Here is a 72,089-nt window from a genome sequence, read left to right as displayed (position 1 = left end):
AAGATCTCCTGCGTGATATCCATAGGTTCACTTATTTTAGAAGAGAGAAAGACGGGACATAACTACTTGTATTTTTTGGAAAATTTGTTTGTTGATCACCTTGAGGATGTTCCTTTGGCCACGCGGACTGCAGTGTATTCAAGCATTGGAGAGCCCCTCCATTTTCTACCAGACGTATGGGGGAACATCTCAACCGCAGTTATACTAATCGCTGCATTACTCATAGTAGTATAACTGATCCGTCAGTAAGATCCAAATTCCCATTCACGCTGCAGCCCACTTGGTATTCTCTCCCAATTCGAACAGCACTGCAAGGCTCTCCAACTGTATTGGAATAGCATCTCAGCATCGAGCGAAATGGGGGATCCTGCCTAAACCTGCGGCATAGGTGCATTTTAATCAAATGAAACTATATGGTTCCAGAGCCCTTTTCAAGTCTCAGACGTCTATGATCCATGTATCCAGACTGAAGTGGCGAATGAAAATTGCATGATCGGGAGTTTTGGTTGAGGAGGGAGGCATCATAGGGCAGCCCATGCAGTGGCGTAAAGTCACAATTCGAGGGTGGCGTAGTGTTTGGCTTATGTATCTGGGTTCAAATCCCAGCCGTGCTACAAATTTTCATACATCCCTTCAGTCTAAACATGTACATCGTAGATGTTTAGACATGAAAAGGTCTCTGGAACCATATAGTTTCATTTGAATACCCTGTAGAGACTTGAAATCGATTTTAAATAAATTATGCAAAAAAAAAAAAAAAATAAATAAATAAATAAACTGGGAGATACCGCTGCATAGAGAAATTGACACCGTTTCTGGAATGTAATAAATTAATTTATAAAACAGGTATACATAGGATCTTCGCTAAATTTATCTAGTACGCCTTTATGGCTCTGAATTCGTTTGTGCGGTGTTTCCTTCTTGGCGTCCCGTTGGTGAAGGGGCGCAAGAAACGTGCGGTAGTTTGTGAATGCCATAAATGTCTCGAACAAGATTTAGGGCGAATTGCATATAAGGCACCTCCTCAGATGGGGGGAGGGGGGTGGCGGCGGATGAGGAGGGGTGAGGAGTAGGGGGCTGAGCACGCCTCATCGGCTTCCAGTTTCCGGTCCATAAATTGCGGAAGCGAAGGCGCGCGTGCGAGAGCGGCAGAGGCCTCTGACGGCCGTCCTGTAAATATTTGATGGAGCAGCAAAGTGGATGCAATTAGGATGCGCCGAGGCCGCGCCTGCACTCTGCCGCTGCAGGTCTTAAGTTCGGCAGACCCTGGCGACACGAGCCCCAAAACAACTGCAGCTCGGCAACACTAAAACAACAACTAAGTAAAGGCCAAGTCTCTGCAGTTCCACCATTACAATTGCTTCGGACGTCTGTCTTACTGGTTGCATGGGGCAGACTACGCATCGTGTCAGTAGATATACAGTTTCAGTGTCATCGGATACAGAAAACAGGAGAGAATCGGGGAAGACTAGAGAAATGAATCGGTCATGCCCTACATAAGCAATCATCCGGACATTAGCCTGAGGTGAATTATGGGAAAATAATGGAAAAACCTATATCTTCTTCGCAGAAGGTAATTTGCACTGCTATCCTCGCGAATACAAGCCCAGTACCTTACCGCTGGCTCGTTCTGTCACTTGTTAATGAATAACATCGCGAATTAAGAGGCCTCGGATAGCAGTCAAGAGCGCTGAAAAAATAATTACAAGAACTTCACTAGCACTGACTGGATGGTAGTCATACAGTGGTGAATCACTCTACTGAATGTTCACAGGCCGCGCTTGATTAACCGAGCGGTCTAGGGCGCTGCAGTCATGGACTGTGCGGCTGGTCCCGGCGGATGTTCGAGTCCTCCCTCGGGAGTGGGTGTGTGTGTGCGTCCTTATGATACTTTAGGCTAAGTAGTGTGTAAGCTTAGGGACTGATGACCTCAGCAGTTAAGTCCCATGAGATTTCACACACATTTGAACATTTTTTTGAATGTTCATTGTCGCATTCAGTTGCACGATCCGATTTGTGTGCATAAATGTTCCCCATAAAACTGAGTGCAGACTTCCCTTAACTGAAAAACTTTCGGTTGCCCTTCTTTTTCCTCTTAGGACGCTGATAACCAAACTGTTGCGCTCCTGAAAACCGTAAATACACGCACGCTCTCTCTCTCTCTCTCTCTCTCTCTCTCCCTCGTAGCAACCGGCTTATCACTGTGCCAGTTAACAAGATTCCGCAAATCGATTGGGGCTTTGCTATCGATTAGTGTCTGATTAGTGTCTAGCATCTTTTTCCTAAGGCACGAAGCAGCGAAGCACTTAGGAGAGGAGCCCCCAAGTGGCAACAGGAGGAAGCATGTTTGTCACGCTGTGGCGAGTAACGGTGGACTGAGGAAAGGTGCTGAGTTCCATAGCTGAATTTTTGACGTTGTGCTGCCGCTAACTGACGAGCGTTATCGTCCATTACATTGTTATTTGTTCCATAGATCATGAATATGACGTTTCATAATGATGTGCCAGTTTAACATAAGTTTTCTATACACAATATAATAATTTTTATAATTTTTTTTTCTTTAAAGTTTTATATCTATAAATTCATCTACTGAGTAGAGACAGTTGTCACTCATAAATTCTTTTAATTCGTTTTTAATGTTGGTTGGCTATCTGTCAGACTTTTAATGGTATTTGGCAAATGACCAAAGACTTTTGTGGCAGCATAATTCACCTCTTTATGTGCCAAGTCAGATTTAACCCAGAATAGTGAAGATAATCCTTTCTTCTAGTGTTATAGCTAAGCACTTTGTTATTATTTTTGAATTCGGATGGGTTATTAATAACAAACTTCATAAGTGAATATATGTATTGCGAAGGTGCTGAGAATATCCCGAGTTCCTTAAATAAATGTCTAAAAGATGATCTTGGGTGGGTTGCAGCTATTTTTCTGGTCACACGCTTTTGTGCAATAAATACTTCTTCGCTTAGTGATGAATTACCCCAAAATATGACGACATTTGAAACCTGTGAACAAAAATAGACATAGGAGGCTATTTTACTGATGATGTACGCAGCTCGTGGTCTCGCGGTCGATTTCTCGCTTCCCGAGCACGGGGTCACGTGTTTGGTTCTCGGCGGAGTGAGGGATTTTCACCTGCCCCGAGATGACTCGGTGTTTGTGTTGTTCCCATGATTTCATCATCATTCATGACAGTGGTGGGATTGGGCTGATCAAAGGTTGGGAATTTGTACGGGCGCTGATAACCGCGCAGTTGAGCGCACCACAAACCAAACACCATCATTATAATATTTTACTGATATGTTCATCACCAAAATTTTCGATAACTCTAATAGCATAAGTAGCGGGAACTAAAAGTTTCAGCAGATCATCAATATGTTTCTTCCAATTCAATTTCTCATCACTCCACACATCCAGAAATTTTGAATATTCTGCCTTAGCGACAGACTTCTGTTGAGAATCTATATATACTGTACAGACTTGTATATACCGTGTTTTCTCAAAATTTAGTGAGAGTCCATTTGCAGAGAACCACTTAGTAATATTCTGGAAGGCTTAATTTACGAGTTCCTCAGCTGATTCTTGTTTGTTGGGTGTGATTACTATAGTTGTATCATCAACAAAAGGAACTAGCTTTGCTTCTTCATGAATACAGAGTGGCAAGTCATTAATATATCTTAAGAACAATAAGTGACCCAAGAATAAACCCTGATATTGTGATGTTACAGAATTGTAACTGCATGAAATCATGTGATATGTGGATTTTAGAAAAGTTATGCTGCTGAACATCCCGTTGTCACTTGATTGTTAGAATACTGTCCGGTGGAGTGGTGCCAGGCAGTTTCACGTTTTCTGAAGCTCTGCTACTGACACTGCAGATGAGGCGACTTTGTAGAGTGCTGCGGTGAGCATGCGACGTTATGAGTGCCCGTGTACGAACTTTCGATTTGCCCCGTCGGAATAGGGAGCTGTGTGGACGGAAGCCTCTGTATTACAAGTGAAGGACTACTGGTTCTTGATCAGTCGTACGCATTACATTTTAGGAATCGTTCTCACTCACAGATATGGTTATGAAATTCTATCGGACGTACCCTCTCTTCGACTGAAGATATGCTGAGTAAATCATACGCTGGTATATTGGTGTCTTATATATGTAGTTGTGAGCATTCATTTTTAGATGAATTAGTAATATGAACTAAGCTTACTCTTGATTATTTTACAGTAGAGTCACCTCTAGCTATTTAATAACCTTAATTCGGGGGGCGACGTTGCGGGCACGGAATTTATAGTATTATCCTAAGAGTCAGCCTTTGATAACATTTGCATGTAATGGTTTCAATTTGTAGTTCCGGTGAAGTAAATGAATGTGATGAGGATGATGGGGTTTGTGGGGTTCTCAAGTCTCAATTATTACACAGCCCAGTTTTCTACACAGTCATATCCAGCCATTGCCATGAATGATGATAACGACGATGATAAAATGACGAGGACAGCACAAACACCCAGTCCCTGGGTGCAGAAAATTCCCAAGCCGGCCGGGAATCGAACTAGGGACCCTGTGATCCAGAGGCAGCTACGCTAGCCTTCTTTTTTTAAAATCTCATTTCCATCTATATTGTTCGTTGAATTTGTTCGGGGCGGACGTCCTAGGACACTCGTTTAGGTTCTACGTTGATCCATTCACTCAGTTTTTTGTTACAAGGTGTAGCTAACCCTCTGACCGAACACGCTGAGATACCGTGCCGGCCTATTAGACCACGAGCTGCGGACTGAATGAATGTGACTATGAACTTTCTTCCTGATTAATTCAAGAGTACCTTAAATTTCCGTGGCACATCTTTCTCACTGACCTCTCGTTCATGGAGGTAAATTAAAAAAAAAAAAAAAAAAAAAAAACTACGCATATCTTAATTTTTCGGCTGTTGGAGGTTTGTTGCTTGCGAGATTGACGACACCCTTCATCCAATTGTTGTTGACAATAGGACGCGCTTTACGTGTGAGGATAAAAATTGCCTTCCTCGAATATGGTCGAAATTCGGCAGGACATAGATGTTTTCACTGTTCGAAACACCACGTTTCATTGCGGCCTTAGTAACAGCTATCTCCAGTAACAAGACAGCTATTACAAAAATAGCCTACACCTAACTCGTAGCAACGTGGAACAATCGTGGATTGCCAACGACAAAGTAGCACATTCCTTGGCTAAATTTCTCCTCTTATCTTCCCAGAACCCATACCACGTTTACTGTATCTGAAAGAAATTGAAATAGCAACAGCCCACTCTCTCTTTAGAGTTCAGATATTTCCCATAGACCGCATTTGTACTTTTGTCCCTTCGGAACAACAGAAGTGATTTCACACTCTCTCGTCTTCTCGCAGCAAGCCAACTTTATGCACTTCGCTGTAGAGAGCTCCACACCAAAGACTTCCGAGCAGCTGCCTAACATCACTGAATGTGTACCCTGTCAGGCAGAGAGCACTGATGTTACAGGTTCATTGCTTTCTCCCAGCACTGATGACATCCCGGGTTGTAATCACGATCTAATTATAAATGGTGCCTCTAACTAAGAAGTTTTGTTATCATTACCCCCAATATGACGCCCTGACAAGTTATTACTGAAGCTATGAAAAACCATTTGAAGTTTCGGTTAGCTATTGATGGAACATTCAGCGAGCTGTGAAACTATTCTCAATTACAAATACAATTGACTAAGGAAAACCCATCTGCCGAAGGTAGCCGACTACGGTAACCTCTTTTACCTGAAATGTATATTTTCCTCCCTTACAAACCTTCCGAACTGTAGCACTGAAAATAACCGCATTACCTCATCCATGAGGTGGTCTATGACAGTACGTCATATGTACACAGGGTGGAAACCACGAGGGCCTTCAATAAGTAAAAGAACACCTTTTTTGCTCGGCCAGTTTCATTTGAAAAAATGCGGAATTTGTTGCTGGAGTTGTTCCACATCAGCCCCTTCAAGTGACTGCCAGTGCGGGTTCCTGTATTGCGTACACCTAGGTGTTTCTGCGAATTGATTGATTCCAAATATGACTCACTGATGTGGTAGTTGTAGGATAAAAATCATATGCTTTTTTTGAAGTGCACAGTCCTACATTTAAAAACAATTAAAGGAAATTGCCAGTCTTTGCAGCAGTTTAACCCAGCAATTAAAGGAAACTGCCTGTCTTTACAGCGGTTTAAAACCCTTAGTATCATGAAGTTCCGATAGGTGGCGGTGCTGTAGATAGCCTTCAAAATAGCGTTTGTAATGGAGATGCAATACAAACAAAGAGCTTTCACTGAAATTCTTTTGGCGGAAAACCAGAGTGTCACAGATATTGATATGCGCTTGCAGAATGACTACGGGGAACAGGCAGTGAACAAAAGCACAGTGAGTCGCTGGGCGAGGCGTCTATTGTCACAGGAACAACATCGCGCAAACGTATCCGATCGCCCGCGTGCAACTTGGCTGGACACAGCTGAGAGTCGTGAAATGTTGGAATGTGCGGACACTGTCATTCGAGGTGATCGACGGATCACATTTGCACACCTTGCTGTTCAACTGGACGTCTTCGAGAGTAGCTCACAAAACTTCATCGGACTGTTGGTCTTCACCCTCCTTTCAGCCTGGAACACGCACCTTCCGACTTCGATCTGTTTGGTCCAATGAAGGATGCACTCCGCTGTTAGCAGTACGTGGCCGACGTGGAGGTTATTGATGCAGCAACAGGTTTGTTCCGACGTCGACTAGTACAGCGGTAGCATTCTGGCGTACTTTATCTACCAATAAAGTGGCATAAGTGGCGTGAGGCCATCGCAGTGAACGAAGATTGTGTCGAAAAGCACGGTTTCGCAGTCAAAAGACTGTGGAACAATATGGTGTACTTGAATGCTGAATAAAATCAACCTGCTTTCAGAAAGAAATTGTAGCGTCACTTATTGAATGCCCCTCTTATGTTTATAGTGTACCACAGTCATGTAGGATAGGTCGAGCCGAACAATTTAATATACAGAACACTTCCGGTCTATGACGCCGGAAAAAAATCTCAAATTGTCCTGCAAAGTCCACCTAAGCTACAGTGCATGCTTGTTGTGCGAGATTTTCAGTTTCCTCTAGCTTCGTTACATCATCAGCTTAGTGGGCTATTTCATTAACGTTATGAATTTATACTTTCTTGCCAGGGTAATGAATGTAAAAAGTAATCAAATCTAAAATTCGATCTAAACATAACTCTAATCAGCAAAGTAGTTTCTTAGTGTGAAGTCCGGGAAACAAAACAATTTCATCATTAATATTACGCTGATAAAAAAACACAATCTTTTTAGGTAATTTTCATACAAACGTCAATTTTGTATTCCGTGTGGGCAAGAACAACATATTTTTAAAATTCAGAACCTCAGGTGGGGCAGCGCGGTGCGCATGCACCGCAGCTTAAGTGGCTTTTGTAGGCCAATTTCAGGCTGTTTCTCGGCTTCATAGACCACATATATCAGTTTCTTCGTCTGAATTTTACCTACATCACTATGGTATTTTGATCGCATTTGTCGTTTACAGCGAGTACAAAAATAATCCCCAATAAAAATCCCAAATGAATATTTAGTTAACGAAAAAATATACTTTATAGTGAGTGGTGCTTTATAGGTTACACGAATTCTATTTATTACACGAATTCTATTTATTTGTGCCTTATAGCCATAAACCTCATGTTTTGTTAATTCTGTTTATTATTTTACAATAATATGACTTTTTTCGAGATGTTTCTTCTTTTCAAGGTGTGTGCCACATATACAAATTACTCTATTTTACTATCTTCATCGCTGACCGTTATCAGGAACCGGTCATTCTCTAAAAATATACTGTCTGGCCAGAAAAATGAATTGCCCTGAAGAGGCGGAGGAAACTAAGTGAAATTTCACAGGTTAAGAGGGTATGTGATGTTATTTCAGAGCTTACAATATCAGGCCACATTTACGAAGAAGTTGGCAGTATGAGCCAATTTCTCAATATGACATTCCTCTGACCTCGATGCATACACTACTTTGGTTGTGAAGGGTGTCATGAAGCTATTGTATCCTCTCCTGAAGATAGCTGGCCCATCCTGTGTCCTGGATACGGTTTCTGGGGCGGAGTTAAAGTCCTAGCTGGTACTACATATGTTCTAACAGGGACAGATTCGGAGACCTTTCAAACCACGCAAATACGTTAACATCGCACGGACAGTTCACAGAGGCCCGAGCTGTATGTGAACGAGCATTGACCTGTTGAACAGTGGCATCAAGATACTGTCACATGAGGGATAGTACTTGAGGGCGCAGGATGTTAGGTTGTCAAAGTTCTCTCGTTCGCTACCAGCTGTGACCTGAAGTCAAATCCGATGGCTCCCCACCCACGATGCCTGGAGCAATACTGCTGCAGTTCTTCAAAACACTGGAAGAGTGGAACCTATCCCAAGGTCACTGCATTACCCGCCGATGAAGGACATCCATGGTATTAAGAATGAAATTTTCACTCTGCAGCGGAGTGTGCGCTGATATGAAACTTCCTGTCAGATTAAAACTGTGTGCCCGACCGAGACTCGAACTCGGGACCATTGCCTTTCGTGGGCAAGTGCTCTACTATCTGAGCTACCGAAGCACGACTCACGCCCGGTCCTCACAGCTTTACTTCTGCCAGTATCTCCTCTCCTCTTCTACCTCTCTCGCAGGAGAGATTCTGTAAAGTTTGGAAGGTAGGAGACGAGATACTGGCAGAAGTAAAGCTGTGAGGACCGGGCGTGAGTCGTGCATCGGTAGCTCAGATGGTAGAACACTTGCCCGCGAAAGGCAAAGGTCCCGAGTTCGAGTCTCGGTCGGGCACACAGTTCTAATCTGCCAGGAAGTTTCATCCTTGGTATTGCAGAAAAGCGGTTCATCGTTACGCAAAATGCGACGTCGTTCATCAGCAGTCCATGCATACGCGTAACGTCTACAGTCCAGACGCTCCTATATGTGTTGTGGTGTTGATAGCAGTCAACGTCTGGTGAGACAATTCCCTAATCCGGCTTCTTCTAACTTTAGACTGGTGATACGGAGTGACACAGAGCATTATAAGGAATCCATTACTTGTTCTCGGGCAGCAGGAAATGAGAAGGGATTACAATGCGCTTGGTTCACAATAGGGCGATCCTCGTTTTTGGTGGTCAGGCATGGTCGAACGTAACCTTGACGAGGAATATTCCTGCCCTCACTTCCCCATGAAATTCAACATCGGTCGTTGTCATATCCGAATGCTCCAAAAATCTGGTTATTGCAACCACCCGGGAGAATGGAGACCTACAAGGATAACGTTTCAAAATCTGTACAGTGAGGATAACGCTGTCACAGTCGAGTACCCGTCATATCCTTATCCTTCACAGTGAGCTGTTCACGAACTTTATATGCCCTACTAGACCTGGTAAAAACACGAAACACGAACAACGCTAATTCACTCTGGTGGCCGTTCTAATTGTAAGAAGACAACTGCATCTCTAATTATTATTTACATACTCGCCTACAGCATGTACTTGAACGAGTAACGTTTACGTCTTTGCGTGACGTGTGGGTGCGTCTCATATTTTGTCAGATAGTGTACCTTCTTTATCTTTTCACAAGAGGCGTTCCATGTCCCTGCAGGCCGGTAATCGGTAAATCTAGGCGCCTACGTCTTCCTCCTAAGAAACGACAGGTGTAACAGACCACGGGGTGTATTAGGAGCGTAGATACGCTCTGATTTACCACATACAGTGCTACACATATCTTACAATAACGAAGATAAACAACTGGAAAATAGGTTCGTAGAGATCAAATCCCTTAACAGAAAGTGCCTAACATCTGTCCTCTACAAACCTCCTAAAATAAGTAGTTTGCACGTATCGAAACTGCTCACCCAAGCCTCGAATCGATATACGAGCATGTAATTACAGCTGGTGACACTAACATAAATCTTCTCTACAACAGTCCTTCCAGTGTGAAACTTAGGTGGATGGTTCCTTCTTTAAATTTGTCGCCACTTCAGCCCGTGCATGCTCATCACATGACCGGTAGTCTCATTCTCATACACACATTTGCAACGAATTAACCAAACAGAGTAATTAGTACCTCTTCATTATCTGTACTTGACATGTAAGTACATGACATAATTTTCATGACGTACTCACTAGAATGACCCAGAAAAGAAACCAGAACTATGTCCGCACCGAGACTTCACATATATTTATTTAAACTTGCAACCGAGAAGCAAGAATAGGTTTGGGAGACGAGTACCAATCCCGTCTCGGACGTAAACGATAAATTCACGGGTTAATTGACAAACTTACTCAAGTACATTACAAACGAAACTTATAACATGGGTAACAGAAGGACTAAAACAGCTCTTGAATCTCAGAGACGCTGGATGTATTACATACAAACTACGCACTAGACTTGAAAATCGTATAGCTTACAAGCGGAAGTTTAACGCAGTCAATTAACTATGAGAAATGCTATGGCATGACCATACATTAACCAGCAACAGACATAGACTGAAGAACTTAACCGGTTCTTCACGTTACTTAGAGCCATAACTGACTCGCATACGAAACAAAGACTCACAAAATTTTATTTGAAGCGTGTTACCTGCAATACCGTCAAGAAAGCTATAATGTGTATCAGATCAGCATCTATTGGACACCATGGAATCAAACTTCATCATTATTGTTGACCCACTATTGCCCACTGCTGCAGATATCTTCAACCACTCCTTAACCACAAGTGTTTTTCATGAGACATAGAAACAGGGATTAGTTAAGCCACAACCTAAAAAGGGCGTTGCCACAGCAACATCTGGTTACCACCCTCTTTGTATTCTTCTTTCACTGTCCAGGGCCTTAGAATGTGTAGTCCACGCCCAGTTAACAAACAGTATACTAGACGAATATTTGTCAGGTTTCTGTAAAAATCGCATAATGTCTGCCTTAATGAAGGAAACAGGTGGGCGGCTATGGACGAAGAGACGACTATTATCTGCTTCTTGTAATTCAGCAAATATTTTGACACTGTTGTCTTAGACATGTTAATTGACAAACTTAGCAGCCTCAACTTTTCGCAAATTGCATTGCAATGGTTTCGCTCGTACCGGTACCGGTCCGGTACCATAAGTCACAAAGGAAGCGGGTAATATCGCGCGTCCCCGAGGGCTCAATATTAGGTCCTATACTTTCTTCACTGTATGGTAGTGATGTGTCACTTTTTGGTCCACTGCAAATATCGTAGGTCTACTGATGATCTCCAATTGTATCTGAGTGCAAAACTAATAAACTTCATGGCAATTACCTAGAATTCAGTACTGATCTTCGTGTGATATGAAAATGCGCACAGAATATAGCATTAAAGCTCAAACCATCCAAAACACAAGCGGTGCTGCTTGGTTATTCTAGGATCATCAGCAACAGATATTGGGAATCACTACCATATTTGTTCCTAAATGGGAGAGATGTCAATTTCTCTCCCTCAGCAAAGCGCCTAGTAGTAATAACAGATGAAAATCTTTATTGAAATGAGCGGGTAACTGCAATATGCAAGATGGCGTCAACATCTCTCCATGCCCTGCACAAATATAAAAAGATCTTCCCTCTTGATCTGAAAAAGGAACTTGCACAAACTCTTATACTTCCAGTTGTTGACTACAGCAGTAGTTTTCTATGCACTCTATCTTCTCTATTGTCTTATCAACGTACACTGTCCCTCATATCTCTCCTAGACCTTAACTCACTTGCTTGAATAACGTGGCTGAAACTCCCTTCGCCATCAGAGCAAAATCCTTTATGTACCACATCATCGCTCAGCCACTATCTCGAACACCATTTTGTTAGTGAGAACAAGGCTTCGAAATAACCTCCCACGTTGTATTAGAGACCTGACTAACAACTACAGTTTCAGAAGATAGTTAATAACATATCTACTTAATCAACAATAATGACTGCTGTTGTCCCTGTACGCGCTCATTATCCCTTTACATCCTTCTTTCCAGCTAGATGCTTTTCATTTCACAGTGTTCTTAGCTGGCGCAATCTCCCTCAGTTTCTCTTCCCCGGAACTCAACTGTGTCAGCCAGCCGGAGTCGCCGAGCGGTTCTAGGTGCTACAGTCTGGAACCGCGCGACCGCTACGGTCGTAGGTTCGAATCCTTCCTTAGGTATGGATGTGTGTGATGTCCATAGGTTAGTTAGGTTCAAGTAGTTCTAAGTTCTAGGGGACTGATGACCTCAGATGTTAGTTCCCATATTGCTCAGAGCCATTTGTACCATTTGAACTCACTGCGTCAGACAATATTTATTTACTTTGAATACTTAGAAAATCATTTTATATCTGCCACTATCGCTGTTCTGTACTCCTATCAATTCTTATTATACCTACCAATACCATTATTTCTGTTATTATTACTATTATTATTATTATTATTATTATTATTATTATTGGAAGTAGCAGTACTAAAAGTACTGTTAGTATTAACTATTTCTTAGTTAGTGCTGTTTATCCACACTGTTTCTACGGAAACTAAAATTGCATTATTATTATTTTTCGTACTAACTATGATTTATAAAAGGTTCTTTATGTGTGAAACCCTGGTGGGATGTAAGTGAGGGCTCAAGGCCCTCATCCGATCAAGTTAAATAAATAAATAATCATTTGCGTCAAAGCGAGATGCAGAAACAATCTAGAAGGTTACAATCATCTTAAGGGTTGAAGCTCTTTCTCCGTGTTTGCTTTAACAATAGACAATTTTGTTTTTTTAACCCAAACATGTTTCACTGTAGTTGCAGCATCTTCAGTGGGCTTTTACTTTATGGCTGTTAAAGATAGAGAATGTTCTTTACTGTTTGTGTACATGTAACTATTAGTTTTTAAATCGTAATTACAGATATCTGAAAAACCACATAAAATTATGAATTCACTCCTTTTTACCACATGGTGTAGTTTTTACTTCAATGCTACTTTTTTATAAATTATTAACTAGTGCATGTTTAACTTTAGCCCTCACACTGTGTTGCAGCTGACAGACAGCCTTCGTCGTTGACACTGTGCACTTGCAATTGTTCGTATATAAAATACTGATGAATTAATGGGCGGCTGATGGTGTTAACTAAACAGTTCATTGATCCATTATGGTATCATATCAGTCGTATGTTATGTTTGAAGGGAAGGTAAACGTAGGATTCGCTGAGCTAATGGTGGCAACATCTGTGTAAGAGGCATGTGTCATTATCGTTAAGCTACTGAATAATTAAAGCAAAGAGCGGAATCGTAAGCCTCACCGCACGTAAACGAACTCAGATCTCATTACTTTCTGTTGACAGAAGTCTGGAAGCACTTTGTAAATTTAGTTTGCGGTTTCATTGTGCAGTTTCCAGTATCTGTATTAATGTTCTTTCCAGCACGTCATTTGCAATGTATGCGTGACAAACTTTCAGCGTGAAATGAAAGCTGCTTTTGAGGAACACACTTTCTGGATCCTCTTACCTTTCTTTCCTCCATCTGTCTTCTTTACCCCCTCCCCTTACCCCCTCTCCTCTTAGTTCCCGCGAACACCTCTGCCACCCCCAAGCCTACCCCGCCCTCTCTCTTTTCGCTGCAGACGCGTCAGTGAGTCGAACTCGCAAGAGTCTTCCCAGGCTTTCATCTGAATGAAAGCGCCCAAATGGAGTAACTTTCAGAAGATCTGCTGACATCTGTTTTTTGGTGAAGTCTCAAGCTGAGAAATAGACTACTCTACAGCAAGATTGTGATAAGATTTTTACGGGAAGGAACAGTAAGGCGTAGCGGAGATACGAAACGCTGAGAAAACAATTCGTCCCCATCCCTAAAACAGGCATTAAAGCAGGACATGATCTCAATGTACTGCCATAATACCTACAGTAAAGGATAGTCTGACCTCGCGCTTTGAGCTTAAGACCTCACCGCCATTTTCTGTGTGCATATGATCACTTAAGAAGGAACAACTGTTCACCAAACCAAGCTGTTTTGAGGAACACTCTACAATTATCGCAGACATACGGCAATGACTTAACGTTCAAGCCCGTACTGAATTGCAAAAAGTCAAAAATGTAGCTATCAGAACAAATCAGACTGTTTTCACAAGCTGCCTACTAGCATGGACCATATTGAGACAAACTGAAAGCGGTTTCAGTACTTCCGTGACCCTTATGAATATCTGTTCTATCTAATGCCCCGATAGAAAAAAATTGTAGGAGTGGGACATTGCCATGATTAATTCAGAACAAAAAGTCGCGCAAGGGGTCTATGCGTGTCTCTGTTCTGCGAAAACGACATCGCCGTCATGTAATAGGCTTAAAATGTAACTGAAATACATATGAATAATGAATATGGCCCTAAATAAAAGAAAAATGACGAGATAATGGGAAAAATAGTACTGAAAATCTGAAAGGATATTGGTCTCTGGCCAGAGTTGTCTCGAAAAACACTATTTCCGCATCTTCATCTTATTTCGCATCAAAGTATGAAAATTAATATGAAAAAACTCAATACATTTGGTCAGTAAACAACAGTTCATATTAATGAGACACACACACGTTGCCCAACTAACGTCATCAATAATGAGAACCGATATCTCACTTATCTAGTCTCCCTATGATCTAAGACAAGTGTTATTTGTGGGAGTGATACATGGAAAAATACAAATGAAATGGTTACCAGTGTAGCCAAGGTTCTCTGCTGCACACTGGCTTTCACGAAAGGCTGTTAAATGCCAAACACTCGTCACGGTTACGCATTTCGTAACAACATGGTGAAAACAGATACTGTGGAGTCTAACAGCTACAAAACTTGTATGGCCAATGGTTTTAAACTATACTATTTTGAAGCACAGCATAGCCACAAACTGCACGTTAAAGAAACCAACTCAATACAAGTACAAGTGCAATGAAGTTGCCTGAGTTTGAAATACGTCAATTTCAATATAATTTGGGAAAAGAAATTTACTGAAAGGCAGTTGAATTCTGTAAAAATGCGTAATACATTCTCATTAAGGAGGACATGAATCTTGCGATCACGTGACGCTGACAGTATGCTGCTACCTGCAAACTGACGTCATCGTAATTCGCCACTAGCATTCCTCCGGCCAACGTATCCTATTAGCCTCTTACGTCTCGTCATGTGACCGTCAGCTGGAAAAAGAATTTCTACTTCAGTGTTTTGTTCCGACCGAAAACACATCAGGCTTCACTAAAATGGAATGTGCGAGTTTAGAGGTGACAAAAAGTGTTTCTTTTTCCTCCTACAAAAACTCAAAAATTTTGTATATGTAGTTTTTATAGTTATTTAAATGTTTCACACATCATGTGAACGATTCTTTTTTTGAAACGATGTGTAACGATGTTTTTATTGCAATTATGTGTAACGAGTCAGCTTACGGGATATGTATATGTGACCAATGTTAACGTAACTCCACTTTTTTTTAACTGCCTACCACTGTTTATATAGAAAATCGTCAGTGGAATAGAAGAAGTTTTCCAGGAGAAATAATTTTTAAATTAAATTTGAAACTTGCTTCGATATCTGTCAGACATATTACGTTTTTCGGTAAATGAGCAAAAATATTTGTTGTTGCATACTGAACTCCTTTCTGAATCACTCAGAGCTTTCGCTCTAACGTTGTAGGTACGTTTTTCTCAAATTGTGACAGATTATTTACGGCGAATTCCATTAACAGACATACACTACTGGCGATAACAATTGTTGCACCAAGAAGAAATGCAGATGATAAACGGGTATTCATTGGACAGATATATTATACTAGAACTGACATGTGATTACGTTTTCACGCAATTTGGGTGCATAGATCCTGAGAAACCAGTACCCAGAACAACCACCCCTGGCCGTAATAAAGGCCTTGATACGCCTGGGCATTGAGCCGAACAGAGCTTGGATGGCGTGTAACCAATGACACCCCATACCATCACGCCGGGTGATACACCAGTATGGCGATGACAAATACACGCTTCCAATGTGCGTTCGCCACGATGTAGCCAAACACGGATGTGACCATCATGATTCTGTAAACAGAACCTGGATTCATCCGAAAAAATCACGTTTTACCATTCGTGCACCCAGGTTCGTCGTTGAGTACACTATCGCAGGCGCACCTCTCTGTGATGCAGCGTCAAGAGTAACCACAGCCATGGTCTCCAAGCTGATAGTCTACGCTGCTGCAAACGTCGTCGAACTGTTCGAGCAGATGGTTGTTGTCTTGCAAACGTCCCCATCTGTTGACTCAGGGATCGAGACGTGGCTGCACGATCCATTACAGCCATGCGGATAAGATGCCTGTCATATCGACTGCTAGTGGTACGTGGCCGTTGGGATCCTGAACCCACCGATTCCATATTCTGCTAACAGTCATTGGATCTCGACCAACGCGAGCAGCAATGTCGTGATACGATAAACGGCCATCGTGATAGGCTACAATCCGACCTTTATCAAAGTCGGAAACGTGATGGTACGCATTTCTCCTCCTTACACGAGGCATCACAACAACGTTTCACCAGGCAACGCCTGTCAACTGCTGTTTGTGCATAAGAAATCGGTTGGAAACTTTCCTCATGTCAGCACGTTGTAGGTGTCGCCACCGGCGCCAACCTTGTGTGAATGCTCTGAAAAGCTAATCATTTGCACATCACAGCATCTTCTTCCTGTCGGTTAAATTTCGCGTCTGTAGCACGTCATCTTCGTGGTGGAGCAATTTTAATGCCCAGTAGTGTATATCGCGCTGCCTGGTTTCGTCGCTGCAAAGATGGACTTCACCATGGGCGTCGGGAGTGAAGTTGCACATCATGCAGCCTAATGAGCACAGTTTGAGTAGTAACACGACGTCCTGTGGCTGCAGAAAAGCATTATTCAAAATCGTGGAGTTGCTGTCAGGGCTCCTCCGAGCCATAAATCGTAGGCAGCGGTCATCCACTGCAGTAGCAGCCCTTGGGTGGCCTGAGCGAGGCATGTTATCTAAATTTCCTGTCTGTCTGTATCTGCTCCATGTCCGATCAACATCGCTTTGGTTCACTCCGAGACGCCTGGACACTCCCATGTTGAGAGTCCTTCCTGGCACAAAGTAACAATGCGCAAGCGATCGAACCGCGGTATTGACCACCTAGGCATGGTTGAACTATAGACAACACTAGCCGTGTAACTCTTTCCTCGTGGATTGACTCGAAGAGATCGGCTATCTGACCCCCTCAGTCTAACAAGCGCTGTTCCTGCATGGTTGATCACATCTTTGGGCGGGCTTTGTGACATCTCAGAACAGTCAAAGGGATTGTGTCTGTGATAAAATATCCACAGTCAAAGTTTATTTTCAAGAGTTATGGTAACCGGGGTGTTGCAAAACTTATTTTGATGTGTGTAGAAGAAAAGATAAAATTGTGATTTGCTCAAGGCGGACCCGATCCATAAACCAATCTAATTATAAGCAAACACGGGCAGAGGAACTTCAGCTTCGATTATAGCACCGTTATGAAATAAATAATAACTGACCACTGGAAGACGTAACTCTAGCTCTGTCTGGACTATGTATAAATAAATTGAACAGATTTGACAAGGAGAGTTAGATAACCACTGGTAAATCATATCGCTTGTAAGATGAGAGGCACTGTACAGTATTGCTGTAAGTCATCGCGGGAAATCAGATTTTATGCTGATGGATGGCAATTAATATGAGTCACTAAATACAACTGGTGGTATACGCCTCTGGATCACTGAGTCGTATGACGGTGTTGTCCACGGAGAGGCATGGCTTCTGGTGACTGCCGGGCTACTCGTTGCTGGTGCTTCAGTGTTGATCCTCCGTGGTAACTGCTGCATCTGTAAGTGGCAGACCTGATGCTTGGATACCCTCCATTGTGTTTGGAAGACACTCAAAGTGCATAGGTAAAATAGTGCCATAAACGTAAGACCTTCTGCGGTGAAGCAAGCGCCGCGAGTAGTAATGGGGGTGCTGCATGTTCCCGATGACTCTGCACTTGGGAAGATTGTAAACGTACCGGATGAATATGGTTCAAATCGCTCTGAGCACTATGGGACTTAACATCTGTGGTCATCAGTCCCCTAGAACTTAGAACTATTTAAACCGAACTAACCTAAGGACATCACACACATCCATGCCCGAGGCAGGATTCGAACCTGCGACTGTAGCAGGCGCGCTGTTCCGGACTGAGCGCCTTGAACCGCGAGACCACCGTGGCTGGCCCGGTTGAATACGTCGGCCATCGTGTTTTCTGTCAAGCCGGTAGAATCGTGAAGGTGACAGTGGACCTATAGCCCGGCACCCTGGTAGTCGCAATTGTGTTGCGCATAGATGGGTTCGCAAGATACATATAGCAAATGTGCCCCGTCCTCCTTACTAGAAAATTCTCATTCAAGTCGTAAAACATAATTTTACGACGTGGGCGTCAGCAGAAAATTTTACTACTGGCAGGGAGGAAAATTGCGTTTTGTTATAAAATGATGTGGTGAGTTTGAAAACGTGATGTCCCCCAAAAATTATTTTGACGTGAGGTTTAGAAAACTTGTTGTGTCTCAAAATATTGGCGGTTATCTATTTAGTTATTTTAAGGTCGTTTACTTTGATATCGAAACGGTAACGTCGTTTCAGTGGCTTATGCAATGTACATTTTTATGATATTAATAGACATAAGTGTGTCACCTTTTTCATTTTAACGATCAGTAGTAAGGCAAAAAAAGAAAAGACACAGCACGAACGAGTTATTGGAATGGGACGGAAATCTGTAGATTTTGTGTACATGTACAAACAAACAAAATGAAACATGATAATGAAGGGAAGCCAGGATTCCTTTACAATTGTGGACGAGGATGTAATCAGTTAATATGGGTGCGTTTTACAGTTACACACATTTATCTTTAAAACAGTAATTCCAGACTCAACAATAAATAAAAAATACCGCACATTATTAATGTAGAAATAAACAACTGCCGCGCGGGATTAGCCGAGCGGTCCAAGGCGCTGCAGTTCTGGACTGTGCGGCTGGTCCCGGCGGAGATTCGAGTTCTCCCTCGGGCATGGGTGTGTGTGTTTGTCCTTAGGCTAATTTAGGGTAAGTAGTGTGTAAGCTTAGGGACTGATGACCTTAGCAGATAAGTCCCATAAGATTTCGCACACATTTGAACGTTTTTGAATAAACAGCTGTGTAAATAATAGTGTTTTCAGTGCGTTGATATTTAGCAAATCACCATAAAATACAGATACAGATAATACTTAGAAAAAAGACAAGCAACTGTGATCACGGCTGAAGGCCTACCCCGCCAGGAATGGCAACAGATTAAGAATTGTTTAAAACTCGCTGCAGCTTAATAATTACAGGTATTGAAATATTAAATGCAAGTCGCCACAAACACAGCAGAAGGCATCAGACATCAGGAATGGCAGTAAATAAGGATTTAAGGCTTACTGCTAAAATACAAATAATTTTGAAGCAAATGACCACAATCACGGCTGGAGGCCTTACACGCCAGGAACACCAATAATATTAAAAATTTAGAAACCTGCTGCAAAATAGCAAATACAATAGCAAACGTTAATAAAAAAAAAACAAGCAACTGATCCAGACGGTGCTCCAGGAATCGACCTCTGAGAAGGTCTGGAAACAAACACTTTCGCGATCTTTCACAAGATTGGTAACTCAGACTAGTGGCAGTCTAACGAATGACTAATGATAATCTTGCTGAAGCTACCTGATGTCCGATAAACCAAATGCAACGATGGAACAATACGCCAAAGCCGGAACCGGCGGTCTACACTACGTCCCCAGAATACAGTGTTTAGAGCGCCCGGAACGAGAAAGGAACCACTGCCAGATTTCCGTCCGATTCCACAAACCGGACAAACAAGTCACAGTACAGAACACCAGACAAACTGACAGTAACTAAACCCCACTCAATTTGCGTGCGTGGCAAAACCGAAATGTAACCAACCAGAATCAGCAACCACACGTCATTGCGGAAAAAATCACAAGGCGAGCGGAAACCAAGTACCAAATGAGTGACATCAAATTCATTAAGCACACAAACGTACACTGAACTCACTGTGACAACTCTGACAACTCTGACGATGGTTGGCAGAATGAAAAAATCTCTTCACTGCTTTATTAATTCGCAGTTGAGTAACCACACAGGAGGGTCTTCAAGTACTAATCGGTACGCAGATCCACCAAAATGCACACGACGGCGCGATGATAATCTGTCACAACATCACATACGTACTACAGGGCCAACACGGGTGACTGACTCCACTCTACTTAGATTGAAATGCACTCATCTTAATGCTTGCTGGATCCGGTTTAAAACGAGGTCGTACATCCTCGTGACCACAGCCCTTCCATCTGACAGTCCATGCGTGCCACCAGCGGTCTCGGTGTGTTCTTGCACAGCACGGACCTTTCTCCTCCTGAGTCCCCAACCGAACTGCTCACTTACACGAGCCGGCAAAACAACGATGTCGCCCCAAAGATAGAGCAACAGTTACTACATATCAGTTAACGCCACTGCTGCCACTAGCGGACTGGCAACGTTTGCGAATAGAGTGGCATCGGTCAACACGAGAAGGAGACACACAACAGCAACCACGCCAACTAAACGATACCGTCTGGCCTCCAACAGAGGGCGGAAACCTACAAACAGCACTAACGCGAGTCGCAGCACAGTTCACAAACATTTCACAAAAATTTAGTGTATTATTAGAAAGAAAAAGTTCCATAAATTGGTGAAGTCAATAAAGTGTTGGTCTATGTATGGTAATAACATAGCAGTTATTCCACATGGCACTGATTGATAGAGCTTTTGGAAGTTCTCCTGAGGGATATCGTGACAGATTCTGTCCACCTGTCGTGTTATATCGTCAAAATCCCGAGTTGGATGGCGGGACCTTGTAATGATACTTTAATTACGTAACCATTACGGCACCTCAACCTCTCGATACCAGCAATATTCTACTATGTTTCTGTGAAGTAGTTGATATATTTCTGAGACAACATTCAGATTTGATTTCATTAATGTAGAGGTACTTTGATACATCGATATGTTTATATTGCAATGATATTATTCTTATTTGTATTCTTTCTTTTGTCACTATGATCTTTGTCGTACTTGTAACTCTGATTTTTGGGCGCGTAAGCGGTAAGCAGTTAGAGTCGGACCTTTAGAAAGTCAAGTCTCGGACGTCACATTGGAAAGACGCATAACGTAGTCAGCTTATAAAATGTGAACTTTAACAGTGAGGAAGATGTTTTCAAGTATGTTTTGTATTGTGGAGTGATGTTTTGTGTGTTACGTGATATTGCAACAAAAGCAATAAAAAGGAAGTGTAACTTAAATTCGGAGTGCCGATTATTTTTTTATATCACCATTGTGCTAACTTTGAAAGGTTTAATCTTCAAGAAAGGTTTGTGAAACACATCTATAAAACTTTTGAATATAGCAGAATAAAACCTAGGCCTCTTTGCATCCGAGCTTGGAATCACCACCACCTAGATTTTTGACGATTGAGCCATGATTTTATAACGAGACCAGCGTGGGAAACACGAAAAGATGAGTGCCTAGTTTATTCATTATTACATGAAATTACTTTATTAACTGTGCTCTAATGACACCTGCCACATAATAACTTTGTTGTTGCCCGAAAATGCAGTATCTAGCAGCGTGAGCAACACCACAATCATTATTAAATCTGGACCTTTGTTGTGGTAGGGTTGTTTGCCCATAATGCTCCTAACGTCCTCAATTAAGGAGAGAACCAGCATCATCTGTCCTGGTTATGGGGCCGTAAGGTCCGTAACCATCAGGTCAGTCACTATCGCACCGGTGTTTGGGCGTGTCCAGACACGTCTTCACTGGTCATCAGGGCTCAGTTCGAAGAGAGATTCAGCACTAAAAACACTTCTACTACTGTCAATGAGATTCTAGGCCATGACACGTCCGGAGACGCCACGAACAGCGGTGGTATACTAAAGTGACTTCCGCCCGCCATACAGCCCGACAACCAGGAGTCATGACTATCGTGGCATTTCATTTCATAGCAGGACTCCTGCGGTTGTCATTCGTGGCACCCTTACAGAGCAGTTGGCGATATTCTACACCCCCTTTTGTTGCGCTTCATAGCAAGCCACTCTGGGCTTAAATTTCAGTAATAGAATGCCCTCCCGCACACGGCGAGTGTTTCTACTGCTTGCAATCTCTACCTTTACTCTGAAGGTTGTCGAATCTCTCCACCAAGAGGACGCTTGGAGCACTGTGCAGGTCCCTCCAACCAACTCGGTATTTTTGATGATATATGACGCGCCAATCGGAAAGAATTCGGCACCATAGCCCCCAGGATGAAATCGAACAACTCTGTCACTTATTGCCGAGCCGAATAACTGCTTCCATAAGGGCTAGAGGTGGACCAACGGGTTACTGGCTTGCTTAATTTGTGAAGCTCTTTCTCTTTAACATAATTCCCCGCAAGTGGCTTCCCGGTCAATGGCGCCAAAGGCTCATTTCCATTTTTCTTGAATATATCATTCAATACTTTTGAAATTGTAATCATTTGTTTGTCTGTACATGTATATCACATCCATCGGTTTCCCTCCCATTCGGATAATTCCTTCGTGGTGAGTAGTTTTTTTTGTCTTAGTGTGTATATCCTCATTGTATGAAACACATCGTACCCAACAAATTATAGACAAGAGAGAGAAAAAAATTCAGAAAAAATAATTACTCACGGTTCTATACTCTTACGTTCCAAGTGAAAATTAAAATCTTGAAAGAGGAAAAAGTGTTAGAACTATGGAGTAATCGCCACGTTATTTCTCCTGGAGGTCGACGAACAGAGAATAAACTTTTGAATGAAGCCTTACTGAATTTTGATGCCGTCTACGAAACTGTTTCCATATAAGACTTCACATCTGATTACCATAATAGATTTACTTTCATTAGTTGCAGTTTCATTGTACTGGCGTAACTGAAAATGCTTAAAATGTATTTTGCAATATTCATTAATTTTTAATGTTATGTGAAGTGTATCCCAGCGCGGTATACTACACGATAAATGGGGGAAACTTACCAACACCATTCTCAAACCTCAAAAGGGCTGATAGAACCGACTTTTACCAACGTCGAACTGAACCAAGGTAATATTCGTCTCCTCAGATTATCATTTTATTGGGCATCCATGCCAACTGGAACGCAGAATTCACACATCTGTGAGTGCATGTGGCGCAATGTTGCTCCCGTAGACTTAGAGAAGGTTCCAGTTCTAGAGAGCACGTCTTCTCAATCTTGAAATTTCACACCTTTTTCCACTGTCTTCTAGCGGAGAAAATGGTACTTTCGTTTTCGACTGATATAATTGGAGTTCTACATCTACATCTACATAGATAAATCGCAAGCTACCGTATGGTCTGTGGCGGACAGTACCGTGTACCACTACTACTCATTTCCTTTCCTGTTCCACTCGCAAATAGAGCGATGGTAAAATGCCTATCTATAATCCTCCGTATAAGCCCTAATTTCTCGTGTCTGATCTTCGATGACTTTACGCACAATGTTGGTTGGCGGCAGTAGGATGGTTTGGCAGCCAGCTTCAAAAGATACTTCTCTAAATTTTCGCAGTGCGTTAATCATACACTGAAGCGCCAAAGAAGCTGGTATAGACATGCGTATTCAAATACAGAGATACGTAAACAGGCAGAATATGGCACTACGGTCAAAAATGGCTCCGAACACTATGCGACTTAACTTCTGAGGTCATCAGTCGCCTAGAACTTAGAACTAGTTAAACCTAACGAACCTAAGGACATCACACACATCCATGCCCGAGGCAGGATTCGAACCTGCGACCGTAGTGGTCGCTCGGCTCCTGACTGTAGCGCCTAGAACCGCACGGCCACTCTGGTCGGAGGCGCTACGGTCGGTAACGCCTAAATTAGACCACAAGCGTCCGGCGTAGTCGTTAGATCGGCTACTGCTGCCACAATGGCAGCTTATCAAGATTTAAATGAGTTTGAAGTGTTAGGTGGGGATTTTCCCGCACGATCATTTCACGAGAGTACCGTGAATGTCAGGAATCTGGTAAAACATTAAATGTCCGACATCGCTGCAGTCTGAGAAAAGCTCCTGCAAGAACGGGACCAACGAAGACTGAAGATAATCGATCAACGTGACGGAAGTGCAACCTTTTCGCAAATTGCTACATATTTCAATGCTGGGCCATCGAAAAGTGTCGGTGTGTTAACCATTCAACGAAACATCATCGATACGGGTTTTCGGAGGCGAAGCCACTCGTGTACCCTTGATGACTACTCGACAAAGCTTCACGCCCTGTCTGTGCCCTTCAACGACGACATTGACCTATTGATGACAGGAAACATTTTTCCCGATCTGATGCGTCAAATTGTATTGAGCGGATGGACGAGTGCGGGTATGGAGACTTTCATGAATACATGGATCCTGCATGCCAGCAGGGGATTCTTCAAGCTGCTGGAAGCTCTGTAATGGTGTTCGGCGTGTGCAGTTGGAGTGAGCGTCCTGTTTGATCACCTACATCCATTGGGCGTTCCGACGGACTTGGGCAATTCCACCAGGACAGTGCGACACCCCAAATGGTTCAAATGGCTCTGAGCACTATGGGACTTAACAGCTGAGGTCATCAGTCCCCTAGAACTTAGAACTACTTATACCTAACTAACCTAAGGATATCACACACATCCATGCTCGAGGCAGGATTCGAACCTGCGACCGTAGTGGTCGCGCGGTTCCAGACTGAAGCGCCTCGAACCGCTCGGCCACCCAGGCCGGCGCGACACCCCACACGCCCAGAATTGCTACAGAGTTGTTCCAGGAACAGTCTTATGACCTTAAACACTTCATGGTGTCTGTCCCATTCCCTCTTCAGTGTATGTTTACATATCTAAGGTTAATTATACGAGGGGTGTCCAGAAAGTAAGTTACGATCGGTCGCGAAATGGAAACCACAGTGAAAACCAGAAACGCTTTATTTGCAACAGTTAGGTACACCTCCCACCTACTTCTCGACAAAGTCGCAGCTCCAACGTCATGTTTTGTCGTATTGTTGTATCAACTTCCCAATATCCTCGTCATTAAAAGCAGCCGCCTGTGCTTTCCGTCAGTTATCTGCACTGGTCTGCAGCTCGTTGTCTATGAAGAAATTTTGTCTTCATAGCCAGCGGTTCTCGTGGGCAGAGATGAGACTCAGGGGGAACCAATTACGGACTGTATTGTGGGTGATCAAACACTTCTCATCGGAAACGTTGCAGGAGCGTCTTCGTTGCCCCTGCACTGTGCGGCCGAGAATTGGCATGAAGAAGGAACTGCTCGACAGTTGTGTTACGTGGGCTGCATGACACAGGCGAAATCTCTAACCAGGACCTCACACTTGGCGGGAGACGCTATTCCCTATGCATTTTTACGTGCTCACTGTTCACTCAAAACTGAAAATAGCAAAGCGACACTATCGATGGGCGTACTAGAGACACTGCCCAACACATCTGTGCAAAGCTTCACCGGATTTTCCCAGTGGTTTCCATTTCGCGACCGATCGTAACTTACTTTCCGGACAGCCCTCGTATATTTACACACCTACAGTATAGCATGGCTCCTTTGTGCAGCTCGGTAAGGGCTGATCGAGGAAGTGACAGAAAAGATTAAAGACGGTATTTCTGCACCGTTCTGTCATGGTTCGCATCCATCTTGACAGTAGAACAGTGCCGAAACTACAGCCACACCGGTCATTATTCATAACTTCCCGAAAATAGGGTGACAACTAAGTAACCCAAATATACAGCGTAGTCGGAAAAAGTCTTGTAAGGATGCTGGGAAATTTTTGTTGGGAATAATTAATAAGAAAAAAAGAAACGTCGCACCGTTTCCGATTTAACTAGCACTGAAGTTAGCCAATCATGTTGTGACCCTCGCAAATTCAAGCTGCGTGCCAGAAAGAGCGTCGCCAAACCTGTTCTTAATTTGGCTTCCTCAAGCAGAGCTTTTGCTCACCTAACTTAAATTTATAACTGTCCAAAAAGACACTTTTTAACACGTAATGGACATTTCAATAACTGGCATCTCATTGACCCACAGATATCTGTGCATTAACGCATTTTAGCATGTGCAAATGGGTGAATCTGCATGCGCATCGATGTGACTGGCTAATGCCAATGGAAATGAAATCGGATACACCGCAAAAACCGATTTTTTTTCTTAACAGTTATTTCTCAGTACAGCTCCCTGCATCCCTCTTACAAGCTTTCCGTACTGTTTCTGACCACTCTGCATTGTGATTTATGTACTAAGATTCCTGGAGGGGGAGGCGCCCCCTCTTTCCCACCTTCCCCAACCCACTTTCCTGACGAGTGTCATAATTGATCGTACTTTCATTAATAAATTTTGATGTAGTACTAAGTCAAATGCTTTTCTGATGTCGAGAAATACAACCTCTATCTGTCTTCCTTGATCTACTGCCTTCAGGTCTTATGGCAAGTTACCTCATTTGTAGACTGTATTTTCGCAGTGTCCTTCTGACGAACTAAAGTCTGCCACCTGCTTTACCTACAATGCTTACTGAAATGTAGAGGCACATGAGCTGAGACAACTCCACATATAGGCGATAACACAGCACATAGTTCCCTGCAGTTAATAGATTTTCTCGACGCTCGTAAAAGTCGATCACCTCAGTGGCAACGGACGAGCGGTTTACGACAGGGAGCTCCGCCACTTACACTCTCAGGGGGCCCCTAAAAGAAATCTGCAGTAAATGACTTGTTCTCTTACACTGACGTTATCGATACTACTATCGAATGAGGGCATCACACCTTACTGAATTCTTAGAATAAGAGGTTGCGCACATTTCTGCGGTACAGACTAATGACGGATTCAAGTTCTAAAATGGCTCATTCATTTACCAAAACAGTTCCTATATGACGAGAGCAGTTTATTTGCTTTTAGGCCAACCCTCGTATTTCAGTAGGACAGTGATATGTCACAGATGGTGATGAATGTGCAAGGCAAGACACAGAACTATGTGGCGACAGATTTCCTTAAATATATTTACACTGTCTGTGCTTCTATACCGCGATGTTTACAGATTGTGATAGTACTAACGCATGAGTGCATTACACCTTACTGAATTCTTAGTCAGAGGTTGCGCACGTTTCTGCAGTACAAAACATACTGCAGATACTCAGTCAATGGTATAAAGATTATTTATTTATTTTACGTGATCAGATTAGGCCCTTCTGTAGCTCTCTTACTATGAACGAGGGTCTTGCAAGCACAGTATTTTCTTACATAAGAAATAACAATAATTGTGATGTGGCAATGGTAATAAAATTATATGAATGTATGTAGAGACAATGTGATTAAATAGTACTAACAATGAACTAATAGGGATAATTTGTAGTGATTCTACTATTGTTGCCATTAATAATAATAATAATAATAATAAAAGACATAACAATAATAACAACAATACTCATCGTGAAAGATATAAAAATAATTTATAGGTCTACAAAAATGTATATTTTCTGATATAGTGATTTCTGGGAAAGGGAAGTTTAAGGAGACGGTACCATCTAAGAATGTTGGGAAATGATGGAGATCTGTTTGGAGAAAAGGATGTAAAGGGGTAATAAGAGCATACAGGGACAATGGTAGTCATTATTGTTCCTTCACTAGATATACCATTAACTGTCATTTGGAACTGGGAGCGTTATTCACTTCTCTAATATAATGAAGGAGGTGATTCCAGAGTCGGATTCCTGCTACTCAAAACATCTTCGACGAAGTGACTGAGCGATGGCGGGGGACATCAAGGATTTTGCCCTGATGGGAGTGGGTGTTTCTGTCATGTTCAGACAAGAGTGCTAAGTTTGTGGAGATATACGAGGAACACTGAACGTTGATAAGAGAGACGAGGAGACAGAGTGTATGGAAATCACTACGCTTGTTTGCACATAGGTAGGATAGCGATGCGTATGAAGGTGAAACATCATCGAAGAATAGAACGTCACAGATATAACGAATACAGGTGTTCGTAACCAGTTGCACATGCCTCGATGTTTCCTGTAAAAGACATTACAGGACAACATTGCTGTAATCAGCACTTGGACCTGTAAGTGTTTGTACGAGTTTCTTTTTCAGATCAAGAGGGAAGAGCTTTTTCCATTTTTGTAGCTCATGTAGAGATGCTGCTGCCTACTTGCACGTTGCAGTTACGTGCTCAGCCCAATTTAGATTTTCATCTACTCATACTGTTACTCCTAGACTATTTGCTGAGGGAGAAAAGTTGATATTTGTCCCTTTTAGGAGTAGAGATGATAGGGGTTCCAGATATTTTGGACTAATGAGACTAGAATGACCGGTCAGTAATGCTTGTGTTTTAGATAATCTAAGCTTGAATCCTTTATTCTGTTACCATTTTGATAGCGCACACAGGTCAGAATAAAATTATCGATATCTGCTATCAGTTTTATTGGTACTGTACCTAGATACAGTAAGATTTCGTAAGCATAGATGTGTTGTGTGCTGTAAGACCAAGCTGAAGTCACATCATTGACAGACAGACGTCAGGTATGAGTGAAACCATTACACTCACTCGAGAGAATTAGGTTGCTAAGCTTGACAAATAAAATGTCGAAGTCGACAGTGTCAAAGTTGACACGGAATTTGCTGAAGTCTAAGAGGCATATGATAAGCGCCTCTTGTCCATCCTTGGCAAGCTACCGTTCCTCTGTTGCCTTTATTAAGGTAGATATTGTGCTGCAATGCCTACGGAACCTGACTGGTATTCGTCTAACACAGTGTTCTCGAACCTTCGTTCCACGGAACACTGGCGTTCCGCGGCATCCGCGAAAACTAATAATAATATGGCGCTTTTCTTTTCCGGCACTTCGACGATATAAAAAAACTTACTGTTATTCTCTATTATTAATACCGATTTAAAGCTGAAGTAATCACTGAATAAATCATATCTTTCTCGTATTTAAAATTTTTTTGATATTTAAACTTAACAAGATGTTCCATAAATGTACCAGGATTCTAAAAATGTTCCACCAGCCGAAAAGCTTGGCAACCGCTGCTCTAATAGGCTGCTTTTAGTTGCATAGTTTGTTAGCTGGTCGTGGGCCATATATTTTAAAGCCTTAGAAACTGCAGGAAAACTGTAAATAGGTCGGTTATCGTTGGGTGTTGTGGCAGCGTCCTTTTTAGGTAGTGACTTAACTAATCGCTATTTGCAGGCCTCAGGGGAAACCCCTGGGGTTAGGGAATGGTTGAAGATACTTGCTGTAGTGTCTAGTAGTGAGTCAATAATAAGCTTCATCGTTTGGAGAGTGATGCCATCGTGCTCAGTAGATACTGATCTGAAACGCATATGGCTTCTTCGACCCTATTCCGAGTAACATGCTTTATACAGAACTTTTCGTAGTTGCGATCGTTTATCCCTACGAAGTAATCAAAGAGTCTCTCTTTCGTTCGTGGTTCAGTTGTCGTAAGTAATGAGAAGTTGCGGTTCCCGGAGGAGGTTCCACATCTACATTACATCCATACTCCGCAAGCCACCTGACGGTGTGTGGCGGAGGGTACCTTGAGTCCTACTTCGGGCATGGGTGTGTGTGTTTGTCCTTAGAATAATTTAGGTTAAATAGTATGTAAGCTTAGGGACTGATGACCTTAGCAGTTAGGTCCCATAAGATTTTACACACATTTGAACATTTGAGAAGTTCCGGTTCAGTTCTTCGGCTGGGAAAATGGGATTAGCTGGAGTATTCACTTCTACTGTACCAAGACTACGCAGGTTTTTCCGCTGGACAATGGTCTAAGTGTGTTGGCAATTCTATTGGCATGCCTGAGTATAGCATTTCTGACAACTTGACTGATCCTGTGGCGGCTCTGCTTACGAGCAAATTGATTTCATGGGACAGGGGTTATTTTGTATGCCCGATGTGGAGCGTCGCTGATACCCATGAGCTGTTTTAGTCTTTCAGTTGCCCAAGATGCTGGTTTCCTTCTTACTTTTCCGGTCTTTAGGGGAGCATATTTGTCATGTGTTTGAGTAAGTTTGTTAGTAAGTCTACCAAGTTTTTCGTTTATTAACAGAGTACATGTCGTGTTCCTTACAACTAAGTTCAGATGAGCTAATGTGTTTGAAGTCTCGATTTTGGTTTCTTTATGGGAAATTCTAGTGAGTACGCCATAAACATTATGTCATGGCTAGCATGCCAAGTGCAGATATTTGACAGTACTCTGTTTGGGGATTTAGTTGCAGGTCTATCTTTGAGAGTGTGACTAATGGCAGTGCGATAGGAAGATGAGAGGTGAAATAGAGATACGTTTGGAGAAGAGAGCACCCGCTGAAGTTCCACGCTAGAAAGAGATCGTACAGAAAATTTATGTTGGTATAACCAACTATAATTATATGTTCGTATGTCGACTAGAGACTTCTGAGAAATGTTTTGAAGCAGGCAAACTCATCTATTTTAGCATGTTTTTGGAGGACACATATTAGGCACTTAAAGAATTTGATCTCCATGAACATACATTCCAGACGTTTATCTTCATTTTTGATGGATATGTGTGGCACATTAGGTGGTTAATGAAAACGTATGAACGCCGCTACTCCACTCTCTCCTCTGTTGCATCAGTCGTGTCTTATGGAGACGTAGGCTTACCGAAGTTTTGGGAAAATTTGGTTTTGTCCAGCACTCAGACGGAAGTATCACATTGAAGTATGGGCCTTGAAATATATGGCGGAACTCGTCGAGATTGTTACTTCTATTAACTTTTTTTTAATTTAACTAAGTAAATAAAGTATATAAAATCTTCAACCCAATAAAGAAACCCACTTAAAGTCGTGAATAGAACAAAACTGTATAGACGTATTTCTCAAATTTTACAATATAGAGTATCTCCTGGAACTAATACCTAGTATTCACATGTAGGCCCACTGTGTGGTGCTTAGCTGCTAGCGTACATGCTGGAGGCTTTCTCCTTTCTAACAAATGGCTCTAAGCACTATGGGACTTAACTTCTGAGGTCATCCGTCCCCTAGAACTTCGAACTACTTAAACCTAACTAACCTAAGGACATCACACACATCCATGCCCAAGGCAGGATTCGAACCTGCCACCGTAGCGGTCGCGCGGTTCCGGACTGAAGCACCTAGAACTGCTCTGTCACTCCGGCCGGCTCTCCTTTCTAACAGTGCATATAAATTTGTGACGTAATTATGTGGTGGATACAATAGTAACCTCGAAGAGTGCTGAACAGTCCACAAGCCGCAAAAAGTTATTACTTTTCCAGTCATCTGCAGTTTTCATGTTATTGGTTACACAAGCCAAAGGGAAAGAATTCTCTTCTTCTAATTCCATACGCCGTATACTCGTAGTTGAAGGCGTGAAATGGCAGTACTGTTGGCTGGATGGGGAGTCAACGTCCGTTAATAAAACACCAACAACCATTATTTTGATTTTATTTGTTAAGCAACCAGTTTCGGCATTACAGTATGCCATCTTCAGTCCTGGATGTAATGAGTAACCCTCGGGTTCGAAACCAGTGCAGCACTGTCAACTGGTATCGTGAAGATTTTTTTCCCACCGACATGTGCGCTCCTTGGACTGGTTGTGTCTTCTGTACAAATGACTGAAATTGCTGGAACCGAACGTTGAGAAAATTAGGAATAAACATACAGAGCCAATTTTCTCACTACTATATGCTATGCTCGCGTCTTTCAATGGCTGAAAACGCTCTGTAGCATCTAATGTATGCCTCACGTAACAACCAGAAACTCACGAACTTTAGAACTACGTAAGCAAAATTTTTTCTTCCTGTTGACTGGAATCCAATTCATAAGGCAACGGTTAGTATCGTTCGTCCACAACATTTTAGTCCATTATAAATAAATTTGAGAACGGTGTATATGTATTTCTGTTTTATAGATGTACGCTTATGAGCGATACAGTTTGCTGTTTTTATAATTATCACTCCCACTACTGGAGACTGACTAACTGTTTGAGTATCGTTACAGAAACACTTAAACTATTTGAATTTTATCCCACTCATACAGTTATAACTGGTGGAGACTTCAATCTACCCTCGATTTGTTGGCGAGAATACATGTTCAAAGCCAGTGGTAGACAGAAAACATCTTAGGAAGTTGTACTAAATGCTTTCTCTGCGAATTACTTTGAACAAGTTCATGAGTCCACACGAATTGTAAATTGTTGCGGAAACACATTTGACCTCTTAGCCACAAATAATCGTGATCTAATAGAGGGCGTCATGACGGTTACAGGAATTAGTGAGCACAAGGTCATTGTAGCGAGGCTCAAAACCATATCAACCAAAACCACTAAAAATAAACACAAAATATATCTATTTAAAACAGGGGATAAAAATCCGCTTGATTTCTGCCTAAGAGAGAGTCTCCATTCCTTCCAAGCTAATTATGCAAGTGTAGAACCAGATATGGCTCATATTCAAAGATACAGTATCGCCAGCAATCGATAGATTCATACCGCATAAGTTAATAAGAGACGGGACTGATCCACCATGGTACACAAAACACGTCAGAACACTGTTGCCGAAGCAACGAAACAAGCATGCCAAATTCAGAAGAACACAAAATCCCCGAGACTGCCTAAGACGGAAGCTCGGAATTTAGTGCGGACGTCAATGCGAGATGCTTTTAACAGTTTCCACAATGAAGCATTGTCTCAAAATATGGTAGAAAACCCAAAGATTCTGGCCATATGTAAAGTAATCCAGTGGCAAAAAACAGTCAGTACAGACACTGCACGATAGCGATTGAAATGTTACCGATGATGGTGCCACTAAAGCGGAGTTACTGAATACAGATTTCCGTAATTTCTTCACGAAATAAGACGAAATAAATATTTCAGATTTTGGAACCAGAATAGCTGTTAGCGTGAGTGACATAAAAGTAAATATCTTAGGAGTTGCGAAACAACTCAAATCACTTAAGAAAGGCAGGTCTTCCGGTCCATATGGTATACCAGTCACGTTACTTTCAGAGTATTCAGAAACAATAGCGCGTTTCTTAGCAATCATATACAACCGCTCACCTCACGAAAGGTCTGTTCCTAAACACTGGAATGTAGCACAGGTCACACCAATATTCAAGAAAGGAAATAGGAGTAACCCATTGAATTACAGACCCATATCACTGACCTCAAATTGCAATAGGATTTTGGAGCATATACTGTACTCGAAGATCATGAATCACCTTGAAGACAATGACTTATTGATACATAACCAACATGGATTCAAGAAATATCGTTCTTGTGCAACACAGCTAGCTCTTTATTCCTATGAAGTAATGAGAGCTGTCGACAAGGGATCTCAGATCGATTCCATATTCCTAGATTTACAGAAGGCATTTGGTACCGTTCCTCACAAGCGACTACTCATCAAACTGCGCGCATATGGAGTACCGTCTCAGTTGTGTGACTGGATACGTGATTTCCTCTCAGAGAGGTCACAGTTCGTAGTGATAGACGGTAGATCATACAATAGAACTGAAGTGATATCTTGCGTTCCGCAAGGTAGTGTCATAGGCCCTCCTCTGTTCCTGATTTACGTAAATGATGTAGCTGATAATCTGAGCAGCCCCCTTAGATTGTTTGCAGATGACGCTGTAATTTACCGTCTAGTAAAATCCTCAGACGATCAGTTCCAATTACAAAATGATCTAGAGAGAATTTCTGTATGGTGCGAAAACTGGCAATTGGCATTAAACAGAGAAAAGTGCGAGGTCATCTACATGGGTACTAAAAGAAATCCGATAAATTTTGGGTATACGATAAATCGCACAAATCTAAGGGCTGTCATTTCGATTAAGTACCTAGGAATTACAATTACGAGCAATTGAAAAGACCACATAGATCATATTGTGGGGAAGGCGAAACAAAGACTGTGTTTTGTTGGCAGAACACTTAGAAGATGCGACAAACCCACTAAAGATACAGCCTACATTACACTTGTCCGTCCTCTGCTGGAATATTGCTGCGTGGTGTGGGATCCTTACCAGGTGGGATTGACACGGAGGACATCGAAAAAGTGCAAGGAAGGGCGGCTTATTTCGTGTTATCGCGCAATAGGGGTGAGAGTGTCACTGATATTATACGCGACTTGGGGTGGCAGTCACTGAAACAAAGGCGGTTTTCTTTGCGGCGAGATCTATTTACGAAATCTCAATCACCAACTTTCTCTTCCGAATGCGAAAAATTTTGTTGACACCCAACTACGTAGAGAGAGAGATCATCATAACAAAGTAAGAGAAATCAGATCTCGAACGGAAAGATTTAGGTGTTCCTTCTTCCCACGTGCCATTCGACAGTGGAATGGTAGAGAAGTACTAGGAAAATGGTTCGATGAACCCTCTGCCAGGCACTTAAGTGTAAATTTTAGAGTAAATATGTAGATGTAAATTGCTGTTCTTGAATCTACTTGCTACTGGCGTTATATAAAATCTGTTTTGGTGTACTGCGCCTGTTCTGCTAAAGAATCTATTTCAACGTCTGTTACAAATATTTGAAAGGTCAAAACTAATGACGGAAGTATTTACAGATTTGTTGAAGTAATATTTTACAGTTAATTGCGTCTGTATTTTAATTTCTTATGCAAGTGTCTAACAGCAAACGAAAAGCGTAAGTCGATGGTAGCAAAGATATCCTTGCACTCGCGGAGGAATAGCCAGCATTATTATACCTCCATGCTCGCACTTATTTAAACAGATGCTAGTGAAGTCGTTTAACCAGTTACCGCAGATTTGCACGTGTTTATTCTTTATGAAGTTGACAGCTTATTGTTTGATGACGATGCTCGATAAACGTAATCTCTGCTTCAAACAAAAGCTATGTGTTGATTTAGTGCTTAGTTATGTTTCTTTAAACTTTTTCTAAAAATTTTAGCAAGAAGAAAACTTTTGTAATTGGTCTGTCATGAAGTCAATACGTAAGAAGTGCAGCTCACTACTCCGGAGAACCGCCGATGGCATAAGGAGCATTGGTATGTTTATTTCAGTGGCATTTTATCCATTCGCCTTTTTGCTGCTTTACAAAAATATTTCCTGTATGCTGGAGAGCGCACGATGATAATACGCACGGAATTATTAAAAACCGTTTCTCAAAGAGATACTACGATAAGAATTGTATGAATGTGGCAGCCGTCTGGAGAAATATAATTTTGTCTAAGGCGTCATAACTTGTCATGTTTGAGTAGTTAGCGCATATTTGTGCGTGTATATTCTTCATGCGCTTGACAGCTTATTGTTTGGTGACGTTGCGTGATAAACGTGATCTTTGCATCAAACAAAAGCTATTTGGGGACTTAGTGGTTGTTTACATCTCTTTAAGCTTTCCTTACACATTTAGTAAGATTAGTATTTTGCTTCGTGGTCTACATATTTTCTGTACGTTGGAGAAAGCGTAATGTTTGTAGGCACAGAATTATTATGAAATTTAACTGCGAGAGACATTACGACAAGAAAAGTAGAAATGTGACGATCATCTGAAGAAACTGCTACGCTGTGTCGCAATTTAATTTAGGATGTTGTTCCGTACACTGACAAGCGTAGAAAAATCTATATGGCTCGAACATATTATTAGAACCGTAAATACGCTTGGATTTTAAAAATTGTGTGTCCCTCCATAGCACGCCAGATTCCACAAACAAATATTTCTTTTCCGTTTCCAGCTTCAGTCAGCACGGTATGCAGAGGCGTCTCATTTCTCGAAGTGTGACGTGTTTCTGAATTTTATAAACATAAACTGCTACAGTATATCAACTAAAATGCGGAGTAATTTAAATGATTAGATGTCTTTTTCTGCATGACAGTCACGTGGGTGTCATTTCTCTCCGGCATCGTTAGCATTACAGGGAATAGAGGTTTCACTGGAAATATAAAGCGGTAGTTTGTGGGATATGTATTAATTCTTTCGTAACAGGATGGTAGGATAATTTATGCCGGATAGACCGACGTATTCTTTGATAATCTGTAAGCGGCGGCAAAATGTGTGCTGAATATCTCACAGGAATTAATGTTACAGTTAACAATCTGTTTGTTAAAATGTTTCGTATTTCAGCTTGGAAGACACAAAGTCTTAGTTTCGTTAGGCCTAACATACGCTGCCATATACTTTAGTGACCAACAAGAAAATTGCGTCAACTGCTGATGAGATACAGTAGTAACTTCGATTTATTTTGTAATATAGCGTCTTCAAAAGTACCTCTATCATTATTTTACTGAATTTGCGTACGTCGTAGTATAAAGAATATTTTCTTTTGTTTAGTTACGTTTTCTTTAGACCAACCTCACAAATGCGTTGTATATGGGTGCACTTCCACTTAGCAGAATATCACATCCAGAAATAATGCAAATATGACAGTAAGTTTGATACTGAATATAATGAATGACGGGATTAATCATGATCAGCAAAAGACGCAATCCTTGTCATGTGACTCAAATTTAAAGATCCCCACTCGAGCCTCTTCAATTTCGATTAAATTGTTACACCTTGTATGTAGAGATTCGCATGAAATTATACCAATTTATAGTTTGATAAGTAGTATGGTGAGTCCAGTAGCGATGCTCTTGGAAAGGCTATTTCTTTCATATCGCGACAGTTATGGGTAAGTCACCGAGTTTCTTTTTCTGTGGCTGATACTTTGTAGGGAAATCGCATACTGATACTTTGGAATCTGTTCAAATTTTCAGGTACAACAGTTTAGTTGCTGGACACGTGCACAGTGTGCAGCAGGTATCACGGTTTGCTGTCGAGATAGTTCATAAATCTTGTGACAGATCTGGAGCACGTTTTTTAGCTAGTGGCTTATGACAGAAAGACTATCTCAAGCTGATTTCTTCCTCATTCGCAACCTCCTAGCAAGTTGTAGGGCTAGGCAATTGGCATCTTCATTACTCAAATAATTATTTATGTACTGAAGATTAAAATCCATTCAAAACTAAATAATCATCAATTCGTGTGATATTCTAAAGGATAGATCTCAAAAGGGTCCTCTACATCTACATCTACATCTACATCCATACTCCGCAAGCCACCTGACGGTGTGTGGCGGAGGGTACCTTGAGTACCACTATCTGTTCTCCCTTCTATTTCAGTCTCGTATTGTTCGTGGAAAGAAGGATTGTCGGTATGCCTCTGTGTGGGCTCTAATCTCTCTGATTTTATCCTCATGGTCTCTTCGCGAGGTATACGTAGGAGGGAGCAATATACTGCTTGACTCTTCGGTGAAGATATGTTCTCGAAACTTTAACAAAAGCCCGTACCGAGCACTGAGCGTCTCTTCTGCAGAGTCTTCCACTGGAGTCTAAGTATCATCTCCGTAACGCTTTCGCGATGACTAAATCATCCTGTAACGAAGCGCGCTGCTCTCCGTTGGATCTTCTCTATCTCTTCTATCAACCCTATCTGGTACGGATCCCACACTGCTGAGCAGTATTCAAGCAGTGGGCGAACAAGCGTACTGTAACCTACTTCCTTTGTTTTCGGATTGTATTTTCTTAGGATTCGTCCAATGAATCTCAGTCTGGCATCTGCTTTACCGACGATCAACTTTATATGATCATTCCATTTTAAATCACTCCTTATGCGTACTCCCAGATAATTTATGGAATTAACTGCTTCCAGTTGCTGACCTGCTATTTTGTAGCTAAATGATAAGGGATCTATCTTTCTATGTATTTGCAGCACATTACACTTGTCTACATTGAGATTCAATTGCCATTTCCTGCACCATGCGTCAATTCGCTGCAGATCCTCCTGCATTTCAGTACAATTTTCCATTGTTACAACCTCTCGATACACCACAGCATCATCTGCAAAAAGCCTCAGTGAACTTCCGATGTCATCCACCAGGTCATTTATGTATATAGTGAATAGCAACGGTCCTATGACACTCCCCTGCCTCACACCTGAAATCACTCTTACTTCGGAAGACTTCTCTCCATTGAGAATGACATGCTGCGTTCTGTTATCTAGGAACTCCTCAATCCAATCACACAATTGGTCTGATAGTCCATATGCTCTTACTTTGTTCATTAAACGACTGTGGGGAAATGTATCGAACTCCTTGCGGAAGTCAAGAAACACGGCATCTACCTGTGAACCCGTGTCTATGGCCCTCTGAGTCTCGTGGACGAATAGCGCGAGCTGGGTTTCACGCGATAGTCTTTTTCGAAACCCATGCTGATTCCTACAGAGTAGATTTCTAGTCTCCAGAAAAGTCATTGTAATCGAACATTATACGTGTTCCAAAATTCTACAACTGATCGACGTTAGAGATATAGGTCTATAGTTCTGCACATCTGTTCGACGTCCCTTCTTGAAAACGGGGATGACCTGTGCCCTTTTCCAATCCTTTGGAACGCTACGCTCTTCTAGAGACTACGGTACACCGCTGCAAGAAGGGGGGCAAGTTCCTTCGCGTACTCTGTGTAAAATCGAACTGGTATCCCATCAGGTCCAGAGGCCTTTCCTCTTTTGAGCGATTTTAATTGTTTCTCTATCCCTCTGTCGTCTATTTCGATATCTACCATTTTGTCATCTGTGCGACAATCTAGAGAAGGAACTACAGTGCAGTCTTCCTCTGTGAAACAACTTTGGAAAAAGACATTTAGTATTTCGGCCTTTAGTCTGTCACCCTCTGTTTCAGTACCATTTTCGTCAGAGTGTCTGGACATTTTGTTTTGATCCACCTACCGCTTTGACATAAGACCAAAATTTCTTAGGATTTACTGCCAAGTCAGTACATAGAACTTTACTTTCGAATTCATTGAACGCTTCTCGCATAGCCCTCGTCACACTACATTTCGCTTCGGGTAATTTTTGTTTGTATGCAAGGCTTTGGCTATGTTTATGTTTGCTGTGAAGTTCCCTTTGCTTCCGCAGCAGTTTTCTAACTCGGTTGTTGTACCACGGTGGCTCTTTTCCATCTCTTACGATCTTGCTTGGCACATACTCATCTAACACATATTGTACGATGGTTTTTAACTTTGTCCACTGATCCTCAACACTATCTGTATTTGAGAGAAAACTTTTGTGTTGAGCCGTCAGGTACTCTGAAATCTGCTTTTTGTCACCTTTGCTAAACAGTAAAATCTTCCTACCCTTTTGAATATTTCTATTTACGGCTGAAATCATCGATGCCGTAACCGCTTTATGATCGCTGATTCCCTGTTCTGCGTTAACTGTTTCAAATAGTTCGGGTCTGTTTGTCACCAGAAGGTCTAATATGTTATCGCCACGAGTCGGTTCTCTGTTTAACTGCTCAAGGTAGTTTTCAGATAAAGCACTTAAAAAAATTTCACTGGATTCTTTGTCCCTGCCACCCGTTATGAACGTTTGAGTCTCCCAGTCTATATCCGGCAAATTAAAATCTCCAACCAGAACTATAACATGGTGGGGAAATCTACTCGAAATATTTTCCAAAGTATCCTTCAGGTGCTCAGTCACAACAGCTGCTGAGCCAGGGTGCCTACAGAGACATCCAATTACCATGTCTGAGCCTGCTTTAACCGTGACCTTCACCCAAATCATTTCACATTTAGGATCTCCGTCAATTTCCTTCGATACTATTGCACTTCTTATCGCTATAAACACGCTTCCCCCTTCAATGTCCAGCCTGTCTCTGCGGTATACATTCCAATCTGAGTTTAGGATTTTATTACTGTTTACGTCTGGTTTCAGCCAACTTGCTGTCCCTAGTACTATATGGGCGTTGTGACCGTTTATTAATGAGAGCAGTTCTGGGACCTTTCTATAGACGCTCCTGCAGTTTACTATTAGCACATTAATATTGTTATGCCGGCCGAAGTGGCCGTGAGGTTAAAGGCGCTGCAGTCTGGAACCGCAAGACCGCTACGGTCGCAGGTTCGAATCCTGCCTCGGGCATGGATGTTTGTGATGTCCTTAGGTTAGTTAGGTTTAATTAGTTCTAAGTTCTAGGGGACTAATGATCTTAGCAGTTGAGTCCCATAGTGCTCAGAGCCATTTGAACCATCATTAATATTGTTATTCCCTGTTGCATTTTTCCTACTCCTACCTTGCCGAGTCTCAGGAGGCGTCTTGTCGGGCCTAGGGAGGGAATTCTCTAACCTAAAAAACCCCCATGTGCACTCCACACGTACTCTGCTACCCTTGTAGCCGCTTCCAGCGTGTAGTGCACGCCTGACCTATTCAGGGGGACCCTACATTTCTCCACCCGATAGCGGAGGTAGAGAAATTTGCACCCCAGATCTCCGCAGCATCGTCTGAGCCTCTGGTTTAAGCCTTCCACTCGGCTCCAAACCAGAGGACCGCGATCGGTTCTGGGAACGATACTACAAATAGTTAGCCTTGATTCCACCCCGCGAGCGAGGCTTTCCGCCTTCACCAGTTCCGCCAACCGCCTGTACGAACAGAGGATGACCTCTGAACCCAAACGGCAGGAGTCATTGGTGCCGACATGAGCAACAATTTGCAGTCGGGTGCACCCAGTGCTCTCTATCGCCGCCGGTAGGGCCTCCTCCACATCTCGGATGAGACCCCCCGGCAAGCAAACAGAGTGAACACTGGCCTTCTTCCCCGACCTTTCCGCTATTTCCCTAAGGTGCTCCATCACCCGTCTAACGTTGGAGCTCCCAATAACTAATAAACCCCTCCCCCCGTGTACCTGCTCGGACCTTGCTGAAGGAGCAGCCACATGTCCACTCACAGGCAGAGCGGGCGATGCCACACGGCCAGCCTCCACATTGACCCTCCGCCTCGTGCGCCGCGAACGCCGCTAAACCCGCCACTCCCCTTGGGGAGAGGGTGGCCCAACCGCGCCCGGTACCCGCGAAGATGTCTCGACAGCAGGGACAGTGGGTGAAGCATGTAACACCTGGGGTGTACCTTGCGACGCACCAGACTCCCCACTGCCGCTACACTCCGAGGCAGCAGCCTGAAGACGGCTGACCGCGGCCATCAACACGCTCAGCTGCTCGCGAACAGTGGCCAGCTCCTCCTGCGTCCGTTCACAGCAGTCAGACATCCTATCCATCCTAAGAAATCAATTTACTTTTAACAAGACTGCTAATTCACTAAAGGCGGCTGTTTATTGACTAAACTGTGGTAGCTAGCCACTTCTTGTAGAAAACAATGAAAATAGCACTACCTGTCTCTGGACTGTATTGAAAACAAACACTAGCAGTACTGGCACTATGGTTGACTAAAGGGACTCTCTCTGACTGTATTCAAAACAAACACGAAATCTATGGAACACTATTAATAGCACCTAACAATTAAAGCTTCCTAAAAGCAAAAACACACGGAAGAAGAAGTGACAAGTAAGAAAAATACAGTTAATACTTAAATTAAGGTAGTTCGCTGCACAGCAGACGTGAAGCAGACGGCGGTTAGGGTTAGATTTTCTCTTTACATAGTTAAATAGAGCTTATTTTGTTTCATAATGAAATGTATGTTACATTTTGAGACAAACCAGTTCAAAGACAAAGAAGTTAAAAAAAAAGCTGTGGCTGATATAGTGAGCGAAGAATTACGTGGTTTTCTATTATGTATAACTGAAAATCCTGTAAAATCTCTTAAAGCTGATATTAATTGTCGTTGTTTTTCTTAAAACAGAAATTAATTTGCCCAGTCTTTGAGCTGATATTCTGTTAAGCTGTTTCTGCGCTATTTTGGAATTGACAATACTTCTCACCGCGCAGTTTTTCAGGTGAAAAAACCCAGAGTTCAACAGTTAAAGGAAAAGTCAAGTGGGAGCTATAATGAAACTGTACCTTGATGTTCAAGGCCTTATTTCTATGCATTGCAGGATTATTTTTGCAAATAATTCTGTATATCACTTAATAGCGTTTAAACTTTTTTTCAGACACACTAAACTCCAGCATCACTGCTTTTGTAATCCAGCTTCAAGGTGACAAAGCCAAAATCCGCAATTTTTTGACTGTTTTTACAATTTTTTTCCAGTTTCTTAATCAGTAGCCTATGATCTACTCGTTCAGTTCATGCCTTACATGAACCAGGTGTCTGAAAACCTTTTGGAACAAGACTCCCAGCAGCAGCAATGTTATGTGCTATTCCTTTTTGAGTCTCACTTCTTTCACTTCTAGCATCCCTCAGTGACGCCAGTTGAAATGTCAGAGGAAAGCTCTGAATACCAGTTAGGCTTGTGTTGAGTGATTGAGATGGATTTAATTTTTCTGCTTCATCTTCTGATTCTAACAATGCTGTCTACTGCAATAACACTTTTTTTTGCTGGAAATTATTTTCCATATGTTGAGTGCAATTTCTGACCAGATTTAACACTGCTCTTTATCATAGCTTTCAACTGATCACATGTTTCCAAAGAAACAATTCAGAACTTTTTGTTCTCTGACTGGTTCTTCAGAGCAAAATGATTACAACAAAATTTCTGTACAATTCTCTTATCAAAAAACAATGCGCTGTGATGAAAGCGTATTTGGGTATCTTAGCGAGACAAATTCACTTTTTAAATAAAGTAATTGTTACTGCTGTGCCGAAAATTCTTTTACTCTCTTGAAACCTTTTTGAGACGCAAATTTTGTCAGGTGACATACAAAATAACCTGAAACCTAAATAACTGATGCTACACCGCACTGAAATGATGCCTTGAACATCGATAAAGTTACAGTTTGATATAAACTTCCACTTGATTTTGTTTTTTAGTAGTTAAACGTAAAAACGTTGGATATTTTCACCTGATAAATAGTGGCGTATTGATAGATGGTGAAAAGTGTTGTAACGAATTCCTAAACAGTACAGAAACAACACAAATGAACAGTTAAACATTTCTACATCTCTAAGGCTGAGGAAATTCATTTTCGTTTGAAGAAAAACAATCAATAACAGCTTTAAAACGTTGTACATAATTTTCAAATATACATATTAGAAAAGTCTGTATGTCCTCCGCCCATATTAGGAGTCAAAGCTTGTTTTTGATCTTTTTTTGTTTTCCAGCGTATTTATCTCAGAATGAAACGAATTTTTCCTGATCGAACTAAACAAGTTATTTCTAATAGTGCAAAGAAAAATCAGATTTGTGAGGAGCCTTTTGAGATCTACCCTTTTGGTAATAACACGAAATTAATGATTACATTTTTTAATCGACTTTAATCTCGGATACCTAAATAATTGTCTGATAAATGAGGATGCAAGTTGCACAATCTGATTATAAGCTAGTAGGCTGCGAATGAGGAAGAAATCAGCATCAGAAAGTCAGTCTATAGTAAGATATTAGCTACGAAACATGATCCAAATTTGTCACAAGTTTTATAGGCTACTTCTGCAGTAAACTGTGACAGATCCGCTACAAACGGATCTCATGTTTTATGTTAAGAAAATCAAAAGATTTAATGATAGCCGTAACTGATTTTTACTTCGTTTCAGATTATGAGTATTCACAAAGTCCAAACATTCTTCGCGCATAGTAGCTGTCAACCCATGTTTATGAACTTACTTATTTAGTTTCAGCTGGTCTTCTCGAAAATGAAACAAACTTTTCCGAATCAAAAATAATAATCTCCTTTCAATAGCCTAAATAATACTAAATTAGAAAGGGCACTTTCCAGTTATAATCTTTTTAAAGTCGGACAAAAGTGATGATTACATTTTTAAACAGATTTCAGTCTGGGGTATCTCAGTAATTACTCGAGTAATCAAGATGCACAGGTTTATAGCATGGTGCGAATGAGGGAAATAACGGCTTCAGAATGTCATTCTGTCGCAAGATATTAGCTCCGAAAACTTGATCCAAATTAGACACGTTATGAGCTACTTGGTCAGCTAATTGTGACACATGCACTGTAAACTGAGGGAATGTTAACCAACTGGGTTATTTTCCGTAACAAATTGAACATATTCACCAACTTTCAGCATGGAGGTCACCGTAGATCATGAGCCACAGTAAAGCAGACTTGGCGATGTATTCATATCTTCCGCAATATAAAAAAGGCCTTTAGAAATGTGTGGCATGTCGCTCCTCCATATTATTTACTAAGCTATGATTTGGTTGGGGTTAATGTAAGGCATATACATACATTCTGTAAAAATTTCATCAAAATTAGAAGCGGATGAATGGAGACTCTTACACCATTTTACATGGAATGACTTAATATATTTTTGCCGTTTATCATCGAATGAATTGTACTGACAGATATCTTCGTATGTTATTTGTATTCCATTTTACTTTAAGTTCATTTTTTTCAGTCTCTCATTATATTTAATAAACTAAATGTGTGGGCAGTATCAAAGATAAGCCATGTTTTACATGAAATGTATTCGCAGTAGCGAATACGGAAAACCATCAGCTGTATAGACTTTAAATCTTGAACCGGAAATATGACGACACTTAAAATGTGAAACTCTAACGTCTAAAGCTCACATTTTTCCAAACATAATTTTGTTGGCACTGCAACGTATAACCTCAACAGTTAAACCCAGTCGCATAATCAACAAATATGTATCACACAACATTAATAGCTGCTCAAGTACTCTTACAGTATGTGCTGCAGTATTTTTTCAAGCAAGCTACAAGACACCATACTTAATTTTATGGAAAAACACCAAGAGATTTTAGTAATTTTGTACACGTAATGATGATGTGGTGGATGACATCATTCGTGTGCTTAAGGGCCCTTTTAACGATAGTGAATGTTGTGTTTGTAGATTTTATTGGATTTGTAGGGGGCGTTATAATTTGTGACTGTGCTGTCACAATCGTTGTCGTGATGCAGTTCCTGCTAAATAGGTGTCTGTACTCATACCAGTTTTTTGCTTTCTGTACAATGCTTTTCAGCTGAGCTGTATGGATCAAGTGGATAGAAAAGAATTTGTGACAGCAGCCGTTGGCTCTTATTAGAGACGTAGAGAACAATCGATAGACATCGTAAACAAAATGGTGACTATACACCATTTCGTTAAGGATACTTCGAAAGACAAAAAGCAGATACAGCTCTGATTACGAGAATTGTTACGTTTGGAAAGAAATAGTTCTAATTACAACTGTTATGACCAGTCAGATATAAGTAAGAGAAACATTCCTTGGAAATAAAACGAGTCTACTAACGCAAAACAAGTTTACAGCGGTAATGGGCATCAACACACAGTACTAAAGAAAAACACGTTGTCGGAAATAAATCGCAGTACGTGTCGGAACAAACTTTTTGGGTCAAAGTTCAAGTGGAGACCGCTACACGTCGTTCAGAATGCATATACTTGACAGTAAGAAATCAGATAGTTATCACAAGAAGAACTTTAACACTTTACGAAAAGAAAAAGAATGAATATCGTAAAAAAAGCACTGTAGCTTTAGTGGAAACCATGATAAACGGTACAAATTAAAATACGCATATACAGGGTGGTCAGAGACAGTCTGAAAAATTTGTAAGGGTGTTGTAGGATAGATTGTAGCAACAAATAATTGTTTCGAAAATAATCGATACGTTGCACCTTTACTAAGTTAGTACTGAAGTTAGCCAATCAGGCCGTTACGTGTGCAGATTCAAGTGGCCCGTCAGAGACGGTATCGAAAACGTGTTCTTCGTTTAGTTTCCTAAAGTAAACGATGTTAAGGATTCGACTATCATCACAGCAAAATAGCACATTACGTTCGATGCAACATAAAAAGCAGAATAACACAGAAAAGTGAGCAGACCTGGCCGCAGTCTGAGAATGAAATAACTGAAAATGTACGTTTTAAGTACAGCATTGTATGGTAATGAATCATGGACAGGTGGAAAACAGGAACAGAAGAGAATGGAAGCATTTGAGATGTGGTTCTACAGATGACTGTTGACAGTTAGGTACACAGGCAAGATATGGAATCAGGATATTCTCCGCATAATCGGCGAAGAGGGGAACGTACGAAAACAGTGACAAGAAGAAGGGACTAGAATTGATTAGTCAGAAGTTTGACGAGAAGACCACTGAACTTTTTAGGCATGTCTTGACTTCCACGTATTTTCTTTTTAATGGAGAATACTACGAACAAACGGAGGGAGTCGCCATTGGTAGCCCACTCTCACCGGTGGTAGCGAATTTGTACATGGAGAACTTCGAGGAGGAAGCCCTGACGTCATCCGTATGGAAACCTACTTGCTTTTTCCGTTACGTGGACGACACGTTCGTCATCTGGCCACATGGTATGGATAAACTCCGTGACTTCCTTACACATCTAAACTCCATACACCCCAACATCAAATTCACTATGGAGACTGAAACGGAGGGTAAATTACCTTTCCTTGACGTCTTGGTCAAGAGAAGGGCTGACGGCACCCTAGGTCATGGGGTGTATCGGAAGACTACGCACACTGATCTGTATTTGCATGCAGACAGCTGCCACCACCCTTCACAGAGGAATGGGGTACTTAAAACTCTAGTACATAGGGCGCGCACTATCTCTGACGCAGAGAGTCTACCCCAGGAATTGGAACATCTGAGAACTGTATTTCGAAAAAATGGGTACTCAGAGTGGCAGATTCAACGTGCTCTCCGCCCAGCCACTGCAGCACAACCCCTTGAGATGGATGAAGTCACGAGGGAGGAGGTAGGCACTGCATTTATTCCATACACAGGCGCACTCTCGGGGAAAATCGCTCGCATTCTGAAGAAACACCGGGTCGGAACTGTGTTTTGTCCTCCAAATAAAACTCGTGCACTGGTGGGGAGCGCCAAAGATGACCTCGGTTTGAGGAAGGCCGGCGTGTACGAGATTCCGTGTCAATGTGGCAAGTCGTATATTGGTCAGACGATGCGTACCGTCGAGGATCGATGCCGTGAACATCAGAGGCACACTCGTCTGATGTATCCGAGCAAGTCGGCGGTCGCTGAACATTGTTTGTCGGAAAATCACGCCATGGAATATGACCGCACGAGGATTCTGGTACAGACGTCGAGATATTGGGACAGCGTTGTTAGAGAGGCCATCGAAATTCGCACCAATGACGACCTCATAAACCGTGACTGTGGCTATAATCTTAGCAAGGCTTGGGAACCAGCGATCGGGTTAATCAAGAGTAAATCGAGCAAACGTATAGTTGTGACGACCACGGCGGACAGAGCCATCACTCCGACGTCATCTCAGACGCCGTCGCAATCTGTTCCACCGCGCGACCATGGCGCGGGGCGCGGACGGCGGAGGGAGCGCGCCGCGGGCGGAGGGTATTTAAATCGGCCGCCGCCGCGACCGAACCCAGTTCCCTCTGAGCAGCCATAGCGTACGGATCTCCGTGCCGGCACGTTCACAGGAGCTCAGTCCGTCAGTTCACCTCATGTCAGCACGTTGTAGGTGTGGCCACTGGCCACTGGCCAACCTTGTGTGAAAGCTATGAGAAGCATCTTCTTCCTGTCGGTTAAATTTCGCGTCTGTAGCACGTCATCTTCGTGGTGTAGCAATTTTAATGGCCAGTAGTGTTGTTCGTGACGGCATTTGGGGAACCCGATGAACATGTTACATCTTCCCTGGTAGCAATCTATTCTATTCCATCAATGTTGGCGTCTGGTACGTCTCAAAATGTGTCCATATTGAGCACCGGTAATGAAGCGATGCTCTATCAACTGATATGTGTCTATTTTCGTATGTATTTAGTTTCCACATAGTTGTCTTACTTAGTACTTAAGAATAAATGTGTAGAGACTGTGCCACCGATAGGAAGAAAAGACAGCGATTGATGTAAGTTTTACATAGTCTACAAAGACGTGGATGTTGACTGACAGGCTTATTTTCACTACGTGAATTGAGGATGTGCCTTATGCATGCACACCGTTCAAGGTAGCTGTACGTTAGTAAAATTACGCCCACTACATAATAAAATGAAATGTAATAAATTTAGGAATAGACACGCCGACGGTTCGCACGGCTACAGTAGATGTGACAACTGTGTTGCCGCGCAGTGCGGTCGGGTGGGACGCCAGACACTTCCACCGATGCGAGCTGCAGCGATGTCGGCGACAGCAGCGGCACTCCGGAGAAGCTGGCGCCGGGCCTGCGCTGCGCGGGCGACGCGTCGGCACACCCCAGCGGCGGCGGCGGCGATGGCGGAGGTGGCGACGTGCGGCGGAGGCGGCGGCAGCGGCGGAAGAAGGCGCGCACGCAGCGACAGATACGCTCGTACGCGCGCTACGTGCGCTCCCTCATGCGCACCATACACCCCAGGAGGCGTATTTCCAAGGCCGCCATCGACGTCATGGACTCCTTCCTGTCCGACATGCAGGCACGTCTCTCGCTGTTAAAGCACCAGTACCTGTAGAGCGGTCATCGAACTGCGCCCCGCGGGCCTAATCAAAAATTCGTACTGCCCGAAGTTCTAAGCGATATTTTATAACAAAATGCATCGGCAGCTAACAGCCCATTCCAAAAACGCCAAGTAACATTATGAGATTCCTAAAAGCGTAGTTTTCCTGTTTGGTTACGAACAAAAATACTTACACACACAGTAATGTGTTAAGACATACTTAATTTTAATTGCGTTTGGTAAATTTGGTCGTGGGCTAGTAAAACTGGTCGCCTACCTCAGGGGCAGAGGGGTGAGCAGCACTACCCCTGAGAGATTAGAAGATGTGAGAGGGGGGTGGTTTAGTGTTTGTCTTCTAGTGCTGAAAACTCATGGACGTGCGCAACTCTTACCGATGAGATTTTGTGGTATAAATTTTGACGTATAAGTAATTCGGATTCGTGAATGCACATTACAGAGATGGTCGTCTCCATAGGCGGCATAACCCGTTCAGTTTACAATTTTCACTTTAGCTGAGCATGCTGCCAACTATTGGCGTGCATTGCTATTGGTTGTTTCGGATGACGGTTCGTGTACATTATGTTAACACTTTCTTGTACTTACAAGCAGTCGAAATGGAGAATAATAATATAAAACTGTTGTTTTACAATCGAATAATGCAGCTATGAGTGCGTTTAGGAGACAATGGTACATTCACTTTTAATCTATGCTTCTGCAAGAAATGAAAGAAAAAAATAAATTGTTGTTTTACGATCTAATGAGTGAAACAAACGCGTAACACATTTTCTGCTAACACATTCGTCTACAGAGAATCGTGTAAAATTAAAAAAAATAACTTGTGTTTTTGTATGTAATAATTGGGCGTGCAAAATATGAAAATACTTTCGCTGTTACTACATTATTCTGTAGGAAATGATACAGAAATTTTGATGTAGGATGTAGTAACTGACAGAGAGGTGCCTGAGGGCATCGCCTTTTGAAATCGTGCAGACGGTGATGTATGTTAGGGTCCTAGGTAAAACATCCTGGATCGATTCACCCCAGTGGGTCTTCGTTCGGAAGAAATCTTGTCAGGTGCTACAACTCTTTTTATTTTCAGATCTTTCTGGAAATGACTACGATCACTATATTATTAAATCTGCCTGTGAAAACTACATTTTTGACAGCATTACACAGTCGGAAGAAAGAGATTACTCAACTTTTGTTTTGTAATCAGTACATCAGCATTTTCAAACGTTTAAATATTACGATGGATAAAAAAATAATTAAAATCCCATCAGAACGATTCCAAATGAAAAAACAAAGACAGGAAAAAAAATTTGTCTTAATGAAAAAACTTAATACAATGTTTTCAACAACATTTAATCCATGTGTAAGGGGAGAACACCTAGCTCTTCTGCAAACAATTCTATCTCATCTACTGTCTGGATACAGCTGTTGCCAATGTCCGAAGCCGCTGTTTCTGTCTAGTCTGAATCTGCCTCGTCCAATATATCCTCAGAATGAGGCAACGAAATTTCACACTCACTGTCTGGCTAAAGTTGAATAATTACGCTCTCGATAGCTTCGTCCATCAGCGAGTCTCTGTGCCAGTATTCGCTCATTATAGTCATCATTTTATCTCACGCCTTCTTCCTGTCGTCTTTCGTAATGCTCTGTATTGAACCCGTTGTCATTTATTTATGTTGACAAAGGGTAGCGCTGCTGACGTCGTTCGATGAAACTTTCTGTTTCATTATATTCCTGTTAAGTTTGATGGGGTTCAGAACACAGTTGTAGGGTAGAGAGCCCTTTACCGGGTTCCTTTAGTACTCTATTTATCGTACATACTGGCGTCGTTTGTGATGTTTCACAACTTCCAAGAGTTAGTTGCTTATTACATTTGCATCTACATACATGCTCTACAAGCCACCATAAAGTGCGTTGCAAACGGTACCCTATACCATAACTAGACGTTTCCTTTCCTATTCCATTCACGGAAAGAGCATCCGTATGAGTCCTAATTTCACGTATAAAATCTTCGTGGTCCCTAGCGAAATGTATGTTGGCGGCGGTACGGTCGTTCTGCAGTCAGCTTTAAATGCCAGTTCTCTAACTTCCTCAGTAGTGTTCTTCGAAATAAATGTCTTCTTCCTTCCAGGGATTCCCACCTGAGCTCCCGAATCATATCCGGAACACATGCGTGTTGATCGAACCTACCGGTAACAAATCTAGTAGCCGCCTCCGAATTCTTCCGTGTATTCCTTCAGTCATACCTGGTGCAGATCCCAAACATTTCAGCAGTACTCAAGAACACGTCGCACTCGAATCGTATATGCGGCCTCCTTTACAGATGAATCACACTTTCCTAAAATTCTCCCAATAAACCGAAGCCAACCAGTTGACTTCCCTACCACAATCCTCACATGCTCTTTCCATTCCATATCGCTTCGCAACGTTAATCCCAGATACTTAAATCATGTGACTGTGTCAAGTAGGACACCGCTGACATGCCCCGCAGGCATTAGCTGCGATAGATACCGGGGAAAACATCAGACAACGCCCGAGGGCCAATGCTTTTACGTGGAAGTTGTGGGGAGTTTCGGCAGGCACCGGGTCTCTAATAAAAGCTTCTTTTACCTTTAAAATTTTTCAACTATATTAACTTGATTTTATAAAGCAAGTGAACAATCGTTATCATGAACAGCAAGATACTCAATATATTTTCTCAATGAAAGTTCCTGAAGTATTTTTATAACAGATGAAGGAACAGCTCTCAGAATCAATATACAACGCTTAAAACTCAAAATCCCTTTCGAAGCAAAGGAAAAATACAAATTGCTTAACGCAAGGTTTAATAAATGATCTAACGCCACATGACAATACTTTTTTTTTCTAGATACCACTTGTGATCTCTAAAGGCAATAAAATATTGAACACAAAATTTTGATTAAAACAATAACTTAAATGCAGTGAAATCTGATTACTCTAGACGTACACTTAAGCCCGTAGACTACGATGCGCATCTTATCACAAAATATTTTCCTTCCTTTTAAACACTTTATAATATAAACCTCCCTACATGTGATTCATACTACACCCTACATCTACATCTACATCTACATTTATACTCCGCAAGCAACCCAACGGTGAGTGGTGAAGGGCACTTTACGTGCCGCTATCATTACCTCCCTTTCCTGTTCCAGTCGCGTATGGTTCGCGGGAAGAACGACTGCCGGAAAGCCTCCGTGCGCGCTCGAACCTCTCTAATTTTACATTCGTGATCTCCTAGGGAGGTATAAGCAGGGGGAAGCAATATATTCGATACCTCATCCAGAAACGCACCCTCTCGAAACCTGGACAGCTAGCTACACCGCGATGCAAAGCACCTCTCTTGCAGAGTCTGCCACTTGAGTTTGCTAAACATCTACGTAACGCTATCACTGTTATCAAATAACCTTATGACGAAACGCGCCGCTCTTCTTTGATCTTCTCTATCTCCTCTGCAACCCGACCTGGTACGGATCCCACACTGATGAGCAATACTCAAGTATAGGTCGAACGAGTGTTTTGTAAGCCACCTCCTTTGTTGATGGACTACATTTCCCAAGGACTCTCCCAATGAATCTCAACCTGACACCCGCCTTACCAACAATTAATTTTATATGATCATTCCACTTCAAATCGTTCCGTACACACATTCCCAGATATTTTACGGAAGTAACTGCTATCGGTGTTTGTTCCGTTATCATATATTCATACAATAAAGGATCCGGTACAACATACTGGATTGTATCGCTTAAGAAGCCTTCGAGTCAGTAACATATATGGGAGCCTATTCCATATCCACTTAGTTCCGTTAAAAATCCGCAGTGGGGTACCGTGTCAAATCCTTTTCGGAATTCTAGAAATATGCACTTTGCCTGCTGCTCTTCGCCCATATCTCACGGTATATCATGTGAGAAAAGAGCAAGCTGGGTTTCGCACGAGCCATGCTGATTCGTGGACGTGAGCTTTTCAGTGTCTAGAAAATTTGCTATATTCGAACTCAGGATATACTCTAGAATTCTGCATCAAATCGATGTTGAGGATATTGTCTGTAATCCTAGTTAATTCCGCACCGAATGGAACTTTATGCTTAGTCAACCATGATTATATATCTGCTTTAGGAGAAGATGTGTTAGGCGCTTTATTTTCGTAAAGTCAATGGTAGAGTGCTTTATATAATATAAAACATCCATCTGGAATATTTGATATTAGGCGCTCTTACAATCGCTTTACATTATTCCCATTATTTAATTGATTGTGATAATCTTCCGATGTTGTTGTTGTGGTCTTCAGTCCTGAGACTGGTTTGATGCAGCTCTCCATGCTACTCTATCCTGTGCAAGCTTCTTCATCTCCCAATACGTACTGCAGCCAACATCCTTCTGAATCTGCTTAATGTATTCATCTCTTGGTCTTCCTCTACGATTTTTACCCTCCACGCTACCCTCCAGTACTAAATTGGCGATCCCTTGATGCCTCAGAACATGTCCTACCAACCGATCCCTTCTTCTAGTCAAGTTGTGCCACAAACTCCTCTTCTCCCCAATCCTATTCAATACTTCCTCATTAGTTACGTGATCTACCCATCTAATCTTCAGCATTCTTCTGTAGCACCACCTTTCAGTCTTCTTTTCTCTTCTTGTCCAAAATATTTATCGTCCATGTTTCACTTCCAAACATGGCTACACTCCATACAAATACTTTCAGAAACGACTTCCTGACACTTAAATCTATACTCGATGTTAACAAATTTCTCTTCTTCAGAAACGCTTTCCTTGCCATTGCCAGTCTATATTTTATATCCTCTCTACTTCGACCATCATCAGTTACTTTGCAACCTAAATAGCAAAACTCATTTACTACTTTAAGTGTCTCATTTCCTAATCTAATTCCCTCAGCATCGCCCGAGTTAATTAGACTACATTCCATTATTCTAGTTTTGCTTTTGTTGATGTTCATCTTATATCCTCCTTTCAAGACACTGTCCATTCCGTTCAACTGCTCTTCCAAGTCCTTTGCTGTCTCTGACAGAAATACAATGCCATCGGCGAACCTTAAAGTTTTTATTTCTTCTCCATGGATTTTAATATCTACTCCAAATTTTTCTTTGGTTTTCTTTATTGCTTGCTCAATATACAGATTTAATAACATCGGGGAGAAGCTACAACCCTGTCTCACTCCCTTCCCAACCACTGCTTCCCTTTCATGTCCCTCGACTCTTATAACTGCCATCTGGTTTCTGTACAAATTGTAAATAGTCTTTCGCTCCCTGTATTTTACCCCTGCCACCTTCAGAATTTAAAAGAGATTATTCCAGTCAACATTGTCAAAAGCTTTCTCCAAGTCTACAAATGCTAGAAACGTAGGTTTGCCTTTTCTTAATCTGGCTTCTAAGATAAGTCGTAGGGTCAGTATTGCCTCACGTGTTCCCATATTTCTACGGAATCCAAACTGATCTTCCCCGAGGTCGGCTTCTCCCAGTTTTTCCATTTGTCTGTACAGAATTCGCGTTAGTATTTTGCAGCAGTTCGGTAATTTTCATATCTGTCAACGCCTGCTTTCTTTGGGATTGGAATTATTATATTCTTCTTGAAGTCTGAGGGTATTTCATCTGTCTCATACATTTTGCTCACCAGATGGTAGAGTATTGTCAGGACTGGCTCTCCCAAGGCTGTTAGTAGTTCTAATGGAATGTTGTCTATCCCCGGGGCCTTGTTTCGACTTAGGGCTTTCAGTGCTCTATCAAATTCTTCACGCAGTATCATATGTCCCATTTCATCTTCATCTACATCCTCTTCCATTTCCATAACATTGTCCTCAAGAACATCGCCCTTGTATAGTCCCTCTATATACTCCTTCCACCTTTCTGCTTTCCCTTCTTTGCTTAGAACTGGGATTCCGTCTGAGCCCTTGATATTCATACAAGTGGTTCTCTTTTCTCCAAAGGTCTCTTTAATTTTCCTGTAGGCAGTATGTATCTTACCCCTAGTGAGATAAGCCTCTATATCCTTACATTTGTCCTCTAGCCGTCCCTGCTTATCCATTTTGCACCTCCTGTCGATCTCATTTTTGAGACGTTTGTATTCCTTTTTGCCTGCTTCATTTACTGCATTTTTATATTTTCTCCTTTCATCAATTAAAAGCAGTATTTCTTCTGTCACCCAAGGATTTCTACTAGCCCTCGTCTTTTTACCTACTTGATCCTCTGTTGCCTTCACCACTTCATCCCTCAAAGCTATCCATTCTTCTTGTACTGTATTTCTTTCCCCCAATTCTTGTCAATTGTTCCTTTATGCTCTACCTGAAACTCTCTACTACATCTGGTTCGTTCAGTTTATCCAGCTCCCATCTCCTCAAATTCTCACCTTCTTGCAATTTCTTCAGTTTTAATCTACAGTTCATAACCAATAGATTGTGGTCAGAGTCCACATCTGCCCCTGGAAATGTCTTACAATTTAAAACCTGGTTCCTAAATCTCTGTCTTAACATTATATAATCTATCTGATATCTTCTAGTAACTCCAGGGTTCTTCCATGTATACAACCTTCTTTCATGTTTCTTGAGCCAAGTGTTAGCTATGATTAAGTTATGCTCTGCGCAAAATTCTACCAGGCGGCTTCCTCTTTCATTTCTTAGCCCCAATCCATATTCACCTACTATGTTTCCTTCTCTCCCTTTTCCTACTCTCGAATTCCAGTCACCCATGACTATTAAATTTTCGTCTCCCTTCACTACCTGAATAATTTCTTTTATCTCATCATACATTTCATCAATTTCTTCGTCATCTGCAGAGCTAGTTGGCATATAAACTTGTACTACTGCTGTAGGCGTGGGCTTCGTGTCTGTCTTGGCCACAATAATGCGTTCACTATGTTGTTTGTAGTAACTTACCCGAACTCCTATTTTTTTATTCATAATTAAACCTACTCCTGCATTACCCCTACTTGATTTTGTATTTCTGATCCTGTATTCGCCTGACCAAAAATCTTGTTCCTCCTGCCACCGAACTTCACTAATTCCCACTATATCTAACTTTAACCTACCCATTTCCCTTTTTAAATTTTCTAACCTACCTGCCCGATTAAGGGATCTGACATTCCACGCTCCGATCCGTAGAACGCCAGTTTTATTTCTCCTGATAAGGACGTCCTCCTGAGTAGTCCCCGCCCGGAGATCCGAATGGGGGACTATTTTATCTCCGGAATATTTTACCCAAGAGGACGCCATCATCATTTATCCATACAGTAAAGCTGCATGCCCTCGGGAAAAATTACGGCCGTAGTTTCCCCTTGCTTTCAGCCGTTCGCAGTACCAGCACAGCAAGGCCGTTTTGGTTAATGTTAAAAGGCCAGATCAGTCAATCATCCAGACTGTTGCCCCTGCAACTACTGAAAAGGCTGCTGCCCCTCTTCAGGAACCATACGTTTGTCTGGCCTCTCAACAGATACCCTTCCGATGTTGATGTAGAATCATAGATGAGCTCTGGTGCTCAGTGAACCCCACTTCTCTTCCAGCATGAACCACTATTGCTCTTTATTCAGAAACTTCATTTTTCCGCACACCTGGTACGTCAGAATGCTGCCAACATTTACTGTCTGTATAGTGTGTTTGCACCCATGTTACATCAGTATACACTACGGGTAGAAACCCGTTTTTCGCGCGTTTCTCGTTTTCTCTTGATGTTCTAAGACAGGGTGCACACCATACTATGCCCTCCCTCTCATCCAGAAATATTCGTCTATTTTTACATTTTTTAAAACTAAACCACAAATCACCCAAAATTTTCCACAGAGTGGTGCGTTTTCCCCGTGAAATTAATGCCTGTATCCTCCTTCACCGAGTTGTAAGAGCCGCGCGGTCTGGGGCCTCTTGCACGGTTCGTGCGGCTCCCCCCGTCGGACGTTCGAGTCCTCCCTCGGGCATGGGTGTATGTGTGTGTTAGTTTAAATTAGATTAAGTAGTGTGTAGGCCTAGGGACCGATGACCTCATCAGCTTGGTCCCATAGGAGCTTGCCACAAATTTCCAATTTTCCAGTTGTAAGGCTTTCGAACAGTGGATATTTCTCTTTTAACGTCGTAATATTCCAAGGATTTCCTTTTCAGTAAAGAGTTATCAAAGTCGTCGAGACACTCCGTTTTCTTGCTGAGTCTGTTCTTCCTTAGTACCACAGTTTTATGACGACATCTTCTGGCTTTCTTAATATGGTTCACAATACTATGCACTGCCCTTTAGCACTCTTTCCTACTGCGGTTGCTGCTCTGGACTCTCTGCAGAGCTGTTTTCTAGTGGCATCTCGACACAGTTGAATTATGTTATTAATTAAGACTTTTTCGTCTGAGTGTACTCTTCGATAACGTATATTTTCACGATCGCGGTCCATTCCGACAGGCTCTAACAGTGTACAGCAGTAGCAACGCACTATGACCATAACGTGACTGTACAATGCCAAGCCGCGGCCGTCATTAGTATATCGTCGAGTTTTGTCGGACACCTTCGGTGCCATCAGTATGTAAACAAAGCTTAGTTCCGCGTTCTGCCGTCAGAAATTGTAAATTGAATAGGTAGTACTTACTTGTAACAATTAATAAAATATTATACTAAGAGTTTTACAATTCAAAACAATGAAGAGAACAAATATGACATTCAAAAATTTTCATAAACATTTGTGATCGTGTCTGGTATCGCAAAGGCGTTTAGATAGCAGTACAATTACTCACACAAACAACACAACAACAGTTTGTCAGGCAGTTGCAGTCTCTCAACTTTGCGGGCGCTGGGAATGGCAGCAGTATGAAACAGGATACAGTCAGCACCACTTGTTCCGAATAGTGACGACTTTTAATGTTCAGTAGTTGGAGACCAGCGGCCACCTTATCGCGTTCTTGCTATAGCTAGTCTATTAAGGACTCATAACACATTGATTTATGTAGGTTGGTAGTTAACAAGATGATCGGTACACACGCGGCCACAGGTTTCCCTCCACAGTATTGGCTCTTGTGCAAAAAAGTTTGACGGTTACTGCTCTATACAGTCATGAACGTCAGTCCCATACTGTCCGATGATTTATCGCGCAGGAAACGTGGTATACCTCTTCCAGCGGTTGAGGAAAGCAGAAGGCGTTTCAGAATGATGCATCCGCTGTAACATGACACATCTGTTGAAGCTACGCGGTTAAGAACAACATTTTGTGTTCAGCCACAAATTTGGTCAGATATTCAGGACGCGCAAATATTTATCAGGAACCGATTTGTGGAACTGTATTGAACGCCTTCCTGAAGGGAAGGAATATGAAATCAACCTGGACGTCTTTGTCTACGACGCTGCGGATTCCGTGTATGACAAAAGCGACCCGTTTTTAGAATGAATTTTCCCTCTACAGCGGAATGTACACTGATTTCAAACAGCCTCACACATTAAAATTTTGTGGAGCTGGGAGTCGAACGGGGATCACGACCTTGGGGGTAAATGCTCTTACGGAGTGAACCATCGAGGCACGAGGCACGAATCGCCTAAAGTTTTGCTTCTGCCAGTACCTCCCTCCCACCTTCAAATGTTCAATGAAATTCGCTGCGTCAGTAAGAGCATATAAGGGGAAAATCAAGTTTCCTGATCAAAACCCCGGTCTAGTAAGCAATTTAAATCTGAAAGGGTGTTTCAGATCAACTGAAGAGTTCAAAATTCTGGAAACTATCGACTAGACTGTGGCTAAGCACTTTCTTCGCACGATCGCTATTTCCGGATGCCCTAGTCATGCAAGGTTGCGAAAAATTGCGTGAAGTTTGCAAAGTAGGAAAGATGATATGCCCGATATCAAGTTTTAGCGGTGTGTCTTGAACCGCGTGTGCGTAGTTCATTACGGAAGGCGAACTACTCGCTGTTGAGACGAATGTCGTTACACGTATTGCCAAATGCACTGAGGTTGACGGACATCATTTTGAGCATTTATTGCGTTAATGTGGTATTTACAGGTAATCACGCTGTAACAGCATGAGTTCTCAGAAATGATAAGTTCTCAAAGGTACATGTATCACATTGGAACAACCGAAATAAAATGTTCAAACGTACCTACGTTCTATATTTTAATTTAAAAAACCTACCTGTTACCAACTGTTGGTCTAAAATTGTGAATCATATGTTTGTGACTAATATAGCGCCATCTGTCACAAAGCGAAAAAAGTGGTCCAACTAAAACATTCATATTTCTTTACGTACTACACGAATATGTAATAAAAAATGGGGGTTCCTATTTTTAAAAAAACGCAGCTGATATCCGTTTGACCTATGGCAGTGCCATCTAGCGGGCCAACCACAGCGCCACCTGGTTTCCCCCTTCAAGCTAGACAAGTTTCGTTCTTTGTAGTTTTTTTCGTTTGATGTTTATTTCGTGAGATATTTGGCCCGGTCACTATCAATGGGCCACCCTATATATATATATATATATATATATATATATGATACGTGCAGTTCAGAAGTAAAATCTTAATTAGCCAAAACATGTCGATGCAACTCTCATTACTTCACCAGGAAATGGAGTTTGAAATTTTCCAAGTGTCTTCAGAACCCAAGAGTAAAGACTACCTTTCTGCAGGTAAGCAGACCATGCCGTACACAGCTAGCCCGCCACGTATGGGTTCTGGGTTTGTTTCCTGGCTGATGCAAATATTTCAACAAACGCGCATTTCTTACAAGCATTAAATCTGGGCCACTGATGTGGAAGATGAGCACTCTTCCACAAAACAACGCGGCCTGTCAAAAACGAATTTCAAACCCGATTTAAACGAGAATTTTTGAGACTTGCATCGAACTACGTTGGAGAAGTGATATTTGAATTCTAAACTTCACGTAACATCACTATGAATCAATCAAAGAATCAGATTGCCATGCGGTGTCCCTGTTATTTGGGACGATATGTGCAACTTACTTTCTGAAATCCCTACTTAAAAATTCTAACGTAAATATCAGTGAAACAATGGCTAAGCAGGGATGGCTAGAGGACAAAGGTAAGGATGTAGAGGCTTATCTCGCTAGGGGTCAGATAGATGCTCCCTACAGGAAAATTAAAGAGACCTTTGGAGAAAAGAGAACCACTTGTATAAATATCAAGAGCTCAGATGGAAACCCAGTTCTAATCAAGGAAGGGAAAGCAGAAAGGTGGAAGGAGTATATAGAGGGTCTATACAAAGGTGATGTACGTGAGGACAATATTTTGGAAACGGAAGAGGATGTAGATGAAGATGAAATGGGAGATATGATACTGCGTGAAGAGTTCGACAGAGCACTGAAAGACCTGAGTCGAAACAAGGCCCCGAGAGTAGACAACATTCCATTAGAACTACTGACAGCCTTGGGAGAGCCAGTTCGGACAAAACTCTACTATCTGGTGAGCAAGATGTATGAGACAGGCGAAATACCCTCAGACTTCAAGAAGAATATAATAATCCCAATCCCAAAGAAAGCAGGTGTTGACAGATATGAAAATTAACGAACTATCAGTGTAATAAGTCACGGCTGCAAGATACTAACGCAAATTATTTACAGACGGATGGAAAAACTAGTAGAAGCCGACCTCGGGGAAGATCAGTTTGGATTCCGTAGAAGTACTGGAACACGTGAGGCAATACTGACCCTACGACGTACCTTAGAAGCTAGATTAAGGGAAGGCAAACCTATGTTTCTAGCATTTGTAAACTTGGAGAAAGCTTTTGACAATGTTGACTGGAATAATCTCTTTTAAATTCTGAAGGTGGCAGGGGTAAAATACAGGGAGCGAAAGACTATTTACAATTTGTACAGAAACCAGATGGCAGTTATAAGAGTCGAGGGACATGAAAGGGAAGCAGTGGTTGGGAAGGGAGTGAGACAGGGTTGTAGCTTCTCCCCGATGTTATTAAATCTGTATATTGAGCAAGCAATAAAGAAAACCAAAGAAAAATTTGGAGTAGGTATTAAAATCCATGGAGAAGAAATAAAAACTTTGAGGTTCGCCAGTGTCATTGCAATTCTGTCAGAGACAGCAAAGTACTTGGAAGAGCAGTTGAACGGAATGGACAGTGTCTTGAAAGGAGGGTATAAGATGAACATCAACAAAAGCAAAACGAGGATAATGGAATGTAGTCGAATTAAGTCGGGTGATGCTGAGGGAAGTAGATTAGGAAATGAGACACTTAAAGTAGTAAAGGAGTTTTGCTTTGGGCAACAAAATAACTGATGATGGTCGAAGAAGAGAGGATATAATATGTAGACTGGCAATGGCAAGGAAAGCGTTTCTGAAGAAGAGAAATTTGTTAACATCGAGTATAGATTTAAGTGTCAGGAAGTCGTTTCTGAAAGTATATGTATGGAGTGTAGCCATGTATGGAAGTGAAACATGGACGATAAATATTTTGGACAAGAAGAGAATAGAATCTTTCGAAATGTGGTGCTACAGAAGAATGCTGAAGATTAGATGGGTAGATCACATAACTAATGAGGAAGTGTTGAATAGGATTGGGGAGAAGAGAGGTTTGTGGCACAACTTGACAAGAAGAAGCGACCGGTTGGTAGGACATGTTCTGAGGCATCAGGGGATCACCAATTTAGGATTTGAGGGGAGCGTGGAGGGTAAAAACCGTAGAGGGAGACCAAGAGATGAATACACTAAGCAGATTCAGAAGGATGTAGGCTGCAGTAGGTACTGGGAGAAGAAGAAGCTTGCACAGGATAGAATAGCATGGAGAGCTGCATCAAACCAGTGTCAGGACTGAAGACCACAACCACAACATCAGTGAAACGAAACAAAACTACTCCACCTCACTTAAAAACTAGACATACAAGTCGCAGCTAGGCAGGCATACAGTTAAAGGCCGCCAAAGATTCGTCTGATTGGATCGGTATTCCGTGCTATCAGCAATCGATCATTCTGATCTGCAATTTGCCCACACACGAGCAGCCTGTCGCTTGCGTTCCACGATCGTGTGTGAGGCCCGTTGCAGTTAGGGCTGACAGAGTGACTGTATGCGGCAGGTGCGGCTGAGCGAGGAGGCGCGTCGGTTGTGCCGCAAGGCGGGCCGGCGCACGCTGAAGGCGTCGGACGTGTGCGCCGCGGTGCAGCTGCTTCTGCCAGGGGAGCTGGCGGTGCACGCGCGCCGCGAGGCGGAGGCCGCGCTGCAGCTGGCCGCCGCCAGCAGAGCCACGGCCGGCGACAAGGCGGGGGCAGCCACGACCGCCAGGACGCGCTCCCAGTCGCTGCCGCCCTCCTGACCTCCCGTGTTCCCTCTGTCTGTGTCTTACTGTTGTGCGTCTTGTTCTAATAAAGTTAAGTAGAGTTAGGCAATCACTCTCTTTCTGCACTCTCTCTCTCCACAGCGCTCCCGTGCAGTCGGGTGGAGTACCACTCGCGTCATCGCTCGGAGTCAGAACACTCTTAAGGACCCCATACACATTCAGACGAGCCTGGCCTCCGATCCTTCCCCTCTCCCCCCCCCCCCCCCCTCCCGCCCCGCTATACCCACTGGGAATACCCGTACTCAAGCCCCGTATGTGGGCGATGGGTAGGTCTGGCCCTAACTGATCGCCTATATACAGGCGATGTGATCACAACCTGGTCCCTCGACGACTGTCAGCCCCCACCCTTTCCCCTCTGGGTAAGCCTCTGGCTAGTGATCTGACTCTCCAGTGAGTGGATTTGCCCCTACCCATCCCCCTTTATGTGGGTAACGGGCTTATTGACGGATTCCCTGCTGAGTGAGTCTGCTTCTAGCTACTCACCTGTGTGTGGCGATGGGCTCATGGTTGGGTCCGGAGCTAGCCCTGACCACCCCACAATTCGTCGGTGCAGACAGGTAAGATCGACCGAGCAGTCACCGTTGTCCACGCACAGTCAGACAGGTCAGCGAGCAGGTCGGCGGGTGAGTCAGCACACCGGACAGGCTGTGAATGCGTGTCTTCAGCACCATGAGGTGCGACATATTGCTATGTAGACTTCCTCCGAAACGTTTTTTGACGGACTGGGATTGTTTCTCTGTTTTGGTATACATATACTATCGTGCTAAAGAAGCGTCACCGACCTCGCTTTTATCCACAAATCAGTTAAAATAGTCATTTCTTCTACACCAGCAATGCATGCCTTGTAGCATTCTAGAAACTTTCAAAAGTCTCTCAGATCTGACCACTGAATTGGAAAACGAGCACCGAGGACAGTCACTACTCGTCTCGAACAGGTTTATAGTATATCCTCCATAAACAAAATTGGATGACACCGTGAAATTGAAAGTAATAACGACACACACAGAAACAGCACAGGTATCTACGGGAAAAAATTAAATTTATTCGCTTATACCGGGTAATTCCGTTACGATGATACAAGTTTTTAGGGATGATAGAGAAGGCTTCACTTTGAAGTAAGGGAAACGATTGACTCGAAAGTTATAAGTTAAAGTCGTTCTCATACATCTGACTGGAATACATGTACTGGTATTGTTGTTGCTAAGAGTCTACGATAGGCAGCTTCAGAGGCGGTAGTATAGACCAAAACGAAATAGAAGTGTCTGGTAAATATGCACTCTAAAATTAATACTTAAAGAGTTTTATACACTTGTTCATCTTCACTACTAAGAAACACATCCTTACTACTGAATTTTGATATTCTCGGTACGTTCTCCAGCTCTTATGTTCTGGTACAGGATCGTTTCCCTTTCTTCCATTTTAACTTTGCTGCCGGGTGCCCTACAGTAAGTTAACTTCAGGAGACCAACAAGCGGTAATCTGTTTATGAATGGTGTAAACCTGTGTTCTGACTGTTATCTCATTTTAATTGTTTCTGTAAATTTCATAACTGCGACATAGATAGTAGTATGTTCCATCTATGATCATAAAATTTTTGGGACTTCAGACTACAAATTTCGCTTAGCGATGACCGTCTTCAGGCCTGTTCTAAAGCATGTCTTAATATAATGAAGCCAGAGTGACATCGTCAAAAAATTCACACAAAATGAGATTATCTTCGCCAAACATATGTATGTATATTTAAAATATGAGTATTTTACTTATGCACTACGATGCTGAGTTGATTTTGTGTGTACTTTCTGACTATGACGTTACGGCTGCATTATACTAGGACGTTTTTTAAAGCAGATCTGAATATGATTATCGCTGATCGAGTCCGATAATCTAAGGATCAAACAAATTTGTGATCGTAGACAGAAATAAAGAAATTTATTCGAATGTTTCTGTATAGTGTTCTCTTAGGCAGAGACTGAGGAAAGTGAGAAATCGCCTAAGATCCATTCTCAGGATAATGATCGTTAACGCACCTTGTGGAATTGATCTGAGTTTTGCTCCCCTCCCGTTTTCTCAGTCAAGTGCGCTGTGTGTTAAGCAATACGATCAAGTCTACTTGCTCCTTGAACCAGACATGTGATCCATTAAAAAACTCGTATTTTCACTGAAATTTCCAAGAGCATGAATATCACTTTCGTTAGATACAACGTTAGCCACACAGTGGCTATTTAAGAAACAGAATAATAGCATAACACAAGTACTGCCAATGTGGCTTGCTCGTGTTCATTACGACTTTCTCTTTGGTCTACTAGACTTAGTCACATTATCATCCAACCAAAAAGTGTCTGCAGCACCTATCTTTCCAGGCGAAGTTTACCAGACAATTGTAACTAAGGTGTAACTACGAATTCACTCATTTTCGTCATGGGTAAATGAAGTCTTTAACTCCATGAACCGAGCCAATGACTAAAACAGAAAATTCTTGTCTTTGGTGAAAATGTCGTGAAAACTGAAGACATCGGATAAACCGATGATGTATGTGATGTGTGTCTAGGACAAACGTACGAGAAGTTTAACCGAAACCAAACTATACAAATAAAATACGTAGTTATTTACACGTAAATGCTAGTGAAACTTACCGAACGACTAGTATTCAGAATTTTTTACGGCCAGTAGAGAGTCAACCTGTCTCTCGAGTCTTGGCAGATCCACTGTCATCAGCGCACACAATATCTGAAACTAGTTCAAAAAATGGTTCAATGGCTCTCAGCACTATGGGACTTAACATCTGTGGTCATCAGTCCCCTAGAACTTAGAACTACTTAAACCTAACTAACCTAAGGACATCACACACATCCATGCCCGAGGCAGGATTCGAACCTGCGACCGTAGCAGTCGCGCGGTTCCGGATTGCGCTCCTAGAACCGCTAGACCACCGCGGCCGGCTCTGAAACTAGTCTGGTCACTGAAGAGATCGGGCCAAAAGGTGCATCTTTACCCATTAGTCCGCAGTAGCACAATCGCCAAACACGGCCGACAAGAGAAGCGAGTAGAGACTACACCACTGATACATCCAAATAGTCAGCACCGACGCAGGTTCCGAGATGCCCTGGACTAACCATTGTCGAGCCTTGGTTACCCCAGTTTCTCAACAAGTACCCACGGTAGATTTATCTAATCGCTTTTTACGACTCTCCGCAGAGGACACATACCACCTTTGCGCCGCCTCCCTACTGCCCATTACCCTCAAATGTGGACTGATGTAATTCACGTGGACATAAAGCTTCATATGATCTGCCCAAGACTTCATTACGCCATGAAGGTTCGTTGAATTCGTGTGAATCCCATCACTTAGATAGTAGATAATACTAGACAGTCCACGGACAACTTAGACGGCAAACACCACATAAAATGCCCAGGGAGTTTGTCGTTGCCCAGAACGGATAATTGATACCAATAATCTCACAATGCAATGTACAGGAGGAGGAATGGTCGTCATTCAGCATATGATGATCGTCCGAAGCAAAAATATCTAGTAAAAGTGGGCTGTAAATGCATATCGTAAAAGCTACGGGTATTACTTCGTCTTTAATATTGTGGAACTAGTCTCTTCTACTGCAAACTCTTTGCTTTCCATATCTTCGGTAGAGATAGTATGGACCAAACCAAGAAAACAAGACCACTTAACATGGCCTCTGAAAGGCATACCTTAAGAGCTATGAGCTTTTCGAGCCCAAGTTTAATAGACAATCTTTTATTCTTTTGCTCCATAGTACCACTTCTCAGAATTAGAAAACAATGAGGAGTTTGTTTTCACAGTATCGAAAATGAGAGGTGCTCATAGATCTTAAGGTATGCATTTTAGAGCCCATGTTTACTACACATTTTTGTTTCGATTGTTGGTTCTAACCTATTCCTGAGTACTGACCAGTCCTTCGTGGACATCTCCATAAATGGTTTGACAATTCAGATATTGAAGACTCAGTGGTTACTCCAGGAATACACTACGTCTAAATCTTCCCCAACAGTTCAGCGAACGTTTCTGCATATGAATTTTTTGAGCAGATAGGTGGCTCTTGTACAGCAAAGTCCAGTAGCCTGTGGAGGACTGCGATCGGCGGTCTGATAACAGCAGTCTGAGATGCAGCTTTTCTCACAGTTAAAAATATAGCAACATAGTTTAGCGCGTACTACCAGCGTATTATAACAATGGGACTCGACAGTGTACACGACTACAGTCCGCATCTGATTGAAACGGTGTTTCAAGCACTTTTATAGGTTTATCAAGATTCTGGAAAAATCTGTGTATTACTTTGTTTCCCTACAAAATGACTTTACTCTTGCGTTATCTTTACAGCTGCCCTATGAGTAATAGGGTGTCTCTGTATAGTCTTCATACTTTTGAACGTAAGTGAAAACACGCAAACCTTCTTTCGAAACTAAAAATTCCAAGGAATATTTTTACTGTTTTTCAACTCGTGATTAGAATTTTCTTTTTTAATTATTACACCTGATTCGATCAAATCACCTGTGAATGCAGCATGGGACGGAATGAAATGTTTGTTTTTAGTTTTAACAAAGAAGCAAATACATCAGATGTCATTAACTGACTATAGAAACGTAGCAAAAGCATAACTGACTTGCTATATAGACGAAATGTGCCGCTAACAGAATATTATCTCTTGATAATAATTCGCAGGGATCTACAGAAGTAACTTTTGCGGGTTGTTATAAGTTGGTCGTGAAAGACACTAAACACAATATTTGGTATTGCTAATCATCACATGTCTGCTAAAAAAAATTCAAGGCACCATGGATTCGAGTTCATGTATTAGATTTAGCCATATATGTAGTGAGGCATGTACAGTATTGTTTGATGAGCAAGAGTATAAATAGCGCGTCTTGTTTACAGGTAAATATCTCAATTAGTTCCCGAGCATCAACATTAGAAACGAAGTTAAATTGTCTCCTAACTCCTAGTTAATGAATGACTTGTTTATGATTTTTCTGTCCACATCGAAGATTATGGAAGCGCATGTTACTTATTTTGGCAGTATACTAGCTTGATATTTGTTATTTCATTGTTTAGTTCTACATTTGTTGTACATTGTTGTTTCCACCGTGCGTCTAATTTCGTTCTTAGTAGCTAGGAGTATACTGAGGCAACAGAGAATAATGTAGTTCCTACTTCTAAAAAGTAGATGGCAGACAACCACAGCGGATGGCTGTGCTTGTGAGGGACCGCGTGAGTGAGAAGCAGTAAAGTCGCAAAAGTCACTAGAGCAAGTGATAGGCGTAATGAAGGACGATGTAGGAACGAAGAAGGAGGTTTATCGGAGTGCGGAGTGGAGATCTGAGAAACAGAATATTAGGGAGCGCAGTCATAAATAGGGAACCGCTTGTCGAAGTGCATGAACATCAAAGAATTATATATGGGTGTGCGTCCTCTTATTACAGATATCTTGATGTCAAAAATTCGTAAGTAGAAAATACATCTCATAAATCATTTTGTACATGGTTTGCGTTCTGAATAACTTTGTGTAGGCTTTGACGTCGCAAGGGTTCGAAGAGAGAGGTGAAGTGACAAATAGTGAGGTACTGTCCAAATAAAATTATTGATGGTTTACAGTTAGTTTCGACGAAAGGTCAGTCACCTGATAAAGCACGCACTACGTTCTTTGGTTAAAGGTAATCGCTTTACAGGTTCGAAAACGGTATGTTTCCTATTTACGGATGGTATTTTCAGTGTAGTTTTGTTGTCTCTCTAAAGAAAACCATATACACTTTAATACGAAATGGTTCATTGCAGCGGGTTTGTCCAGGATTGCCTTGCTGTGCGAAGGAAAGGGGTAGTGTAGTACCTATATTTTAGTGGGAGAAAGTAGGTTTGACTATTGCTACTACATATAAACATTGCCGGAACTGACGTCAGAATTACTCTCATATGTTTAACCGAAGGTAGATAAGGGATCAAGCTGGACACGGAAGAAATGGTTCAAATGGCTCTGAGCACTACGGGACTCAACTGCTGAGGTCATTAGTCCCCTAGAACTTAGAACTAGTTAAACCTAACTAACCTAAGGACATCACAAACATCCATGCCCGAGGCAGGATTCGAACCTGCGACCGTAGCGGTCTCGCGGTCCCAGACTGCAGCGCCTTTAACCGCACTCAAGACATTGGGTAGCATTCTATAGACTTTGAGTTTTATGTACCGTACTTGATTGTTTTTCGTATGTGGTGAAAGCATAGCTACCAATACTACAGTCGCAGATAATGACACAGATACCAGACTGCAGCGCCTTTAACCGCACGGCCACTTCGGCCGGCCACGGAAGAACTCAAGACATTGGGTAGCATTCTATAGACTTTGAGTTTTATGTACCGTACTTGATTGTTTTTCGTATGTGGTGAAAGCATAGCTACCAATACTACAGTCGCAGATAATGACACAGATACCAAAAATATCTATTTGTATTACCGACAGTACTGTAAACTTCATACTTGCTTCGGCTCTTTAGTCCCTCGCGTGTAAGCGTCTTTGACCATAACGCGGTGTCACTCGCTAGCAGTCTGTGCCTCCCCATTAGCCCAGAAGTCGGAATGCAGCGGTATATGGTCTGCTTACGGAGACATCTACTTACGAGAGCAGTGGTAAATTAGGTCGACAAGAACTGGCTGTAGAACGGCACACAGCGTTGCATGGACTCTTAATAACAAAGTACAATAATATGTCATACAAGGCGACTCATAATTCCACGGACCGACTTTCACAGATTGTTCAGGGATGCCTTCTGAGTGTTTTGCTCTACGACGGCTCGTTACAGAGTAATACCACTTAGTTCGGATTCTTGCTCCAAGTTGCTTTGCATCTGAATTGCACCGGAAATAGTGTACAACAGTACAAATGTCGAATGCTCTGTGTACCTTGTATCCATTTGCTGGCAGTACCTTCCACTAAGAACAGTAGTACCCATTTCACTCTCCACCATCAAGCCTGCATTTAGTACCGCTCGATCCTGTGTTGTGTTTGTTTTTCCTTCAGTGATAGTTACAAGTCAACAGTGATACACAGCTGTATGGATAGGTTTACAGATGAAGAATAGGCAGATATGCACCTCGCATTTGGGTTCATTGAATGTAGTGGATGAGCTGCACAACGACTCTATGTTGACCTGTCCCCGCAGCGAAGACAACCACATCAGAGTACAATGTTTGGTCTAAGAGTTGTTGTTTCATGACTCCGTGTTTTTTCATGCTTGCCATTGTGGCACATGTATAAACTGGCATGTTTACGGTCCCTGCACAATGACAAATGAAATATAAATTAGGCTGTAATCAATTGGTTTTCAAAATAAAAGCGTGTAGTAGCTGCACGATGAAATTTCTTTTCTCCATACCTCTTTATTCCACTAATATTTACGATGTTCTGTATATCTTAAGGCGATGGAAGAATGCTGGTACACACTGCATCATAGAGCCGTAGCTACGGTATCAGAGGTATAATATAGGATGTTCAAGGAGGCAAGGTGAATATTCAGGAATATGCCAGGAACGATCATTCGAAGCAAAAAAGTCTAGTAAACATCGGTTCTGAAATGCGTACCTTAAGAGCTACGAGCACTTCAACATTGATACTCTAAAACAAATCTCTTATACTACAAGGTCTTTGTTTTCCATATTTGGGAGGAGGTAGTGATGACCAAAATAAGAAAAAAAAGTCCAGTAAATATGGCCTCTAATGTGCATACCTTAAGAGCGGAGGCCCTCTACAGCCTATGTTTACTAGACAATTTTTTCTTCTTTTGGTTCATAATACAACTTCTTAAAATATAGAAAGAAAAGGCTTGGCAATGGAAGAGATTTGTTTCTGGTACTGGAGATGAAGAAGCGCTCATATTTCTTGAGGCAGGCATTTTTGAGCCCACATTTATTGTAATTTTCTGCTCAAACGATCCTTCGTGTCGTATCCCTGAATATTGACCTTAACTGCTGGGACGCACTATGTGCGGAGTACGTTTTAATTATTGAAAATTACAGGCTTCTTACTGTTGTGAAAGTATTTTCACAGGAACATGTATGACTGCGGTAACAAACCAAATTCTTATTCTGTGATGAGCCGTGGGAGACCTTGAGTCCATACACCAAACTATTCTGAAGGTACGAGTACTACTGAACAACGTCTGAAAGTTTTCCCATCGAGTCCTGGTTCACCTTGTATACTGCGTAGAGCACAATTCGACTTTTCCTCTCTCGTGTGTCACTTGATTGCTCGATGGTCCGCGGCGTGCGCCACTGCCGTGTTGCTTGGCTGTGTAAATTCATGCTGCTGTCACTTCAGGGAGTCATTCATGCTTAAAATTACGCTTTCCAACAATGCATAATCCAAAGTCGCTAATGTATTGGGCACAGTGTTATCCACGGTAGATTTTCTGAGCTCTCTCTCACTGTGCCACGTAATCTCCTTACATTTCCATTCGCCATTTCAAATCTTACACGTGCTGGGCTCACTGGCGGTTTTAAGCAGTAGACGTATGAAATAGCTACACGCGCCTGTGCTCCAGTTATTGTATGCATCGTATATCTCACGAGAGTTTGCACTAGAGCTTAAAGCCATAAACTTCGACTGACACGACGAAATGCTCTGTTTCTTTGCTTTCAAAACCTGGAAAATGGGTAATGTACAGGATATGCTGTTTTATGTGCTGAATATATTGAGATCACACATAAATTAGAACATGAAAAACACAGACATTAGAGATCCTGTTTAATGGGTTGCTTTTCAACAGAATGTATTGTTTACCCATTGCCCTTCTTATGACGCCCTATATACATTAATAAAACGGTACTTGACAGACAGTAAACGATGTCTTGGACTTTACTGGTATATATTTATTAGTGTTTCTACACTTTTCATCATGCATACTGAAACGTTTATCTTTACTAATTATGATTCTCTATCACGTTTTAGGAACAACGTCAGTGGCTTTTGATCTGTCACTGAAACTAATAAAAAACCGCTTATATGGAACAATATTTTGTAATAGTTTTTAAATTTCGCTTTAAATGTCGCCTCTGGCTTAGCTTTCGTACAATTTGTCTCAGAGTTTTTTCATTCGTTATTTTTTCTTAATTTTCTTAATCTCACAAATGTACAGACAAAAATTACAGATAAAGTAAAATTACAATTAATTTTAGAGTCCGAACAAATTGCAGTAGTATATACTGTTGTTACTGGTATGTTGCAAATATTTTTTTTTCAAAAAAATGGTTCAAATGGCTCTGAGCACTATGCGACTTAACTTCTGAGTTCATCAGTCGCCTAGAACTTAGAACTACTTAAACCTAACTAACCTAAGGACATCACAGACAACCATGCCCGAGGCAGGATTCGAACCTGCGACCGGAGCGGTCGCTCGGCTCCAGACTGCAGCGCCCAGAACCGCACGGCCACTCCGGCCGGCTAAACTTGTTTCATATTTCCAGTAATTTTCGCCTGAAGCACAGGTTCATATATAGAGTAAAGAACGGTAATTTGGATAATTTCAGAATTTTAGTATTTTTCTTGAAATTCATGTAGGTGCTTTTGAATATTAATACATAATATTGTACATACATATTAAAAGAAACTCGTCAAATGCACAGTTTAGCTATCCGGTTTACACACCAATTTCTGATAAAAAAAATAATAATACTAAATAAACTGAAAAATCATGTGAGATGTTATTTTTAACACAAATTTAGATATTTACCTTCAAATAACAAGCCGCTGGGCTCGCACTGCCTGCTGCTGAGAAAGTGATTGCTTTTGCTGATATGACTTGCAATAACGACTGCGCGAAACGCCGCTATCTCGTTAGGGGTGCTACGGCAGACACCCTCTTGAGCCCTCGGCTGTGATGGGTTCCAGGCTGACAAAAGAACTGTCGTGTGTGCATTCGCGGACGAGAGAAAGGCTGCGGCAAGTTGGAGTCAACAAGGATGGACTCCTCGGGTCCGTCGTTTCCGTAGTGTAGCGGTTATCACGTCTGCTTCACACGCAGAAGGTCCCCGGTTCCATCCCGGGCGGGAACAGTATTTTCCTGCCTGTGTCGTATTGTCCTCCAATGAGCCACGTCGTGTGTGGATCTGCTGCATGTCCCTTCGTTTTGCAAGTACCACATTTATTGAATGTTTTAGTTACGATGGCAACATCACTACAAGTTGTCTGTGAAGTAAGGTGCACACAAGCAGTTTCCGTGGTGTAGCGGTTATCACGTCTGCCTAACACGCAGAAGGTCCCCGGTTCGATCCCGCGCGGAAACACTTTTTCATCACTTTAAGCAAGACTTACTAACATGCATCTGCTACCACCTGTACCCGAAACCTTCGTAATCGTAATAATTAACGCTCGTGGTACCATGTTTTTAAACTTTGACACCGATTCCAACCCCATTTTTGGAACAAAGTTCAGGATAGTAG

General features: G+C 42.1%; 1 protein-coding gene and 2 non-coding genes across 3 annotated transcripts; all 3 read left to right on the top strand.

The window, feature by feature from the left end:
- Positions 1–36,469: 36,469 nt before the first annotated feature.
- LOC124558850 (histone H2B-like) lies at positions 36,470–61,610 on the top strand. The gene is made up of 4 exons (XM_047130907.1): positions 36,470–36,475; positions 48,182–48,348; positions 56,162–56,165; positions 61,374–61,610. The coding sequence occupies exons 1-4, from the start codon at positions 36,470–36,472 to the stop codon at positions 61,608–61,610; spliced, it is 414 nt and encodes a 137-aa protein (XP_046986863.1).
- A 10,019-nt stretch (positions 61,611–71,629) lies between these two features.
- On the top strand, positions 71,630–71,702 carry Trnav-cac. The gene has a single exon. It is a non-coding gene; the product is annotated as a tRNA-Val (tRNA).
- A 158-nt stretch (positions 71,703–71,860) lies between these two features.
- Positions 71,861–71,933, top strand: Trnav-aac. The gene has a single exon. It is a non-coding gene; the product is annotated as a tRNA-Val (tRNA).
- Positions 71,934–72,089: the final 156 nt, after the last annotated feature.

The sequence above is a fragment of the Schistocerca americana genome, chromosome 1, assembly GCF_021461395.2.
Source record: "Schistocerca americana isolate TAMUIC-IGC-003095 chromosome 1, iqSchAmer2.1, whole genome shotgun sequence".
NCBI classification, from domain to species: domain Eukaryota; kingdom Metazoa; phylum Arthropoda; class Insecta; order Orthoptera; family Acrididae; genus Schistocerca; species Schistocerca americana.
Note: the sequence above shows the minus strand (reverse complement) of the source record. Positions and strands in the feature narration are given on the sequence as shown.